This window comes from Camelina sativa, chromosome 10, assembly GCF_030686135.1.
Source record: "Camelina sativa cultivar CO46 ecotype springtype chromosome 10, ASM3068613v1".
Taxonomy (NCBI): domain Eukaryota; kingdom Viridiplantae; phylum Streptophyta; class Magnoliopsida; order Brassicales; family Brassicaceae; genus Camelina; species Camelina sativa.
Window position 1 is genome coordinate 23,158,499 of NC_141889.1, and position 71,317 is coordinate 23,229,815.

The window sequence follows — 71,317 nt, forward strand, 5'->3', positions numbered from 1 at the left end:
TCTTTTTTTTTATCAAACCCCCTAGAATAAAACTACCCACATCCTTGATTTTAGCTCTCCATTTTTTTTATAATCCCTAAGGTATAAACTTTAGACATCTAGCTCTTTTTTTTTTCTTTCTTTGCTACATTCCTAATAATAATCCAATATTATTTTTCATCTTTTTCTTTTCTAGGAGACTATAGCAAAATATTTTTCTCTCTCTTTTTTACTTAGAGACTTAGAGCTAATTGAATCGAACCTTTAGGGACTTTCCTTTTTTATTTCTCACAACCCAACCCCAAATAGTCATGATAACCACCTATCTCTCAAAAATGATCCTAATTGCTAGTTCAAATTCTAACTTAGTTAAATCAAGAGCCAGTTCTTTGTCGTTCTCAATACTCTCAAGGTTTCACAACCTATAGCACAATGAAAAGGTCTCACTCAACGATTCAAAACAAGGTTTGGAAGAAAGGTTTGGGTTCAAGGGTAGGGAAAAACCAAATCGGGTTAAACGAAGAGATTGGCAAAAATGGAATGTTAACCGAGGTTTAGAGTTACCATGAGCAAGTATTCAAATCCCATAAGCAAGACAATTTTAAGTTCTGTTTAAGTCCAATAATATAGAGATGATTCATTGATCAAGCAAGTGGAGGAATTTTTCAAAAGATGCAAGGATTTAAACAAAGATATATTTTTTTTTTCCAAAAATTGATCTAGCAACAATGAACTGTGATTAAGGGCTATAGCGTCAATCCTAAGGTTTGGCATTAAACAAGGTGGTTTTAATCATTTTCCCGTAAAATGCATATGCAACAATCCTATATGAAGCAATCTAGACTCAATCCTAATATGAATATGCAACTACATGAACACTCTTTTTTTTCAAATTTTTGAAATTTTTAGGGTTATTTTTATGCAAATAGATGCAGACAAGACTAGTATGCAAGAATTTGAAATAAGAAAAATAAAACACAATGTTATATACATCCTAGGAACCTCCCCCAAACTTAAATTACACAGTCCCTGTGTAAATAAAAGTCTGAAAAAGAATCCAAAAATCACACAAAATGAAAGAAAACTAAATACAATGTTATTTACAAATATTGGATGAATATGGTACCTCATGGGTTTGTGAAGAAGAAGGTTGTAGCAGCCTCGATACTTGCCAACGTGTATCCAGGGTCGTCACTAGCTTCAGCAGGTGCCGGGATTCGCTCATCAGAGAGCTCGGTTATGCGCACGGACGACCTGCTTGGACCAGCATCCAAGAGGTTGATCGCGTAGGGCGTCGCGTAGGTCATCGGGTAACTTGAGAAACTGAGGAGAGAGAAAAGACTGAAAAAGAAGAAATGTAAGTTATATTTACACAATTGCCGTTGGGACTTCCTCCCAAGAGAGCTTGTTTATAGTCGTTAAGCTTGACTGTTAACTCTTATCAGACCGGTACTGTGTCGGTGAGGTACAGAGATGCCCCACCTCTGTACTCTCATTCGCCATGTATCTCTTCACTCTTTGCCCGTTAACGGTAAATTCAGTCCCATCTTTCCCGAGTGGAGTTATTGCTCCATAAGGCATAATCCTTTTAATTTCGATGGGTCCTGACCATCTTGACTTGAGCTTCCCGGGGAACAGCCGAAGCTTCAAATTGAACAGAAGGACTTTGTCTCCAGATCTTAAATCCTTATGTTGGATCTTTTTGTCATGAAAGGCTTTGGTTCTCTCCTTTTAGATCTTTGAATTATCATAAGCCTCTAACCGTATTTCATCGAGTTCGTGGAGATCCATTACTCTTTTTTCTTGAGCAGTCTTTGGTTGCCCAAATCGCTTTATATTCTACCTCAACTGGTAGGTGACAGTTTTTTCCATAAAGAAGCTGGAAAGAAGTTCGCCCAATCGGTGTTTTGTAGGCTGTCCGGTAGGCCCATAATGCAACATCTAGCTTGAATGCCCAATCCTTTTTTGTGATTCCCACAATCCTGGCCAAAATCGCCTTGATCTGTTTATTACTTACGTCCACTTGTCCGCTAGTTTGTGAGTGGTAAGATGTTGCGACTTTATGCTTGACCCCGTGTTTCGTTAACAAGCTATCGAAAAAAATATTAATGAAGTGGGTTCCTCCATCATTGATTACCACGCTTGGGAAAATGATGTTTTTGAACATTTTCAATACGACCTTGTGAACTTTTGTCGGGCTGGCTATTGCTTCAACCCATTTTGATACATAGTCCACTGCTACCAGGATGTACAAATTTCCATTCGAGGGTGGGTTGAAAGGTCCCATGATATCTATTCCCCAAACATCGAAAACCTCGACTTCTAAGATCGGTTGTTGAGGCATCTCATTCTTCCTACCAATGTTACCCATTTTCTGGCAAGGATCACATCTTGTTATGAAGAGTTGTGCGTCTTTGAACATGGTTGGTCACCATAGACCAGCTTGGAGTATCTTTTGCACGGTTTTGAAGGTGGTGAAATGACCTCCATAGGTGGACCCATGACAGTGCTCTAGTACCCCTCAGACTTCTTCCTCAGCTATACATCGTCTGAAGAGGCCATCCATCCCTTTTTTGTGCAAGTAAGGCTCATCCCAGTAATAGTTGTTGATATCCTTAAAGAACTTCTTCTTTTTGTGAGGATCGTAGTCCTTAGGAATTTCTCCGCAAACCATGTAGTTCACGAAGTTAGAGTACCAAGGTAAATTGGCTGACTCGATTGCCATGAATTCGATCAACCCTGTTGACTCGGGGATCGAGTGAGCTATCGTGTGCCCGATCGTGTGTCTTATTTCTTCCAAGAAGTCGATGTGCATTAGTCTCTCTTCAGGCATTGAGTCATCTATTAGAAGTGGATCTTCAATTCTCATTCTAGACAAATGGTCTGCCACTCCGTTCTCGATTCCTTTCTTATCCAGGATCTCTATGTTGAATTCTTGCAGAAGAAGTATCCATCTGAGGAGCCTAGGTTTGGTGTCATTTTTTGAGTAAATGTACCTTAGGGCAGCATGATCTATATAAACAACCACTTTTGATCCGACCAAATAACTCTGGAATTTCTCAAACGCAAAAACTACAACAAGGATTTCCTTTTCAGTAGTTGCATACCTTGTCTGGGTATCGTCCATGGTTCTGCTGGCATAGTAGATCACATGGAGCTTTTTATCTATCCTCTGGCAAAGTACTGCCCCCACTTGCATAATCTGACGCGTCACACATGATCTCGAAAGGATGGTCCCAATTAGGAGCTTGAACTATTGGTGCACTCACTAAAGCTTCCTTTATCTTGTTGAAGGCATCTAAAAAATCCTTGTCGACGATAAATTCTGCTTCTTTGCATAGGAGTCGTGTTAACGGTCGGGCGATCTTAGAGAAGTCTCTGATAAATCGCCTGTAGAATCCTTCATCACCTAGGAAACTTCTGACGTCTTTCACCGATTTAGGAGGTTGCATTTGAACCATCACTTCTATTTTAGCCTTGTCAACCTCTATCCCTTTTTCTGAGATCTTGTGGCCTAGGACTATCCATTCTTGAACCATAAAATGACACTCTTCCCAATTCAGCACTAGATTGGTTTCTTCGCACCTTTTGAGCACCTGACAGAGGTTTGAGAGACATGATGAGAATTAGGCTCCATATACTGAAAACGTCATCCATGAAGACCTCCACCATCTCCTCTATTAAATCCGAGAAGATGGATTTCATGCATCTTCGGAATGTTGCGGGAGCACTGCACCAACCGAATGGCATCCTCGTATAGGCAAATGTACCATAAGGGCAGGTGAACATCGTCTTCTCCTGGTCGGCAGGGTGCATAGGGATTTTAAAAAATCCACTATACCCGTCAAATAAACAGTAGTAGGGTGGTTAGCGAGCCGTTCCAGCATCTGGTCTATGAAGGTCAGAGGAAAATGGTCTTTCCTAGAGGCTGCATTAAACTTCTTATAGTTAATACACATCCGATTACCTGTTATCGTCCTTGTGGGAATCAGCTCATCGTTCTCGTGGGAATCAGCTCCACCTTTCTATGGAACGCAGTGTACTGGTGACACCCAAGTGCTGTCAGAGATGGGGTAGATGACTCCAGCATCGAGCAACTTCATAATTTCCTTCTTCACCACTTCCTTCTGGTTTGGGTTTAGTCTACGCTGAGGTTCTACACTGGAATATGATTCATCTTCTAGGTTTATCCGGTGGGTGCAGAGATCAGGGGATATACCCTTGATGTCGTTTAGAGTGTAGCCTATTGTCCCTCTATAATATCTCAATTGAGTGCAGAGCAATTTCAGCTCTTTTTCAGGTAAGCTAGAATTAACGATAACCGGATAAGTTGAGTTAGGTCCCAAAAAAAGCGTACCTTAGCCCAGATGGGAGAGGTTTGAGTTCTACTTTAGGCGCCTTTGACTCGGACCAGTCATTGGTGGCTTGTAGGTGTGATTCAGAGTGGTGCTTGATCACCTTGCTCGGTGTGTTGGTCGCAGTAGTGATCGGGTTGATGACCGGGTGGTCTGGTGTTGAACAACTGCATGACATGACGCAGGAGGTAATCACCGAGTTGCACAAGCTTTGGTTGGTGAGCATCATCTTCTCCTCTTCAGCTTCTCCCGAATCTTCACTTAGCTCTGGTTCGATGACTTCCCAATAGGTATCGAGCAATTCCTTATAGAGCTCTGTTTCTTGTTGTAATAATCCCTCCTCGCTATCTTTTGTTAGTGCTGTTTGTAAACAATACCCGATTGTTACTTCTTCACACGTTTCCTCACGCAGTTTTTCTAGTTCCTCTATCCAGAAAGTTTGTCCCGCGATTGTGGGGATTTTCATAGTTTCCCGAATATCAAACTGCATATTGAGGTCTTCCCCAAGCTTCAGATCGATCTTGTCGTTCCTCACATCTATCATTGCTCCTACGGTGGCTAAAAATGGTCGTCCTAATATAAGCGGATCCCTTGGTTCTACGTCCATTTCCAAAACCACAAAGTCGGTTGGTACGTCCACTGATCCTACCTTGACCGGCAGATCTTCCAACACTCCACTTGGCAACCTTATAGTTCTGTCTACTAGAACTAGTTGTATGTCGGTGGGTTTGAATTTCTCAAACCCAAGGCGTTTGGCTACAATTAGAGTCATTAAGCTGACTGTTGTTCCTAAGTCGCAGAGGCATCTTCTGAACTTCAAAGGGCCAATCGTGCAAGGTAATGTGAATGAACCCGGATCGCTCAGTTTCTTAGGTGCAACAGTCCTTTGGATTATAGCACTGCACTCGTGAATTGAGTATGACCATTCCTTGGACCTGCTTGATTCGTTCCATCATCGCATCCTTCATGAATTTCTGGTAGGGAGGTATCAGGGTGAAAGCGTCCAGTAAAGGCATGCGGAGTTCGAGTTCCTGCATTTGTTTTTTGAACAAAGCCTTATACTTCTCAAGATGTTCCTTGCGAAACTTTCCAGGAAATGGCAATGATGGCTTGTAAGGTGGAGGGATGAATCGTCTCTATTTCTGTTTTTCTCCTCCTGGTTGGTCTGTAGGTGCTGGGATTACAGGAGTGTCGACCCGATCATCAGTCCGGGTGGGATGATCGGGTAAAGGGTTGGGCTGCTTTGGTGGGTGAGTAGGAGTGGGCGGCTCACAGAGGTCCTCCCCATCTAAGTCATTTCTGTCCACAGGAATGGTAGGTGGTGCCTCGCTAGGTGGTAGGTTGCGTCCACTCCGTAGTGCTATGGTGAGTGCAGACTCCCGACTCGTTGAAGTTGAAGCCGATTTATCAGTGAGCAGCTGAATTCGAGAGCTTAAAGCATCAAATCGGTTGTGGATTTGCTGATAATTGGTTGATAACCGTCTTGCAAGGTCATCGAATCTTGTATTGATTTTCACCGCCTCGGTTTTCTGATATGATAGCTCTTGGTGCATCAGTGAGATCAAATCGAGGTATGAGGAAGTGTGTGAAGTGGTTGGGTTGAGATACTCGCTATTGTGGATGTAGGCACTGTGCCTAACTTTGAGAACATCATGGTTTTTGATAAAGTGCACGGCCACTAACTGTGCATTCTCCCCATCTTGTTGCAGAAATTGCTCTTTTTCTAAGATGGCATGGACATGCTGCTGCTGCTTCAGGAGTTTATCCAGCTTGTCATTAAGGGCTTTCATGTCCCTCTTTTACTTGGCGTCATCCTCTCCAGTAGATCACACAACGCGATTGTATTCCTCATTGTAATGGCCATCAGAATGAGCTAAGTTCTCAACTAGGTCCCATCCTTCGTCGACATCCTTGTTGAGGAAGTTACCATTGCTTGCGGTGTCCAGCAACATCTGTATTTTTGGGACCAAATCTCGGTATAGCGTACATAGCAATGAAGAATTGCTGAAGCCATGACGAGGGCAACGGGTGGTGTATTCCTTGAAACGTTCCCAAGCTTCACTGAACATCTCATTGTTCTTCTAAACAAAGCCAGATATATCATTTCGCAGCCTTGCAGTTCTGGAGTTGGAGACGAATTTGGCTAGAAACGCCTTCTTGCATGTTTCCTAGGTGGTGATGGACTCCTTGGGGAGTGATTTCTCCCAGATGTGTGCTTTGTCTCCCAGAGAGAATGGGAAAAGCATGAGCTTGAATCCATCTTCACTTAGTCTATTTATTTTAGTTAGGCTACATAGCCTATCAAACTCATCTATATGGTCCAATAGATGCAAAAATGAAGGATATTCACAGTGAAGCAGAGCTTTGGAAGTATAGAACATGTTGCACAAGGTGCTATTCTTTCCTGCTAAGCTTGTGTATGGTCACACCCACACTGTGATTTGATCAAAGAGCTACTTGTTGTTCTAATTCTCGACTATCAATGTCCTATTGCCCAACATATAGTTGTGGATGCAAGAAGAATCAAAATGCCTACACACATGAAGCTGTTTCAATAGGCGACAAGATTGATCATCAAAGTGCTTAAGGATGCGAAGCACTTTAAGGAGTTCTGGATTTATGGGGGAGAATCCTTGTAGCTACTTTGTTTAGGGGGAGAACCATTGTTTATGGGGGATGCTTAATTGATTAATTGGTTGATCTTAGGTTGCTAATGATTGAGAACATGCCAATTGATTAAGTCTGATTAGAGAGCTATGAAGAATATGGTTTCCGCTGCAGCCCGCTGGGGTTTCTGATTGTTAGGTCCTTAATCATAGTTCTGTTTGAACAAGTGTGTGACTGTTTGCTAGATAATGATTGTTGTTTTTTGTCTAGTTGTTGCTTGTTCTGTTTTTGGCTTGTGTTTGTTGGAGTGTCTTTTCAGGATGAACTAGAGAGATGCTTGAGTATCAAACTCAGTCAAAAAGGGGGAGATTGTAAATGCAGATTCTGGAACAACTCGCTGTGAGGAACAAGTCATTGTGCCGAACAGAGCGTTGTATCAATCAGGAAGCTGCATCAGATCACAGACGTTCGAGGTGCTGATGTGGATGTGTGAGCTGACGTGGCAAGACGTGAGTGGATGTGATGATGTGTCGAGGAAAGCTGATGACATGGCATTGAAGATAGAGACAAGATTGGTCTTGGAGATATGAAGAATATTTTCCATAGAAAATTAAGTAAAAGATAAACTTGAGGAGTAAGCAGTTTCCTTATCTTTGGAGATATGAAGAATATTCTCTACAACAAATAAGGAAAAGATAAGGATGAGAGCAAACAATTTCCTTATCCCTTGATACTTGGAGATTCGCCTTCTAGGGTTTCTCAAGTTGTATATATATATTCTAGGAGTAGGCCACAAGCCAATTTGAGCACTCTAGAATATTGATACAGTTGTAAACTTCGAAGCCAGAAAAATAAGGCTTAGAAGGTGTGTTCCCAGTTCTCTGTGACGTTAATCAGGGAGGTGATTAAGTGCGTAGAGAATTGTTTTTCTTTCTCTTAGATCTACACTGGTGAGAGTCTAGATAGAAAAGATAGAGGGTTGGTTTTCTTCTCTCATAGATAAAAAGAGAGAGGGTTGTTTTCTTCTCTTAGATCTACACAGGGTATTGTGTTAGATAGAAAAGAGAAAGTTTCAGATTCATTCTTAGTCGGGGTCAATCCTATTGGCTAGAATAGATTTAGTAAGGACCGAGACAAAATTGTATCATTGTAAGAGATAAATTTTGTTAGTAAGATTGAAGAGAAAAGCATTGGCTTGACGCGTTCCAAGTGTATATCAGTGTGTTGTGTGTCTCTATACCTTTACAATAAATACATATTTTAACCCAGTCAAAACTAATCTAATCATAAATACCTGTTTTTTTTTTTTCAATTTAAACTCGAAACCAATCAAAAAGAGAATCTTGCAAACAAAAAAAAACACTGCCATGGATCCGACTCAAAAAAAACACTGCGGATGTTTTGAAAATTAAAAATTGCTTTGCTGGGATTCGTTTCTAGAGTTGTTCGGTTTTGGTTCTCGTAATGGTTACTTAAATGTGAAAGGGAGGCAGATTCACGAACATGTACATATCTAAGCATCGAAGCAAAGTTCAAAAACACGTGGATAAAATATTGTCACTGACGTTAGGATTAAAAGATGGGAAACTGTTGGTGGAGGAAGCCTGACGTGTTGATGGTGGCGGTGGAGAAGATGAAACCATTGCCGGAGGAGGAAAACGTGGAAGAAAAAGAATATGTATGTACATATTTTTATTTATTCACAAATTTAATTAATTAATGTATATGCTTTTTTACATTTGTATTGAGTTTTATAAAATATTTTAATGTTTATGTATTATTTGGATTAATAATTAATAATTCTTTTATAGTTAAAATAAATTTTTGAATTAATATAACTACTGAAATTAGTTTAATTATTTTTTTATTAAATTGGTAGGAAAATGGTAAAAAAATTTAATAAGAAAATAATAGGAAATTTTCCTACAAATATTTTGTAGAAAATTGGTCAAATATTTCCTACCACATTTTCTAAGAAAATTACTATAATTTATGATTTCTTACTTGATTTCTTACCATTTTCTTAAAATATTTGCGGTAAGAAATCGATTTTCATACATAGGTTGATAAGTAGATGAACTAATCATTTCTCTCTTACAGAGCCAAAAGTTCGTTAAGAAGAAAACTAGAAAACGTGAAAGTATGAAGACGACAGGCTCACTTGTATTCCTTGTCACCTTGCTTATTATATTTGTGGCAGGTACGTTATATATTTTGTATATCTTGTCATATTCCATTAGATTAATAACACGTCACACTCACATGACAATGGGTGAAAAGAAAACGAAAAAACATTTTTTGGGGAAATAGTCACGTATTCTGTTAAAATTAAGAGTAGAGTAAAAAAAAGTTTTTATTTAGTATGAATTCTCATTGTTATTGTTTACATGTACCTGATTTCTAGAGTGCATATACTCTTACTGTTATGTTAAAATTTAATGAGGTTTACAATATTGCTCTAGTTGTGATCAATCAGACAAGAGCAGAGTCATGCAACGATATCGTAGGCACTTGTGAAAACTGCGACGAAAGGTGTAAGGCCAAGCACGGGCCATCGTGCATTAGCAGATGCGACGGACAATTTGGGGTATTTTTGTGCACATGCACTTACGAGTGTGTGCCACCTTCACCCCCTAAAGTTTGTAACGGTGGAACTAGTACAATGTGCAGTCAAAATTGTCCTGAGAAATGTTGTGATACGAACTGCGCACAAAAATATAGTGGTGGACGTGGATTTTGTAATTCCCTTGGTAATTTTAATTTGTGCCAATGTCAGTATCCTTGCTAAAAGCCTAAACCTTGAATAAGAAATCGACTTTCTTTTCATCTTTTTAATGTAAGTTCAATAATATGGCTATAAAGATTACATGTAAACAAAAAAAAAATTCTCGGATGTTCTACAAGATGTTTTTTTTTTCTTCAAAATATGAATCATTTTTATATTTCACTGTGTTCCTTTAGATCAGTAAATACATATGTTAACCCTAGTCAAAACTAATTTAAGCATAAATACATGTTTTGTTTATTGAAAACATAAAACTTAATTTAAGCTTTGTACGTACCGAATGCAGATAAACGTCTATAATCTTGTGAATATTCACACGATAATAACACACCTTATAGTTATTGACAGATTTGATATGTACTGATCCATAACAATAACATGATCAGTTTAATGTAGGTGCAATATTTTTCTTCAGTTTCCTTTATAGCATCGTCAAATATCTAGACACAACATGTATGATAAAAAGATTATCTAAAACAAGATGGGAATTAATGGAATTGGCTACTTGTCACTTGACTTGTCGAACTTTCTAACTCTCTTCAATAACTAATTTATCATTATTTTTAATAACATTGCAGCCAAAACTAAAATTAAACCAAAAAGAAAAAGAAAAAACATTGCAACCAAATTTCTTAGTATAGTCAACGAAGCTTGGTTTCATTTGTACTCTCTTCAAAGTTCTGCTCTAACTCGAACAATTAGGACTATTAATTATAAAAATATTTCTTTTGTTTGTTTGACATGTAATTAAATATAGAGATATATGGGTCTGTGATCGTGTTTGCGTTTTTTTGTTAAATCTTTAAACAACTATTTGAGTATTAATTAAGAGAAATTACACATCATACATGATATACTTTTTGTTCGAAAAGCAGAACTTAAGGAAACATAATAGAGTAGAGAATAAAACATTACATCACTGAACTCCACAACAAGTCTCATGATTATTACTAAGAAAAGAACAATGATGTCAACTTGTTCTTGTTTCTTCCACCATCAATATTTATCGAACCTAACCCAAACAAATTCCCTGAAGGAACCGTGTCCAGAAACGAACTCACCCTAACCACACCTCCATTGCCTTTGTAACTGTAACCTCCAACATGCATGTGGTTCTTCTTCAGTACCGGTTTTATAAAACTACTGTGTAAAGAAGAAGACGAAGACGAAACCTGACGCTTCATAGAGTTACACCCAAGTAATGGCAACTTCACCTCGTCTTCTTGGTCTCCGATTTCTTCTATTTCAAAATCTTCGATTGGGTTAATATCCGGTCTAGGTAAACCGGTTTTATATTTATCGGATTTACTACGATATATTGGCTCCGGGATCTTTTTCATTTCTGTAGGGAGGATTTTCCCTTCGTTAAAGAAGTCTTCGGCGGACCACGAGCTCTCGCCGGAGATTACGTCGCGAGAAACCGTAAACTCGAAAGGGAAGCCCCAGTAAAAGTTGGAGAAGTCCAACGGATTTTGTACCGGACGCTGCTCGATTGGTATGGAATCAGAATGACAAAAATCGTTAGAAAATGAGATTCTTGGACTGTCACTACCATTTTCTGGCATCGTTAGAAACTTTTTGGAGGCGTTTGAACAAATAGATGGGATATGAAGACTCTATTGTATATGTGAGATTTGATGTATAGGGGAGAGTTAAATGAAGGGGTGTGTTTATTTTCAAATGTTCGGTTAATCTTTGGTATATGTCTTTGATTTTTAGGAATTCATTTATAAGTTTTTATTTTTTGGTATAGTGTCAATTCATTTTTCCGATGATTTTATCAAGTTTTTTCTTCATGATGCTGATATCTCCAGTTTGGCTTCGTATTTCATTGCGTAATATCTCCAGTTTTTGTAGGTCATTAAAAACTATAAACCTTGCATCACTAGGAGGTTTCTTTCCATCTTCGGATAAATATATATATTATAAACCCTGCATTATGAATTTACAATTAGGAAAAAACTCACTCAACATCGTATCAATCAATTTTGGCCTCATTATTGAATATTTGAGTTCCGTTTATGTCAATTAATGTAATATTCATTATATTTATTTGAGTTTATAATATGTAACTAGATTATAACCGGAGTAAGTTTTTTTGTTTTTGTTAATGTACTATTTTAATACTAATTTTGTAATATACTATTTTGTTAATTTTAGTGATTTAATATATAAATCATGGTATATCACACAATAATTTTTCTTTACAAAAATCTTAATTAAATCAGTTTGATTCGACATATTTTATATTGGTATTGTTTAAACATTAAAATGAGGATTTAACCCGTATTAAAATATCATATTACTGATATTTTATTTTTTAGGATTATTAATTCAATCATGTAATGTCATATAACCCATCATGTAATATAACTCGTTTGTGTAATTTTGAAAATTTTATATGCTTAAATATTTATACTTTTAAACTTTTTATTAAGTTTATATTTATTAGTTATAAATTATAAACTTTTTAAAATTTTAAATTTACTATATACAGAAAATTTACTATATATGTATGTTGAACACACACTTTTTATCTTAATTGAGCAATATATGTTTGTTTTAAAAAATTCAAATCACAGTATATGCAGGAAAAATATACCTTTTTATTAATTTTATGTATGATATGATGATTCACTACATTTAAATTTTAAAATCAAAAAGAGATGATAGGAGAATATTTTTTTTTTAAGTTGGAATAAATCTTCTAAATATCTTGATTAATTATAAAATAGTATATATATAAATATTTAAAATATTTTAATTGTGTTTGGTTATAATGATAGTATAAAAAGTTAACTAAACTTGTTTGGATATGAATATAAGCATTAAATAACATTCAATGTAAAAACTTTCCAAAAAACATTTTTGAGCAAAAACTGCTACAAAAAATACTAGTATAGATGCGTTGAGAAATGTTCATAATTAACGAATCTATAAATGAACTCTCTATTTTTCTAAGGATAATGAAGCAACCATGATTGAAAAAATCACCATATTGATGTTTTAGACACGCTTAATAGATACTCACGGTCTAGAGATTTTGACGATTTCATTGGGATGGAAGCTCATACAGAAAAAGTGAAATCGTTGTTGGACCTAGACTCTAATGAAGTGAGGATGATTGGGATTGGGAAAACAACCATTGCCAGAGTCTTACATAGCAAGTTATATAGCAATTTTGAATTGAGTGCCTTTGTGGAGAATATTAAAGATTTGATTTATACAAGATCTATAAGTTCTTACGATTATAGTGCAAAGTTGCACTTACAGAAACACTTATTGTCCAATATACTCAACCATAAGGATATGGAGCTTCCTCACTTAGGAGTTGCACACGATAGGTTAATACGAAAATCTAAGAGATTATAGTGTTGAAAAAAGTTTGATTAATTAGCGCTGTTACTTTTTCCTAATCACCATTTTGCGATCTCGTGGTTCCAAGAAACGCCCTTTGCTTTGCGTTTTATTATGATGTGTTCTTTTCAGTTTTCCAGTGACACAAGTGAAAAAAGATTTGAGTTTTTGGTGTCACCACAAAGAGACTAAAATTAACTCCCAAATAACCCATACAATGTGCACCTTAACAATGCAATTCTATAACAACCAAAAGAAACAAAGACAAAGATGATTCTATGCCAACAGAAAAAATTGTTTTTGAGGTTTGTGTTTAAGAAGAATATTTGTAGAACTGTTAAGATAAACATTGAAATAAATCTAAAAATAAAGACTCTTTCAATAAATTAAATGGATGTGTTAAAAAAATATTCCTTCTGTCCCTAGATATATTATTATATTATATGTTTATATTTATTCAATATGTTAAGACCCATTTGTATTATTTAGTCTTTATCTATTGGTTAAAAGTTTCACAATAAATGTTATTAATATATATTATATAAAATATTAAAACATTTATGATTTTTAAAAATTTTGTGATTTTTAACTAAACTATCTTATAAATAGAACAAAGGTTATAGCATTTTTTTTTAAGAAACAAACATGTTAAAAAAAAAATCTCAAATAGTTAAATGACAAATAATATGATTTTTTAATCATATATTTACATCAAATAATATGATTTTTTTTCCTTTCTATTATCCAGATCAATTGGTGACAGCTTCTCAGGTGGGAAGGTTGTTAAAGGGTGGGAACCAGGGTTTGAGGAACGCCTGACGCACCAACAATCTACTGATAGATTTGGATATCCACAGTGAGGAGTTATGATCGATACTCTGCAGGGCCAGCTTGGGGTTCGTTGGTACGACTAGCGGGGGACTAGTGGGGTTTGCGGGATAGGTTATCAGAAGAGTGATAGAAATGCATAATTTACTAGTACAATTGGGCATAGAAATTGTTCGTCATCAATATGAGATCCAATCCATACACGAGCCTAGGAAGCGTCAGTTTTTGGTTGATGCTAAAAAATATTTGTAAAGTAGTCAGACAAGGTAAGTATTCATTATGTTATATTACTACTTTTATATGTTTCCTCGTTCTCTACAAATTAAATTTGTTTCATAGCCTACTGTCTCTCATTTTTGCACCTTTTTTGGTCTTTTTTGCAGGGTAGTGGAAGTGCTATAGGTATATGTTTTGACTTAGAGAACCTATGAGATGGATTAAATATAAGTGAGAAAGCTTTGGAAGGAATGTCTAACCTTAAATTCTTAAGATTTGTGGACCCATACGGCGACCGAAGTGTTATGTTGTACTTACCGCAAGGTTTGAATTATCTACCTCACAAACTTACGTTAATAGAATGGATCTATTTTCCGATGAGATGCTTGCCTTCCAATTTTTTCTACGAAGTACCTATTCAACCTAAGTATGCAGAAAAGAAAACTTGAGAAGTTTTGGGAAGGAAAGCAGGTACATAACTATTGTGTTTCTCTCTATTTGATAATATGGTTTTTTTTTTTATGTTAATTATTCTTTGGATTAAACTTATGCTAGCTAATGTGTTTCTCTCTATTTGGATAATATGGTTTTTTTCGAAGTTTCTTTTCGTATCATATGCTAGCTAATGTGTTTAATCACACCATCAACAATGGGGATGTTGAAACATTTATTCAACTGTTTAATGACTACAACGAGGATGTTGAAAAAAAAAAACCTGCGTGCATTAATTCTTGTTCAATCAATTCAACATGTTTTATCTGAAGCTCAAATTTTGTTTCTTTTTTCTGAAAAGAAAAAAATCTATGAGAGAGAGACATTTGTTGTATTTTTATTGGATAGTGAGATTTAGAGATTTTTTCTTATCTTACCATTTTAAGATCAATTATTATGTAGTAAATAATTTTTTTTAAATACCTTTTTATATTAAAATTCATTATTTTTTGAACTCTATAAATAGGGACTTTGTTCATTTTATTTCGACACAAAAAAAAACACATAATTTCTACTATATTTTTCTAATTCTTCTTTGATAAACCCTTGTTTATTTCATTTTTTTTTTTTGGAATGGATCCCAACAGGCCAACAACAATCCTATCCAAAACAATGTAATCATATTTCATAACAATAATGTAACTTTTATTAATTTTAATTATTACTATTATTAAATTAAGTAAAAATAAGAATATAAAGTGAAAATAGTGGGGTAAGGTGTTGAATTTTATTAAATAAAACTATTGGAGACATTCAAATTGATTTAAGTGTTGAAGGATTAGGTGCAAGAAAGAAAAAATGATGTGCAGTGTTAAAAGTTGAAGTGGAGGGTGTTGAATTTATAAACCATTGTAGATAGTCTTATGTTGTCTTTATTTGTTTGTACAGCCACTTGGAAATATGAAGTGGATGAATTTAAGTAACTCGAGAAACCTAAGGGAGCTACCTGATCTCTCAACTGCCACTAACCTTAAAGATTTGAATCTCAATAGATTCTCAGCCTTGGTGGAGACTCCCTTTTCTATTGTAAACGCTACTAATCTACAGAAACTGAATCTTAGAATGTGCACTAGCTTGTTGGAGCTACCCTCCTCTATAAGAAGCCTTCATAAATTTCAAGATTTAACATTACATGGATACTCAAAGCTAAAGGTGCTTCCTACCAACATCAATTGTAATCTCTCGATAACCTTGATCTCAGTGATTTCTTCTCGATGAAAACTTTTCTTGAGATCTCTACAAACACTGAGCGTCTCAGTCTCACGAGAACTGTAATAAAAAAGTGCCATCGAGGATCAAGTCATGGTCTCGTATTTGTTACTTGGCATTGGCATACCATGAAAACCTCAAGGAATTCCCACATGCTCTTGACACCATCACAATGTTGTCTTCGAACGATACCGAAATGCAAGAACTTCTTTTGTGGGTCAAGAAAATATCTCATCTTGAGACACTTCTACTAGATGGATGCAAGAAGCTGGTAACAATCCCACAACTTTCTAATTCTTTATCAGTAATAAACTGCGACTCACTAGAGAGGCTTGATTTCTTCTTTCACAATCATCCAAAGATGTTTATCGGTTTTGTTAACTCTTGAAGCTGAATAAAGAAGCGAAAGAACTCATGTAGACTAGTAGTAGTACTTGTTCGATCTTACCCAGAAGACAAGTGCCTTCAAGATTCACTTACCGAGCTAATACCGGAAGTTCAGTGGTGGTGATTTTGAATCAAAGGCCTCTCTCTAGAACCTTGAGATTTAAGGCTTGCGTCTTGTTGGTTAATAATTATGACAAGAAAAGGGAGGTCAACGGTAGTTAATAAGTGTATCTTATCGTATTATGGACAAGCAAAAATCGGGCGTTGTTGTTCCATGGAGACTTTCTCACGGCTTTGGTTTGCCTCCCATTTTAGCAGAGCATTTGCTCACTTTTGAATTTGAAGCTAATGTGACGTCCAACGAGTTTTTCTTTGAGTTTGATGTCAATGTTAAACAAACAGTGATAAAAGAATGTGGAGTACTCCAACTCTAAGCCCCTTCCTTTTTTTTGGAGAAAAACTGTAACGCCCCGACCGCCACCTCTTAGTGGGCCCCATATCCACTCCGAGTCCATGGATCCACCATCCTTAATGGGCTTCACGTCCTCTCACTAGCCCCATGAATCCATCTATATCTGACAGTCGGTTTGCTACGTCTGGGAGGCTCTAAGACTTGTTACCATCCCCTACAAACCACCACATAATATTTCCATGTGTTTTGTCCTTACTCGCACAGTTCAGACAATCATTTCCCAAAAGGTCACCCATCCTGAGACTACTCCAGCTCAAACACGCTTAATTCTAGAGTTTTTTTAGAACCCTTGACCGAAAAGATAAGTGAACTTTGGTTACATAGGTGGTCAAATCAGTTCTTTTAAACCACTCCGCAAGTCTCTGAAACCGGGGTGTCACAAAAACAACTCAAGACGGGTAAGCCTAACTATCTGTTGGGCATAGAGCTTGGTGGAATAAGTGAGAGCTGTTTGACTTCATCCAGAACTGCCATAATATCATCTGCAAATACACAAACAGGGAAGCTTGAAGCCAAAGGTAGCACAAACATTCGAGACGAGCTCTGAGTGGATTTGCAAAGGTTACTTTTTTCTTATACTCATGGGCCACTTTATAGGGTCATGTGGAAACGTCTGTTTATATCTATCTTCTTTGATCCTCGCTCACTCGCCTTTACAACGATCTTCATTGTACTGAAATTTCCTGTGTACAGGCCCGGCGCGTAGCTAAAGCTGGTAAAGCACAGGATTTAAGCAGAAGATAATATATTAAAATTTATGGGCAGCATATTTAAAGAGTTGTTGTGGTACAGTGGTCATCGTTCCTCACATATTTGCAGGGCTTGACGAGTTCGAACCTGGGAAATGCATGTTTTGAATAAATATTTTTTTTTGCTTTAGGCATCCAATTAATTTGGGCCGGCCCTGCCTGTGTATTAAGCTAAGCTTTGCAACATCAGTGCTCATGTAGTCACTATCATGGTTCAATTGATAACTCTCTATGGAACAAAGAAAATAAATAAGATAGGTGAGAAATAGTTTCTTGGTTAACAAGCAATCCTCAATTAATGTATAAAATTTTCATTCCTTTAATCCCTATCTCTACTTGTCAAAACTGAGAATCACAATACCATTAGTCTTCATCTTGACTATGTATTTATTTTTAATAAAAATCTTGACTATGCTCCATCTTCCAAATAATAGAATTTAATTTAGAGGTTCCAAAATCTTATAAAATACAGTCGACATTATATATACACCTACATCAGATAAGAATATATATATAAAAAAGGTTTTACACCTAATCGATACACCTATATATTTACCATATTTATACAAGTTGTTTTAAGTGAATTTTTGATTATTTTTGTTTGACTTGTGGCTAAACAATTGTATGCGTCATTGTCTAAACGTCTGCAGTTTTAGTAGGACATTGATCATCGCTCCATTTTAAGCGTTTTTCCAAAAAAATATGATAGAAAATTGTATACACCATACATCATATATAACTTTAAGTGTCAGTTTAAACTTTAAAACAACTTATTTTTAAAATATAGTTTTATTTTATTTTTTGTTTGACTTGTGGGCTAAAATATTATGCGATCTTACCATTGTTTATCGATCCTTTTTCAGCGTTTTCCAATAAGTTATGACTATATATTATAAAACATGCGTCATTAGGAAGGTTTCGTTCCATCTACAGCGTCCATTATCCTCTTTCCAAGAAAATTACATGATAAAAGATTATAAACCCTACATCACTGTAGGAGATGAATGAACCCCCACATTTTTACGTTATTATCAATTGAGCCATATTATAAGAACTAAAACCAAAAAGGAGATTAATAATATAATGGAAAACTCGAAAGAAAAGATGAGAAACAATTCGTAAGAAACTAAAAGTGTAGGGACTCGTTAAAAGTTCGTTTATGCCTATCTCAATAATAAACAAACCAGCCATTTTCATTTCCTTCTGCAGATTGCTTTCTCGCAAGCTTTGAGATATTGATCTTCTCTCAATCATACTCCATGGATTCTTCTTTTTACTATGGTTTTTGTGTTGCTGCAATAACCTTCTTCACTCTTTTTGGTACAATACTTTTCATGTTTTATGGAAAAATAAAATCCCATCAAGAAAACAAAACAGTTGGTGCTTCTTCCTCTACTTTATCTCTTACAGCAACCCCATCTTCTTTGTCTCGAACCCGGAAACACCATGTCTTCCCGAGCTTCCACGGAGCAGATGTTCGAAAAACCTTTCTTACTCACATCCTAAAAGAGTTCAAAGGAAAGGGAATCGATCCATTCATTGATAATGATATCGAGAGGAGCAAGTCAATCGGTCCTGAGCTCATAGAAGCTATCAGAGGATCGAAGATAGCGATCGTCTTGCTCTCGAGGAACTACGCTTCTTCGTCGTGGTGCCTTAACGAGTTGGTGGAGATCATGAAGTGCAGAGAAGAGTTTGGTAAAACAGTGATGACCATTTTCTATGAAGTTGATCCAACAGATGTAAAGAAGCAAACCGGAGATTTTGGTAAGGTCTTCAAACGAACTTGTAAAGACAAAACAAAAGATGAGATTAAGACATGGAAAAAAGTTTTGGAAGATGTGGCAACAATCGCTGGAGAGCACTCACGCAACTGGTTTGTCCTTTTGAATTCTACTTGTTGTGATTCACATTTTACTAACACATTTATTTATATTAATACATAGTATTTTGGATGTGTATGTGTTTGTTTTTAAAATGAATAATTAACATAAGTATAATTTGATCACTTCATTTGTTAGGGATAATGAAGCAGCCATGACTGAAAAAATTGCTACGGATGTGTCAAACATGCTGAATAGTTCCTCTCCGTCAAGAGATTTTGATGGTTTAATTGGGATGGGAGCTCATATGAAGGAAATGGAATCACTGTTAAGTCTAGGCTATGATGATGTAAGGATGATTGGGATTTGGGGTCCGTCTGGGATTGGGAAGACCACCATTGCCAGAGTCTTGTATAGCCAATTTTCTGAAAATTTTGAATTGAGTGTCTTCATGGAAAATATCAAAGAGTCGACATATACAAGACCAGTTTGTTCTGATGAGTATAGTGCAAAGATGCAGTTACAAAAAATATTCATGTCCCAAATAATCAACCATAAGGACATGGAGCTTCCTCATTTAGGCATTGTCCAAGATAGGTTGAGTGACAAGAAAGTTCTTATTGTTCTCGATGGCATTAACCAGTCAATGCAACTAGATGCTATAGCAAAAGAAACTCGGTGGTTCGGTCATGGAAGTCGGATTATCATCACAACACAAGACCAAAAACTTTTGAAGGCACATGGAATCAACCATCTTTACAAGGTGGAGTTTCCATCAGCATATGAAGCTTATCAGATGTTTTGTGTGTATGCTTTTGGCCAAATCTTCCCTAAAGATGGGTTCGAGGAGCTTTCATGGGAAGTTACAAAACTTTTAGGTAATCTACCATTGGGACTAAGAGTTATGGGATCCCACTTCCGGGGAATGTCTAGGCATGAGTGGGTAAGTGAAGTACCAAGGTTAAAGAATCGCCTTGATGCTGGTATTCAAAGCATTTTAAAGTTCAGTTACGATGCTTTATGTGATGAAGATAAAGACTTATTCCTTCATATAGCCTGCATTTTCAACAATACAGAAATGGTGAAAGTGGAAGATTATCTTGCTTTAAGTTTCTTGGATGTGAGGCAAGGGCTTCAAGTCTTAGCTGAGAAATCTCTCATAACTATTGAGGTTCTACGTATAGACTATACACGTATAGATATGCACAATCTACTAGTACAACTAGGTAGAGAAATTGTTCGTCGTAAGCCTGGGCACCAATCCATTCGTGAGCCTGGGAAGCGTCGATTTTTGGTTGATGCTAAGGATATTTATGAAGTACTCACTGATAACACGGTTAGTTCTATTATTAGTCTCTTGTGTCCTTGTTTTCTACAAATTAATTTCATTTAATAGTCACTCATTTTCTACTTTTTCTGATCTTTTAACAGGGTAGTAGAAATATAATAGGTATACTTTTGGAGGTAAAAACCATATCAGGCAAATTAAATATCAGTGGGAGAGCTTTTGAAAAAATGTCTAACCTTAAATTCTTAATGTTTCATGGCCCATATGAGTATGACAAAGAAAAAGATAAGTTGTACTTACCGCAAGGTTTGAATATTCTACCTCGAAAACTTAGAATAATACGATGGAATTGTTTCCCGTTGATATGTTTGCCTTCTAATTTTTGTACCGAGTACCTAGTCGAGCTACGTATGTGGAACAGCAAACTTCAAAACTTGTGGCAAGGATATCAGGTACAAAACTATTGTGCTTCTCTCCAATTGTGTCAAAAAGGAGTGATCTTCCGGTATTACTTCTTAGAAGGCTCTTCTATTATCTCTTGTAGTCTTATTTTGCTTGTTTAAAGTGTAGTATCCCATATTAGTATCAGTGGTGGAAAGGGAGGAAGTGTATGGAATTGTATGAATGAAGAATTTAATTTTGAGTTAAAGAAAAAACGAAGACACTACGCTATTTATTTGAAAATAAATTTAATGCACATATTTTCCTTATGTTGTCTTTATTTGTTTGTGCAGCCGCTTGGAAGTCTGAAGATTATGGATTTGCGTGAGTCGAAACACCTAAAAGAGTTACCTGATCTCTCAAGTGCGACTAATCTTGAAGAATTGAATTTGTTTAAATGCTCAAGTTTGGCAGAGCTCCCCTCTTCTATTGGAAACCTTCAGAAATTGCAAGAGTTTAATTTACACGGATGCTCAAAGCTAGAGGTTCTTCCAACCAATATCAACTTGGAATCTCTCAATAACCTTGATCTCAATGACTGCTTACTGATAAAAAAATTTCCTGAGATTTCAACAAACATTAAGAACCTCAAGCTCATGAGAACTGCAATAATAGAAGTGCCTTCGAAGATCAAGACATGGTCTCATCTTCATAAATTGGAAATGTCATACAATGAAGATCTTAAGGAATTCCCGCATGCACTTGAAATCATCACAAGTTTGTACTTTAACGATACAGAAATGCAAGAAATTCCTCCGTGGGTTATGAAAGTCTCTCGTCTTCAAATACTTACACTGTACGGATGCAAAAAGTTAATAACAATCCCACAACTTTCCGATTCCTTATTAACTCTTTCGGCAATCAATTGTGAGTCACTGGAGAGCCTTGATATCTCTTTTCACAACCATCTTTTGGATAGTCTCCGGTTTGTTAATTGCTTCAAGCTGAATAAAGAAGCAAGAGAACTCATCCAGACTAGTAGTACCCGTATGTTCTTACCTGGTAAAGAAGTGCCTGCAAACTTCACTTACCGAGCTAATCCTGGAAGTTCAGTGATTGTAAATTTGAATCAAAGGCCTCTTTCAACAACCTGTAGATTTAAAGCTTGCATCTTGTTAGTCACTCAAGATGACAAGGAGAAGGGTGCCAATGGTAAGAGATTTGGTGTAACTCATCGCCTCAGGGACAAGAATAAATTTGGCGTCGACATTCCATGCAGACCTTCATACTATTACGAATTCCCCCCCATTTTAGCAGAGCATTTGTTCACCTTTGAGTTTGAAGCAGATGTGACGTCCATCGAGCTTCTTTTTTCGTTCCACGTCCACAAGAGTGACGAGGTGATGATAAAAGAATGTGGAGTACTCCTACTCTAACTCCCTTCATGTTAGGGGAGAAAAACAACTGGAGACTTACTTGCGACCCAAAAAGCAACTTCATAGTTTCAGTGAAGAAAGAAACAGAGAAAGGCTCGAGTTGGTTATGTTGGGAAATTCAAGAACTGGTTATTTTAAGTCGTTTTGTTAACGTTGGTAGGAATACTCTTTAGTGTCAATTTATGCACAAATTGCATTTTGTAGAATTTATTTTTGAATACTCTTTAAGTGTCTGATCTATATACCAATGAGATAATCAGGTACTTGTTTCTCTACATGTTACTGATCATTTTACTAGACTTTCACATAATCTAAGCTTTTACGGAAGAAATAAATATACATTTCAAGAGACCACATGAAAATGTTGATTTCCTCACACAATGAATCAATGAGCATCTTTACTATCCAGTATCCACAAACTAAATCAAACTTCACATAACCTAACTAAGAAAATTTTAAACTAAAAGTTCCCGGAAGAAAAGAAAAGAAGAGAGAAGCAAAGCACCTACGGGAGTAGTCCATTAAGCATGTAAATTCCCGAGTTTAGACGAACCACGTAGCCAATTCAAAAGAACATCAGCACTTATCTCCCATGAACAATCTAGCATCATGTCATGAGCAACACTTTCAATACAAACCGGTTCAACATCATACAACCTCCCGGTTTCCTTAAGTCCTTCATTGTCCTGCAAAGTGCAAACCATAGCCCACTTCTGTTTAATACAAGTACCAAGATTGAAAATTTCTGGTTCGGCAAGCAAAGAGAAGGAATTCTAAGTTCTTACCACTATGAAATCATCTTTCGCACCTAAAACAAGAACTTTTGTCGAGTTCTCCATTGGTTTAGGTACTGGAAGTGATGCGTTTAGCTTCCTCAGATCAAACAGTGGCATCCGTGAACTCTTTGACATAAGATCCTGGTAACTAAATCGAGAAAAGAGAGAGAGAGACAATTCAGTTAGACTACTGAAACTTGATTTTAGATTCAAGGTGACTATTGAGTTAGATTATAGATATACCGCTTTACAAGTTGATCATCCATGGCTTCAGAGAAGAATGTTTCCCGACAAAGAGGAATAGATTTCTGAAAACCTTTAGCAGCTAAACTGAGAGTAACCTGCCCAACAACATAACCAAAAACAAACATTGTTAAACAAATACAACATGACACTGAGATCATCTTTACAAAATCAAAGACAGGAAAAAAGTTTAAACCTTAAACGCAGCTACAGGTTTAGAGAAGAGATAACGTAGCACTAATCCACTGAACAAGAAAGAGAATCCCAAAAGTTACATATAAGTTAAACGAGAAAGAAGTCCTCTGATATAAGAAAGAGCCTATATGCTTTGACAAGTTAGTTACCTATTACCCGAAGGTGGAACTGAGCAAACCAATACTGCCCCTGAAAGTTCTGGATATGTATTTTCTGCTCCTACAATCCAAAAAAAAAACTCAGTAGTTATTGTATATCCATCATTATAACGACTGATCCGAAAACAACACAACTCATTTCTAAAAATCTACACCTTACCTAGTGACTGTTTGTTTACAATATTTGCCAAGTAATATTGAACAATGAGTCCTCCAAACGAATGACCAATAAGCACAGGAGGTGAAGAACCAAGATTTGATTCAATGAAATCCGCAATATCACTTGCGTGCGTCTACTACACAAACAAGTTAAAACACTTATAAGAATCTTTCTGAATCTAAGTAATTATCCAATATACACAATGCACATTGCAAGTTTCAAGTACCTGTAGTGTTCCAGAAACTGTTCCCAAAGGTTCATCACTTTCACCCTATTACATTCAAAGATAACAACTATCACAAATCACACACAAATCACTCTATTCTAATCCAAAGTTTGAAACTTTATGTTCCAGATAGTATAATTAGATACTAGGGAAATCAAACATGAGTATAAAAATCAAAACTTACATGGTTTGAGAATTTACCTGACCTAATAAGCTAACAGCATAAGAATCAAACCCAGAAGAAGAGAAGTAAGGTAACCAGTGTTCAGCCCAACACCAAGCTGCGTGGTAGCTTCCATGTACAAACACCAATGGTGGATTATCTCTTTCGGATTTGCTTCTCCTCTGTTCAATTACCTCCATTTTTAGACCCGAGGGAAGCTTATGAAAGAGACGGTTTTGTCCCCTTTTCAGCTCGTATGGAACTATCGTTTTAGAGGAATTGGTGAGAGCCGCCATGGGTTTGATCTTCATTTTGAGCGAGGAAAGGCATGGGAACAAGGGAAGAGAACAAGAATCCATTTGCGTGAAGGTTCGTCGAGCTTTTTGATCAGAAGAGTAGAGGAGAGCACTAAATCGACACCGCAGTTTTTTTTTTGTCTGAAGTTTTTTACTGTTTTACCCTTTTTAAGGGGTGGGCAAAAAAACTGAAATCCTGAAAACCGAACCGAACAAACCGAAATAAATGGTTTGGTTTGGTTATGCTTAAATCTAAAAAATCCGTTTGGTTTTCAATTAAATTAACCATTTGGTTTAGGTTTAGGCTGGTTAAAAACCGTAAAACCGAATGTTTTTTTTGGTTTTTTTATAAGAATTTAGGATAATTAGATATAATTACTAATTAGTTTCTCAAGCTTATAAATTTATATTGTATAATAATATCAATAATTTTTTTCTTTATTGGGCTTTAATTATTGATCTCCTATTAATCTATCTCATTACAAAACCTTAACCTAAGTCTCTATTCCCTAACCTATATATATTCATAATTACTTTTATGCTTATTTTTAGTTATGTATCAACTATTTATTTTTTTAAAGCATGAAATAACCGTTAAATACCGGAACCAAACCGAAACTGAACCAAACTGTGATACATATGGTTTTTATATGGTTTCATTTCTGATGAAACCGAAAAAACCATAAACCGAAAAAACCGAACCGTAACCAAACCGAATTACATATTGTTTATTTATGGTTCCATTTTTATAAAACCAAAAAACTGTAAACCGAAAAAATCGAACCGAAACCAAACCGAAAAACCGAACGCCCACCCCTTTTAATATCTGTGCAAATTGCAATTTAAAATACCAACTTTTCTTTTTTGGTAATTTCTGATTTTTGATTTTATACCTTTTTAACAATTAAACAATAATTGTAAAATAATTAAACATAAAAAAGCATGTTGATATACAGGGATATATACAATTTTTTATAATAATTATTAAGAAAAATTGTATGTTGTATTTTTTTTTTGTGTTTGTTTTAATATATATGTTTTTGAATAATATTTTAGATTTTATGATTTTAGATGGATTGTATTTGGTATCAATCTATACATGTTTTGACTAATATTTAGACTATATGATTTACTGCGTTATTCTCATGTACTGCTATATATTTTTTATTTATTTATATAGTTTTACCTATTTTATAACAGTTTACAATTTTAAGATATAAGGTCTGAATGATAACCGCGGTTAGGGCGGACAAATCCGTTTGTAGACCAGACCGCTTTGTTTTAAGTGTGGACAACAAACCGTTGCGGTTCAACTGTATTTATAAGTAAAAGTGGTCCGCAATTAGTCCGTCGCAGTTTTGTTTTTATTTCTTTTGGACCATACCACTGCGGACTAAAGTTAATGAATGGTAAATAAAAAGAGCTTTAATCCGTAAATGGATTTGTCCACTTTGACAGTTGCAACCATTCACACCCATACTTTTGTGTATGGATCTAACTAATTAAAAAAAATACATAAATTATACTAAAAACATCAAGGCCTCGGGTTTCTTTAAATTCAAGCCACTTTTAAATGGGTTTAAAGAAGGCCCAATAAGAAAATTACGTCTCCCCGATCTGAATAGATCGCTCGACTTTGATGAGCTTCGGGACCTCCTCCCCTTGTTTTCCTTGACGAAGAAGACGATTACTTCTTCTTCCATCATCACAGCTACACGCGAATTCGTCTTCAGTTACATCAATCTTTTTAGAAAAGATCCTGAGTTCGAAAGTGTAGGCTGTGTTTTTTTTTTTTTTTTTTTTTTTGTTAATTTTTACATCACTTAGTTTCCGGAGTTTTGGACTAAAATGATGTCGCCGAAGCAAATCTCCGACGATCGAGGATCTCCGCATTTCAGGTATCATCATACCCAAAGTTTCGATTATAACTTCTCTTGTTCTTCGTCGTCTTGCTGCCATGGAATTGATTCAAATTGTACTGTAGCTTGAAATTTATTGTTTAGGGTTTTATTAACCCTCATAATTTGAAATCGCATTACTCGGTAGAAACAATACTTATTAGGTTCATTCACTTGAGATTTTGGATTATTGTGTTTTTGATTCAATACTTACTAGGTTGAAGCAGTGAAGTGAGTCCATAACTTGAGCACATTTGTAGTTTTTTTCGTCTTCCCTTGTTTTAACATTGGCTTAGAATTGAGTAATCTGCTGCCTAATTCATGTATTTGTTGTCCTTCTTTATCTGCAGACATACACCATTCCAGATAATACACCTCATTGGGAACTTTTTTAGGATATGGTCAGTTTATTCTATGTACCGCTACTTGAATCAGACAGGAGCGCCAGTTGTTCTCTTTCTCTTCTGCTGTCTGGTGCCTTCGTCCATCATCTTCTTGATACTTCAAAAGCCATGGAAAGGAAGGGCGCTTTCTAATCAACAGGTTTACTTCAGCTGTATCAGATTTCTTGCATGTATAAATTGGAGAGTTTGGAGATAAAATGTTTTTTCCTTTAACTGTTTCAGATTGTACCTTCTCTTATCAATGGACTCATCACGGCTCTGTACTTCATCTTATGGGGAAAAGGTCTTAAGTCTTGTGGACCGCTTAGGTATTGATTAGTTATTTAGCATTCATACTAGCGTAAAATTCTCCTCTGGTCTTATCTGTCTTAGGAGTTCCCGTAGAATGTGGCTTTCTTAAACAAAGGGAAGTTGAAGGTTTTACCTATGAGCAATTTGGTCCCATTATAGCCATTTGGGTTCAATACTTACATAAATCCTGGACCTACAAGCCTCTCCTTATCCTTTGTTTCTGCAGCTTGTTATTTGATCAGAAAAAAATATCTTCATTAAATATTCGATTATCCTTGCTTATAGTTCTTTGTATTTTATTTGCAGAGCTATCTTGTCAGAGTACTCCGGTGCTGTTCTTGGAGTACTTTCTGGAGTATTATATGGACGGAGAGGTCATGTGTGGAAAAAGGTATTCACCTCATATGTTTCTAATTTAACAGTTGACACTTAAATAAAGTCTCTAGTCAATGTGAGCAGTTAACTAGCATGTTATGTATAGCCTCGGCATGCATCAGTACACTTCTCTCACAGACAAACCATAGAGTTATGCAGTAGTGATGTTTTTCTGGCTAATCCATGTACTTAGATGGAAGTTAAATTTAAAAAATCAGAATTTTGTTTACAAATCGGCAAGGTTAAATTATCCGAAGAATTTGTCTGGTATTTGCAAATCATGTTAGGTAGGTGGCCTCATTGCAATGCTGGTAGCACTTTTTTTCTTGTCTCAAGGATGGGCAACATCATCTCTCTCCCCTTTTTATATCCTTTTACGCAAGTTCCTTCTTTCTATCTCTATGTATATCTTGCTTCGTTTGAACTTTCTATGGATATTTTATGTGTTGATTTGTTTAACTTAACAACGAGCTACCAACAAAAGACAGTACTGGGATCAAAGAGGAAGAAGTACAAACAGAACAAGCACTAGGTATGATGGGAATGATGGTACCAGTTTTTGCTGGAATCTTATCAGCGTTAAGGCGGGTTATTGCGCGCCGTGTTTCCTTAAAGGTAGTGATCTCAGATTCCCTTCATTCCGAGTCTTTTTCTGCTTTCAGTTCTGCTTCCTTTGCGAACTACCAATTTTCTGCTTTTACAGAACCAGCAGAAGAAACGACTGCATGCGATTACCATTACTTCTGCAACCTGTTTCTTGTTTCCTCTGGCCATGTGGGACCTTATCATAGTAAGTGATGCTACTGTTCTTGCAATGAGAAGGGACAATAAATTATTGAAGATGGCATTTTCTCGATTTCCCATTGGTGGTTTGGTTCACTAATATCAAATTTTACTCCAGGGCTCATCTTCTGGGAAAACATCCGAGTTGCCATTCTCTGCGTGGGCTTTCCTTAGCACCATTGTTTTTGGGATCATTGTTATCTTTTATGTTGACAATATCGCAGAAGAGAGGTTTCCTAAAGCTTTGCCCTTTAATTATCCTTACAATGCATTTATACACGCAAACATATGCTTTATATGAATAATGTTTTTGTATGTTGCAGACTGCATATGGTGTTTTCTTCCCCGAGGCATTTAATGGTAGCAGGTGTATGCATAATAGTCATGGAGTTAGCTTACGAGATGGATTTTTCTCTTCCCGGTTTCATCGTCTGTTGCTTAGTATTAGGGTTTGGAATATTCGAGGCGACATCTCTTGAACGTAGCAAGAAAGACTCTTCGTTGAAATCAGAGGATCCATCAAACGGAATCCTTGGTAATGAATTTGATACTTCTCCAATTCTTCCCATATAGCTTTACCAATCTCTCACCACACTAACGACGATGTACTGTTGAATGCTTGACGATGTAAATCTATCTGGTTTTAACTTGTTCTCAATCTTCATACCTTCAATTTTTTTGCTGTGTTTTTCTTGGTGAGTTATCTACATTTTTTTTTTGTCTACTCTGCGATGAGTATGATTACGGTATTGTTATTTTACGGTTATAGAAGAATGGAAGCTACATTAGTGAACTGTTAAATGAAGCTGATCACAAGTCTTTCTGCGGATATAGCTTGAGACTACAGGCCTACAATTCGTTGGTCTTTTAATAAAGTGGCGTCAATGTCATCCAATAGATAGATAACTACTGTGAAAGCAAAATCCCAGACTCTATAAAATAGCATACTGTTCAGTAGGCCGGCGGTTTTCTCTGAACAGAACCGAACCGGATTTTTTCGTTTTTCGGTTGAAACTTGGTTTATCAATCAGTTCAATTTGGCAGGAGTTTGAATCATGTTTGGTTTATAGAACCGAACTGAATCGATCGGTTATGTGTTCTTAAACAAACATATATCAAAATTAAACAAAACCATAGATTAATCCGAACCGAATAACAAATGCAACCAGTTTGACCCAATTTCAACCGAGAAACCCACAAGTTCGGTTACGTTTGGTAGAAATTCATTTACGAAAATTAATTTGAAACCAAACGGATTATTCATTTACCCAATGAAGTTGATTATTAATTATATTGTGAAAACCGCTGGCATCTTTTTCCTAAGCAGTCAAAACCAAACCGATTAAGGTCAAAAAAGTTAAATCAAGAAACAAAACCAAATCTTATCGCTTGAGTGTGCCACACGTGTTCTTAGTTTAGCACACATGTTTTGTAACTTGATGACTTCACTGCGTAGTCGTCCACTTCCTGTAAACATGGAAAAATTGGTTGAGGCTATAATCAACCTTTTGCTAACTGAAGATCAAATCAAGCGAGCAAGAGCGCCAAACGATGATTGGTTAGGGGATGATGATGGTGATGTTCTTCTCCGGTTTGCAAATGTGGGGAAGCTTATGAATGGCATATGAAATGTTCAATATCTGGACTTAACTGCTAATACTCTCGAGGTCAGTTTCTTGTAATATCTTCTTCGTCTAGATTCCTGGAACAGGTCATTCTTAAAGAACAAGTGACTGTCTTGTTTCAAAACATTTAGTGGTAAAACGTCTAAATCTAATTGCGGGTTTTCTTTGTTTTCAGGTGCTTTCTCTAACGGGATCTCCAATGGTCCTCTATTTTTGTCTCTATACTCTATTATAGAGTAATTTTTGCTCTAATGGTACTCTATTTTCACCTCTATAATAGAGATTGCTATTTTTTTTCTCTATTTATAGAGGAACTCTATTTTTTCCTCTATAAATAGAGGTGTAATTTTTGCTCCAATGGTACTCTATTTTCACCTCTATAATAGAGATTGCTATTTTTTTCTCTATTTATAGAGGAACTCTATTTTTTCCTCTATAAATAGAGGTGAAGTATTTTATTTACAAAATAGTCCTTTTAATCTTTATTTTTTTTATTTATGACCAAAATAAATAAAATAAGTATTTTTAAGAACTAATAATATAAATTTAAGTATAAATATATATTATAAAATATTGAGACTACCATTTACAAAAGATAATTTTATAAAAGTGTTACAAAATTCAAAGTAAAATAGGTTAGTTTGTAATCTTTATAAATAAAAGGTGTTAATTGTAAAATAAAAATAGTATCTATTTAGAGTATTCTTTTATAGAGGAATAAATAGGAAAAAACCATTGGAGTAAAACTCATCTCTATTATAGAGATCCTCTATTATTAAGAAAAAAAATAGGGAAAACCATTGGAGATGCGAGTCTTGAGAAACATGGAAAGCAATAAATAAGCGAGATCATAGCTCAAGAAACCTGAACCCAAAGTTGGGCCTAACTCTGTTTAAGCAATAAATAAGTTGGGCCTTATTCGTAGTACAAAGCTTAAGCTGCTTCGGTTTACAGAAGTTAAACCGGTGATTTTTAAGAACCGGTAAAAGTAAAACCCTCGATAATACATAAAGATGACGCTCCGAGGGTCTATGAAATAGAGCAGAAGTCGAGTTCTATTCAACAAGGTTCGTTAGATCCTATAATACACTCTTGGTGACATTATGGGAAGAATGCAAAAACTATGTTGAGCTACTAGTTTGTATTTGTGGTAAATACAAATGAAATGCAGCTGCATTGTGGGAGAAGTTACAACAATGAAGTTGGATAACCATTTTTTGATGGGGATTAATTAATCATACGAGTCTACTCGCATGCATATTCTGATTTTGAATCTAATACCAAGCATTGAAGAAGTTTTCAATATGGTTACATCGGATGAAATGCAAAGGAACATCAAGCCTAAACCTGATAGCATGATTTTTTAAACCTCAGCTCCTGCTCAAGACAATGTGGTTCACAATTATTCACGTTCAAATGAAAATGTTGCTTGTGCTGCTATTCAGAATCATTATCGACCTAGGGAAGCAATGTAAGAATTACACTCGAATAAGAATATAAGAGATTGAGAAGGATTCATGTGACTAGAGAGGAGAATTAGAGAGAATAGAGAGAGTAGAGAGCAGCAAAATTTTTAAAATAAAAGAGAAGGAGAATTTCTCATTTCTTAAACAATATTGACCTAATTACAAACTATTTATATTGATATAATGGAGTCTTTAAAAGGAAACTTCTATAATATACATATATGATACATATGACTATAACTTGGAGTGTTCATCTTCATTCTTCCCCTCAAGCTTAACCGTTAGGGAAACGATTGAACTTGGAACTATGAACACCCACCTCATTAAAAACCTTAGTACATAAAACCCATTTGGGACAAAAAAATACTAAGAGAAAAATAGTATGGAGTCAATACCTTAGAGTATTCACTTGTGGCCTGGTTAGATCCATAAGCCCGAGTTTGGAGTGTATTGAAACAAGTATTTTTTTTTGGTGGTTTTACTTATGAAATGAATGTATGATAACATGCAAACAGAGACATAAGTATGGATGATCAGATGCAATGCAAGGTGTTTCAATACCCTTATGTAGTTGTAGCATAAAGGATGTCAATCCATAAAGAGTGTGATATGTAAGCAGTCAAGATGTGATCAATGCATTCAAGTTAAGCCATATACGATTATGATTGGATTCTAACAACCTAATGACAGAAATGTAAATGCAGAAAATTAAAGCAGCTTAAGACAATACTAATGCATAATTAAACTATAGAACAAGTGCAATAAACAAGACTAAGCAGAATTAACTGATAAAAAGAAGTAAACAAGAGCAAACTAGAACAGAACAATGCATAAACTGGAGCTCGACCTAGCACTCGGTCGAGTGCATGGTCGAGTTGGGGGTCGAGTGGTTCATAACAAAAGAACATAAGCAACTCCAAACAACTTAAATAGAACATAATGCAATAGAACAAGATAATATGCAATAAAAGACAATAAGATAACAAAGTAGGCTCCTAGAGATGGATTCATGGGCTGGTGTTCAAGCTGTGGCTATCTAAACTGGTCAATAAACCTCAATCAAACATGAGCTATCTCTAGAAAATGATCTCATAGACTTACCAATCCACTCTCATGACAGAGGTAATCAAGTTTAGTTACATCCTAACCCAACTCTCATTGGTGAAACCATACTAAACATGCTTTAAGAATCAGACAATTACTTGTCAAACATCACCTTGTGCAACCAATCTCTTGCGACAAACATGATTGTAACAACCCATCCCGTAGACCCCACTAGCCCACCGCTAGCCGCCCCAACAGACCCCAAGCTAGCCCTGCAGGGCATCGATCCTAACCCCTCACTGTTGATAGGAACTATTCATCCAAATCCACCAGTAGTTTATTGGTGCGCCAGGCGTTCCTCGAACCCTGGTCCCCACCCTTTAACAACATGACAAGCTGTGGCCAATTGATATAATCTCCAGTGTTGGATTTATCTAGCAACCTAGACATTGGTGTGATGCTAGGAAGCTTAAGATCTGTTCTTACTCTCTCAGATATAATAACAGCTTAGAACACACCCAACCCATAAGAGATATATAAACAAACAAGCTTGACCATTCCAGACTACCACAGCCCTAAACCAGCCTAATCCATCTCCAGAATTCTAACTCACTAAACAGATAAACAAAACACGATGATGATGAACTCAAACCCAGAAAATGATGAAACTAACATGATCAGATTGATAAGAGAGAGATGAAGAATTTAATACAAAGAAGTGAAAGCATACTCAACAGATTCAAAGTTATGAAGGTTACAAATCTATGAAAATCTAGAGAAAAGATAAGAGATGATGCACTAAAGTAAATAAATCCCCAAAGGGAAAAACTAGGTTTGCTGACTCTCTCTCACTCCTAAAAAGATATTTTCTGCCTAAAAGTGGCTTATTTACGGCCATAGAGTACAATAGGTTTATATAGGAAGGAAGGGAATCCCTAAAATGGCTAGAAGACAAAATAGGAAGGCGGCTCGGTCTCAACCATGTGCTCGGTCGAGTGCATGGTCGAGTGACCTCTTCTTCTGCTTCTTCCAACGGTCGAGTCCCTCTAATCACACGGTCGAGTGACTTCGGGTGTAGTGATATCTCTTCAGTAAAACAGGGATAACTCTTGAAATACACGTTGGATTGACCTCAGACCACCGGCATTGGAATGGTAGCTCGATTTTCTACAACTTTGATGAAGGATTCTGAAGTTAAATCTCAACGGAACGTCTTCATTAGAATCAATATTTGAGGAGCTCGTTATGAATCCGACCGAGTGCTCGACCTTGTGTCTGGTCGAGTGTCATGGTGGAGTGCTTCCTTTTACGATCTTGATGCTTCTAGTCCTCTTGTTTAGCTCCATAAATAGCCCCAAGTCCTTCCTTAGCCTTTTAAAGCACCATAACACCTAATAATACTCCAAGCTTATCTAGCTTCTCAAGCTTTTCATTTAAGGCTTGTAGGTATTTTCTATGCTCTTCCTCATAATCAACACCTTCCCTTAAGCTGCTATCATTTTCCTCACTATAATCTCCATCAGACTGAGCAAAGTTCTCTACTAATTCCAAACCTCCAACTACATCTCTATGTAAGATTTTGATATAGAACTATTGAGAGTGGAAAGAGTGAAAGAAGAGATTTGATGAGCTAAAGTATAGAATCGTAAAGAGAGTAGAGAGAGTAGGAAGAGTAGGGAGAGTATTTGGAGAAAGAGATATTTTCTCTTCTTACTCAAAATGGTTCCTAGTTACAATCTAATTATAGACATAAAGGAGGAGAATATTCTTTACAAGATGCTATGCACAAGTATCATGGTAGAAAGTGACATGTCTCTCATAACACAACATGTGACTCTCATTTGACTTCTTCAAGCTTCCACTTGCTCAAACTCGACAATGTTTAGGGGGTGGAAGGATCTAGAGACTTTGTGACCATAGGATACTTTCTCTTATGGGCTGCACTCGTTTATCATTGAATGTGTACGGACGGCCCATCTTGAATGTGGTTGTACGGACGTACGGACGGTGGTGTGAGTTCTCATACTCCCCCTCAAGCTTGATCAAGAGAATTTTTTCAAGCTTGGACTCATGAACACCCACCTCATTAAAAACCTTAGCATAGAAAACCACTTGGGAAAAACTATACTTAAGGGAAAAAGAGTGTAGGTGCCATGTTGGGTACTTATGGCCGAGTGAGATCTCTAAGTCCAAGTTTGGAGTGAATGTACTCACAAACCTGTGGAATAGCTGCTTTGGTGAGTATGTCGGCCAACTGCTCGGAGCTTTCGGTGTGACATGGTAGGACGACTCCAAGTTTCATTTGCTCTCGAACCTTGTGACAATCAACTTCAATATGCTTAGTCCTTTTGTGGAACACCGAGTTGGTTGCTATGTGTATGGCGGCTTCATTGTCGCAATGCATGGTGATAGGTTTGGGTGATTCAATGCCAAGATCCTTGAGTAGAGATTTAAGCCACATTAATTCGGTTGTAAGTTTTCTCATAGCCCTATACTCCGATTCAGCACTGGATAGTGACACCACCTTTTGTTTCTTGCTCTTCCATGTGACCAAGTTGCCTCCTAGGAATATGCAGTATCCAGTGGTGGAGCGACGATCTTCACGATCTCCATCATAGTCAGCATCGCAATATCCCACCAGTTCAGTATTCTTATTGCGTCCCATCCAAATGCCTTGTCCCGGAGAGCCCTTGAGGTATTTCAGGATTCGGTTCACCATGTTCCAGTGGTGTACGGTTGGGCTTTGCATGTGCTGGCTTACCTGGTTCACAGCAAAGCAAATATCAGGCCGTGTGATAGTAAGATATATAAGCTTACCTACTAGGCGCCTGTATTGTTTGACATCTTCAAATGGAGTTGCATCAAGCTCCCCCTTTCCTCCAGCCTTATAATTTTCCTCAAGTGGTGTTGGTACTGCTTTTGATCCTAGTTTACCTGTTTCACTTAACAAATCAAGAGCATATTTCCTTTGTGATAAGAACAGTCCTTCATCTGACCTATATACTTCTATACCAAGGAAATACTTGAGTTCTCCAAGGTCCTTAATATCAAAAACTGATTTCAAAAAGGTTTTAGTGTCTTGTATACCAACCTTGTCATTTCCAGTTATGATGATATCATCAACATATACAAGAATGACTACAATACCTTTGTCACTTGGTAGTGTGAAGAGAGTGTGCTCAGCTTCTGATTTGCGGAATCCTCTCTCAAGCAATGTGGTGCTTAGCTTATGATACCACGCCCTTGGAGATTGTTTTAGGCCATAAATTGCTTTGTTGAGTTTAAATACCTTTCCTGGACCAATGGTATCTTCCAAGCTCGGTGGAGGTCTCATATAAACTTCATCCTCAAGCTCTCCTTGCAAGAATGCATTCTTGACATCCATTTGCTACAACTCCCAATCTAGGTTGGTTGCAAGTGAGAGAACTACTCGAACAGTATGAAGCTTGGCCACCGGTGCAAACGTATCAAGGTAGTCCTTCCCATACGTTTGTGTGAACCCTCTTGCCACAAGCCGCACTTTATAGCATTCAATCTCCCCGTCACTCTTGTATTTGATAGTGAAAATCCACCTTGAAGTTACAGATTTCTTTCCCTTAGGTAGATCAGCATCATCCCAAGTGTGGTTTAATTCCATGGCGTTCTTCTCGTCACTAACTGCATCACGCCATTCCTTATGTTCTTTAGCTTCTTCATAGGATTGAGGAATACAGTGTTTATCAATATGGCCGAGAAACACTTGATGTTTCAAGGGAAAATGAGCAAGAGTGCAAACAGCTTGAATAGGGTGAGCAACCGCAACATTGTTGTAATAAACGCGAGTGTTTCGCCAGTTAGATGGATCAAACTTACGGCGTTCACTCCGTTGAAGTGGTATTACTTCTCCTGGACTGTCCCCATCATCATCATCATCTTCGGTAGGCTCATAGTTCTCGTCGTTGTCGGAGGCATTGTCACCTTGTACTGAATTTAAACCATTTTCATCATCAGTCAAGTTCTCATCCGTCTGGTGAGTGTGGGTATCGGTCATTGGTGCAGGGGTTGGAGTTGGTGAAACCGGTGACTCATCATCGTTAGAAGTGGTACGAGTGGTGTCAACGCCAAGTCTTTCCAGAAGGAGGCGAAGGTTGTTTGCTCGGTCCGAAGGCGAGGTGGAGAGATCCTTAAGTTGTTCCCAATTCTTCTCATCATAAAATCCTTTAGACTCCACAAACTTGACATCACGTGACACTAGGACTCTCTTCATATCCGGCTCATAACACTTGTAACCCTTTTGCGTGGTAGAGTATCCTATGAACATGCTTTTGATGCTCTTGGCATCAAGTTTGTCTCGCTGTTCACCTGGCCTCAAAACATAGCACACACACCCAAACATGCGTAAGTGATCAAATATAGATTTTTCTTTGTTTAGTACCTCAAATGGTGATATGTCTTGAAGGATTTTTGTTGGTGTGCGATTGATGAGATAGCAAGCTGCAAGGACAACGTCTCCCCAAAACTTCTTTGGGACATTGGTGTGAAACATCATAGACCTTGCTACCTCCATGAGATGTATATTCTTCCTTTTAGCCACACCATTTTGTTGTGGTGTGTAGGGACAACTTGTTTGATGAATAATTCCATGATTGGCTAGATATTGTTTGAAGGCATGACTTGTGTACTCCCTACCATTATCTGATGTCAAAATTTTAATCTTTGCATTATAGTGGTTAGTCACATAATTTTGAAAATTTGTGAATGCCTCAAGAACTCTATCTTTAGATGGAAGTAATGTCAACCAAGTGTATTTTGATTTTTCATCAATAAATGTGACAAAATATTTTTGATTTTCTCTAGATAAGCAAGAGGATGTCCAAACATCTGAATGAACTAAATCAAAACAATTCTGATAAATAGTCATAGACTTAGGAAAAACAGCCTTGCAATGTTTGCCAAGAATACAAGCCTCACAATCTTCATTTTTAAATGACATATTTGGAAACATAATTCCTAAAGCTCTAAAATGAGGATGTCCTAGTCTAGCATGCCAAATAGCACTATTAGCTTTAATAATAACCGAACTAAAACATGAAGATAGAGGAGGAGCCAAATTTGAATCCTCAAGTACATAGAGGTCATCTCGCGAGACTCCATGGCCAAATACTTTAATTGTGTCAATATCCTGAAAATGTACATTGTTAGGGCAGAATATTGCATAACAATTTAAATAAGTAGTAGCTCTTTTAACTGATAATAAATTTGAAGTGAAGTTAGGCATGTAGAAAGCTTTAGAGGTTTTATCAAATAATTTTAGGTTGCCAATTCCTTTAACATGAACTTTTTCTCCATTAGCTATAATCATATTTCCATTTGCTGGTTTAATTTCACTGATCAACTTAGAATCACTAATCATATGATGAGAAGCTCCAAAATCTATAATAAGAGGTTTAGTAGTGTTTAAGGCAAGATAAGAGTTACCAGACGCCTCTTTGAGGGCTTTGATTAGGGCGTCTAGGTCTGACTTTCTCACCAGCTCCGAAGATGCTGCTAACACAGCTCCATTACCCTCCGGAGTGTGACTGCTTGGTGTGGAGTTGGTTACATCTCCCATCATATTCGCTTGGTGAGCCCTTGGTCCTCCACGGCTTGGTCCTCCACGGTTTATGCGAAGGTGGGGATGAAGAATTCAACAACGGCTCTTGAAGTGGCCAACCTTCTTGCAGTGATAAGAAACAGGGGGATTTTTATCATCCTGTTTGTAGTAGCCTTTGTTTGCAGAGGCCATCTCTACCTTTTTGGCTGTTACTAGCTCCCCTTTGCCTCCGAATAGCCCCATAAAGCCATGTTCCTTTTGGATCTGGTTGCACACATCGTCGAGGCTTGGGAGCTTGTCTGACCTAAAGATGTGCTTGATGAGATCATTTTAAGAGGGGTTTAAGGTCAAGAGTAGGCCGAAGACCTTCTCTTGTTCACGCCTCTCGTTTAATATCGACGGGTCAATGGTCACCGGTCGAAGCATCTCCAGCTCAGCCCAAAGGGATCTAAATTTCCCAAAATGTTTGGTGAACTCCATATCTTCTTGACTGAGACTGTTGATAGCTCGTTTGATCTCAAAAATTCGGTTGACATTGGTAACATTTCCAAAAACATTTTGTAGAGTGTCCCATAGATCCTTTGCAGTTTCACAATAGGAGTAAGCTTCAAGGATTGGAGCATCAAGAGTGTTTTGAATGATGGCTAGAACTCCTTGGTCTTCTTGAAACCACTTATCTCCTCCACCAGCGACAAGTTCCTTGCTGTCTTCGGTGGTCTCACCGCTTGGTGCTTCACTTGTAGTGATATGGGACCAAAGCCCTCGACCACATAGGGCTGTTTTTGTGGTTCTTACCCACAATAAGTAGTTCTTCTTCTTTGTTTTTCTGTTCGACCTTGAAAGTCTCCTCTTGAACCATAAGTTTATCATGGAGAGCATCAAGGCATTAATTGTTCCAGTTCCAGTTTACCATATACCATGTAAGATTTTGATATAGAACGATTGAGAGTGGAAAGAGTGAAAGAAGAGATTTGATGAGCTAAAGTATAGAATCATAAAGAGAGTAGAGAGAGTAGGAAGAGTAGGGAGACTATTTGGAGAAAAAGATATTTTCTCTTCTTACACAAAATGGTTCCTAATTACAATCTAATTATAGACATAAAGGAGGAGAATATTCTTTACAAGATGCTATGCACAAGTATCATGGTAGAAAGTGACATGTCTCTCTTAACACAACATATGACTCTCATTTGACTTCTTCAAGCTTCCACTCGCTCAAACTCGACAATGGTTAGGTGGTGGAAGGATCTAGAGACTTTTTGACCGTTGGAGACTCTCTCTTATGGGCTGCACTCGTTTATCATTGAATGTGTACAGACGGCCCATCTTGAATGTGGTTGTACGGACGTACGAACGGTGGTGTGAGTTTTCATAATCTATTCATGAAGCTTCCATTGGAGGCTGTGTCCAGGAGCATCTTGATCTTAGGAAGAAGACCTCTATACAAAGTACACAACAAATATTCATTGCTGAATCCATGATGTGGGCATTGTCAATGGTAGCTTTTGAAGCGCTCCCATGCTTTACTGAAAAGATTCACCATTCTGTTGGAGAAATCCTGAAATTTCATTCCTCAAATGTGCAGTCCTTGAACTAGTGAAGTATTTTGCAAGGAAGACCTTCTTACAATCAACCCAAGAGGTGATTTTTCTAGGAGGTAGAGTCTTTTCCCACTGATGCTTTACCTCCTAGAGAAAAAGGAAACAATCTCAGCTTCAAGGCATCCTCACTAACTCCATTTATAGTGGTGAGGCTACAGAGCCTATCAAACTCATCAAGATGGGCAAGGGGGTCTTCAGTAGGCGGTCCATGAAATTTGTTGCTTTGAACCCTTGAGATCAGACTACTCTTGATTGTGAAGGTTGTGTGCAGGATGCATCAGTGGGAGCATCACTATCACCAATCTTGATTGTGAAGGTTGCATCAGTGGGAGCAGACTACTCTTGAGATCAGACTACTCTTGATTGTGAAGGTTGTATCCCATATCTTTTAGTATGAGTAGTGGGAGCATCACTATCACCAATCTTCCTTCTCCCCTGAGGTTCATTCTGATTCTGTGGGAGTTCCATTTCCACCTCTTTGTCTGTGTTTTTGGGACTCTGAACAAGTGCTCGACCAGGTACTCGAACACGCACTCGACCGTTTGCTTTTGGGCGTTCGGCAGAGTCCCTGGTCGAGTGGTACCTGAAGATCAAAACAGAACACAAAAAAAACAAAGGGGTGAGTAAAAATGTAACATAATTTAATCTTGAAACATTGAAATCTCGACTGGAACATATAAACACCCTAATGGCAACGACGCCAATTGAAACAAGTATTTTTTTTTGGTGGTTTTACTTATGAAATGAATGTATGATAACATGCAAACAGAGACATAAGTATGGATGATCAGATGCAGTGCAAGGTGTTTCAATACCCTTATGTAGTTGTAGCATAAAGGATGTCAATTTATAAAGAGTGTGATATGTAAGCAGTAAAGATGTAATCAATGCATTCAAGTTAAGCCAGATATGATTATAGTTGGGTTCTAACAACCTAATGACATAAATGTAAATGCTGAAGATTAAAGCAACTTAAGACAATACTAATGCATAATTAAACTATAGAACAAGTGCAATAAACAAGACTAAGCAGAATTAACTGATAAGCAGAAGTAAACAAGAACAAACTAGAACAGAAAAATGCATAAACAATAAAGTAAACTGGAGCTCTACCTAGCATGGTCGATTTGGGGGTCGAGTGGTTCATAACAAAAGTACAGAAGCAACTCCAAACAACGTAAAACAGAACATAATGCAATAGAACAAGATAATATGCAATAACAGACAATAAGATAACAAAGTAGGCTCTTAGAGATGGATTCATGGGCTGGTGTTCAAGCTGTGGCTATCTAAAAAGGTCAACAAACCTCAATAAAACATGATAGAGGTAATCAAGTTTAGTAACATCCTAACCCAACTCTCATTGGTGAAACCATACTAAACCGACTTTAAGAATCAGACCATTACTTGTCAAAAATCACTTTGTGCAACCAATCTCTTGGGACAAGCATGATAATCTCCAGTGTTGGCTTTATCTAACAACCTAGACATTGGTGTGATGCTAGGAACCTTAAGATCTGTTCTTACCCTCTCAGATATAAGAAAAACTTAGAGCAGACACAACCCAAAAGAGATATATAAGCAAACAAGCTTGACCATTCCAGAATACCACAGCTCTAAACCAGCCTAATCCATCTCCAGAATCCTAACTTACTAATCAGATAAACAAAACATGATGATGATGAACTCAAACCCACAAAACGATGAAACTAACATGATTAGATTGATAAGAGAGAGATGAAAGCAAATAGTCAACAGATTCAAAGTTATGAAGGTTACAAATCTATGAAAATCTAGAGAAAAGATAAGAGATGATGCAATAAAGAAAATAAATTCCCAAAAGGGAAAAGCTAGGTTTGCTGACTCTCTCTCATTGCCTAAAAGTGGCTTATCTGCGGCCAGAAGAAAAAATAGGTTTATATAGGAAGGAAGGGAAACCCTCAAATGGCTAGAAGAAAAAATAGGAAGGCGGCTCGGTCAACTCGTCCATGTGCTCGGTCGAGTGCATGGCCGAGTGACCTCTTCTTCTCTTCAATCGGTCGAGTCCCTCTCATCACACGGTCGAGTGACTTCGGGTGTAGTGATATCTCTTCAGTAAAACAGGGATAACTCTTGAAATACACGTTGGATTGACCTCCGACCACCGGAATTGGAAAGGGAGCTCGATTTTCTACAACTTTAATGAAGGATTATGAAGTTGAATCGCAACGGAACGTCTTCATTAGAATCAATATTTGAGGAGCTCGTTATGAATCCGACCGAGTGCTCGACCGAGTGCTCGACCTTGTGTCTGGTCGAGTGTCATGGTGGAGTGCTTCTAGTCCTCTTGTTTAGCTCCATAAATAGCCCCAAGTCCTTCCTTAGCCTTTTAAAGCACCATAACACCTAATAATACTCCAAATGCGCAAATGTATGCAATACATGCTTCTAAACATTCTAAGTGAAAATTTGGACAGAAATGACTATAAAACCTAAGGGATTACTACTAAACAATGCAAAAGAGAAGGATAAACTATGCTTAAACATGGTAGAATATATGTACATCATGTATATACTCTCACACTGTGGGGTAGCTTCCTTGGTGATGATGTCTGCTAATTGTTCCTAACTTTCGGTGTAGCATGGTAAGATGACTCCGAGTTGAACTTGCTCTCTAACTTTGTGACAGTCCACCTCGATGTGTCGTTATTTTCATGAATTACTGAGGTTTTTTGCGATATGAATGAGGGTTTGATTATCACAGTGCTTTGTAGTCGGCTTTGGAGTATCAATACAAAGATCCTTCAAGAGAGCCTTGAGCCACATTAGTTCAGTTGTGAGCTTCCTCATTGCTCGATATTCTGACTCAGCACTTGAGAAAGAGACCACCTTTTGTTTTTTACTTTTCCAAGTGACAAGATTTCCTCCCTCAATCTTACAATAACCATTTGTTGAGCGTTTATCTTCATGATCTCCAGCGTAATCTGCATCACAATATCTAACCAGCTCTGTATTCTCATTGCATTCCATCCAAATACCTTGTCTAGGAGCTCCTCTAAGGTATTTAAGTATTCGGCTCACCATCTCCCAATGATGTACTGTTGGCTTTTGCATATGTTGGCTAACCTGGTTCAGAGCAAAGCATATATTAGGCCAAGTTATGGTGAGATAAATAAGCTTACCTACCAACCGTCGATACTTTTTTACATCTTTGAATGGAGCATCATCACGCTCCCCTTTACGGTTGACCTTGTAGTTCTCTTCAAGTGGTGTTTCAATTGGTCTTGATCCAAGTTTACTCACATTATTCAAAAGATCAAGTGTATACATTCTTTGTGATAAGAAGAGCCCTTACTCAGAACGACACACTTCTATCCCAAGAAAGTATTTTAGTTCTCCAAGATCTTTAATATAAAACACAAATTTAAGAAAATGTTTGGTATCTTGAATGCCTACCTTGTCATTCCCGGAGATGATAATATCATCACTATATATGAGAATGACTATAATACCTCTTTGACTTGGAGAAGTGAACAGCGTGTGATCAGATTTCGATCTTCGAAAACCTTTTTCAATCAGTGTTGAAATAAGTTTGTGATACCAGGCTTTTGGTGATTGTTTCAAACCATAGATTGCTTTCTTGAGCTTAAATACCTTTCCAGATCCAATAGTGTATTCAAGACCCGGTGGTGATCTCATGTAAACCTCATCTTCTAGTTCTTCTTGTAGAAATGCATTCTTCACATCCATCTACCACAATTCCAAAGAGAGGTTAGTGGCTAAGGAAAGTACCACTCTTACCGTGTGAAGTTTGGCTACTAGTGCGAATGTCTCAAGATATTTTTCTCCATAAGTTTGAGTGAACCCTCTTGCTACAAGTCTGGCCTTATATCATTATATCCCTCCATCACTCTTCTACTTGATAGTGAATATCCATCAAGATGTCTTAGCTTTGTTTCCCTTTGGTAGATTAGCTTCGTCCCATGTTTGATTCTTCACCATTGCATTAGTTTCATCTCCAACTGCATCCCGCCAAACTTTATGTTCTTTAGCTACCTCATAGGTTTGTGGAATCCAATGTTGATCGATTTGTGTGAGAAAGACTCGATGATCTACGGGAAGGTGTGCAAGAGTTCAAACTGCTTGTATAGGGTGTGCCACCGCCTGACTATTGTAATAGACATGAGTGATTTTCTTAAGCGGTTCAGTCGTATCGGCCTTAGTTAGATCCTTGGCTTCTTGATCCATAGTGTCATGATCATGATCTTCTTCCCCAAGACTAGATTCTTCTCTCCCATAAGCAAGATCATCTTCTCCAGACGTAGGCTTCTCCTCTTTGCTGCCAAAATCATCATAGTCTTAATTATAATGAGCCTGATTATCATAAAGGCTATCAGATTCTCCATGCGACTCAGTTTTTTCACTCTCAGACACTTTTGATGACGAGATAATAGGTGGAGATTGAGACTGGTTATTTGCAATTCTAGGATAAGTCGAAGGTTGTCCGGTCTTATTTAGAATAGGAAAGAACTTTCAATTCCTCCCAACTCTGTTCACCATAAAAGCCTTTTGATTCTAGGAACTTCACATCTCTTGAAACTAGAACTCTCTTAGCTTCAGGGTCTTAGCATTTGTATCCCTTTTGAGTCGTTGAGTAGCCAATGAATATGCTCATGGCATTCATGGCTTCAAGTTTTTCACGATGCTCACTTTGGTTTTTAGACATAACACACACATCCAAAGACTCGTAAATGATTGATGGACGATTTAATTTTATTAAGAACTTCAAATGGAGAGATATCACTCAATATTTTTGTTGGAGTTCGGTTATCAATTAACATGCAGCCACCCCAACATCTCCCCAGAACTTCCTTGGAACCTCGGTGTGAAACATCATGGATTAGGCAACTTCCATGAGATGCCTGTTCTTCCTTTCAGCTACTCCATTTTGTTGAGGTGTGTAAGGGCAGCTCATTTGATTTACAATCCCATGTTTGGCTAAATGTTGTTTGAAGACATGAATTGAATACTCTCCACCATTATCTGATGTCAAAATATTTATCTTGGCATTATATATTGGTTAGTCACATATGTTTGAAAATTCAGAAAGCATCATGAACTCTATCTTTAGAAGGAAATAAGGTTAGCCAAGTATTTCAGGTATCTAGGAGGCGTCAGGAACACATCGTCCGAAATGCCATTCGAGTCGTTGTTCGTGTCGTCGTTCGAGCCAACGTTATATTTCCCTCTCGAGCCAACTGTCGTTCTGTCAAGACTCCTCTTCTCGACCCTTGTATCGCTCGACCCATTCGTCAGCTGAGACCAGACCACTCGATCCGTTCGAGTCCACTCCCTTCAAGTCGACCCAATACCATTCGATTCCACGTCCTTCGAGTCGACCCAATACCATTCGAGTCCACGTCCTTCGAGTCATCCAAACACCACTCGAGCCACCCATTCGAGCCAACACCATCATCCACTCGAGCCACCACTCATTCGCACATGTCAAGAAGACGTTCCATCTTACACGCTTCAGTAGATTCCCAAACCGACTCCTTACCTTGTCGTTTTAAGTTTTAGGGTTTTCCATGTTGGACTACTATAAATATGTTTTGTTAAGTCTTGGTTGGACATCTTATCTTTTATCTCGTTTTCGTTTTGTTCTTTTCCGAAATATTTCACCTAGCCACCATATATGTTCTGAGACTTTGTAATCCGACATCTGGGAGATTATTGAGTATTTGCATTTGATTTCTGGATTTGTGTCTTTGGTGATGATTTCCAGATCTGAGTAGTGTTAGAGTTCTTGGGGATGGGATAGACTAGGTGGAGGATCTTAGGATGTAGAGTGTTTAAGCTTTGATTTGTATGATTCCCTTCTGGACTATTGTTAGAAATACTAGTTTCTCTCTGATCAATTGGAACTAGGTTCGAGACATTTCCACACCCAAAAGGTGTTTGATGAAATGTCTGACCAACTAGTGCCAGAGACTTACGTTCCTAGCCTAAGATATTAGTTTTCTAGGATGTTTGTTGACGTGAATGAACTTGCTTGTCATGCTTGCTCAACCATGTTTCTCTAGTGAGAGCTAGGTATGGAAGTGGTTGAGTCTGAGTAGCTTTTGCCAAGAGATTGGATTAGCTAAGTTGTGATGTTCATTGTTTAGGGATAGATCGCTTGTGGCATGTTAAAAACTCTGTAGACTAGGATACTCCACCGACATCAATTACTCCCATCCTCAGGACTTCTATATTTTTGATTGATATTGCATTCCTGAGACCATTTCTGTTCATGCTATTTTGTTCATGCATAGAATAGTTTTTGTTTTTACTCTTGTTTACTTCTTGTCATACATTTTCGTTTCTATTTCTGTAGTTCATTTCTGTTTTTGCATTTTCATCATTCTAAACACTCTTTTTATATTGGCTTGACTTGTGATTTCTTGATTGCATCTTGATTGCTAGCAACATCCCATTTGGATTGACACCTTAAGTACTACAACACATAAGGTTAATTGAACCTGATAGGAGATACAAAAATCATAGTATCATAACACAAGGAAGAAAGCAACAACATCGTGGGTTTGGGAACACTTCACTAAACAGAAGGACAATAATGAATTATGCAATTGTCATTATTGTGGGAAACAAATGAAATTTCCAAGCAAGTCCAATACCTCCAATTTATCTAAGCATCTACTAACTGCATGCAAGGCATACAAGTAATGGGAAGCTGCTCATACAGAAAAGAGTCAGAATGTGTTTACTCCTGATAGTGTTAGTGGTGATCTTATATTGAGTTAGGTGTTTGAATCTGTGTTTCGGGAAGCTTCTAATGAGTTGTTGGTTTTAGCTGAGCTGTTATTATCTTTCATAGCGTGCTTAGCTTGGAGACATTTTTGTGCCAAAGTTCAGTTGTATAAGCCGCATTCTCTTAGAACGGCGACAAGAGACATTGTGGAGATGTTTGTTAAGAGGAAAACAGCTATGAAGAAGGTGTTTGGGGAGAATAAACAGAGGTTGTCATTCACAACAAATATTTTGGTTGCTCCATCTACTGGAAATAGTTATACAGTCATTACAACTCATTACATTGATGCTTGGTGGAAGTTAAAGAAGCTAGTCATTGGTTTCAAAAATGTTCCTGATCATAAAGGATCAAAAATTTCCACGGTTCTATTGATTGTATGGAAAAGTGAGACATAAAGAGTCTTTTGCATCACGGTAGAGAATGCCACTGCTAACAATTCAGCAATAAGGAGATTCAAGGAAGCATTTACACAACTTAATGGGAATGATGCATTTATTTTGAAAGGTAAGAATTTGCATCTAAGGTGTGCCACTAATATATTGAACTTGATTGTTAAGGAAGGTGTGGAAGAGGTAAATGACAGTGTGGCTGCCACTCAGAATGGAATTAATTTTCTGAGAGCTTCAACAAACAGATTGAAGGCATTTGATCTTCGAGTGGAAACAACAAAATTTAAATGGGGAAGCCTACCTTTAGATGTCAAGACCAGATGGAACTCCACTTACCTCATGTTAGAACAAGATTTGAGGTTTCAAGTTGCATTTGAAAAGATGGAAGCTGTAGACAAAATTTATAATGACTACTTTGAGGAAAAACTGGAAGGGACAAAAAGGGTTGGAGCAGCAGTCGAAAAGGATTTTGATGCAATTCAGAGGTTGGTTCAATTTATTGTCATCTTTTACAAGCCCACACTAGTACTTTCAGCTTTAACTTTCGTGTGCTCCCATAAGCTATACAATAAGATAGTTACCATCCTAAAAAACATTACTGCACTAACTACAACTACGGGTCCTGATGCAAATTTAAGATGAAAAGCATTGGTTATGTTAGAGAAATTATAGAAGTATTGGGATCCATTCAGAGAGAACGTTGAAATGAATAAGTTGTTGATAGTAGCAAGTATATTCGACCCAAGAAAGAAGTTGAAGTTTGCTCAGCTTTATTTGGCACGCTTTATGGTAAAAATAGTGTTAAGGCTACTCATTTTCATGATTCAGTCTTGCAAATCCTTAAGGATATGTTTGGAGAGTATAATGTTTCAGTGAACAGAAGTGGCCGTGGTGAATCAGAGACATCTACTTAGTCCCAAAGAGGAACTTCTCAGTCTCAAGAGCAAGTTGGAAGTGATTATTGTGGGAAAACTGTTGGTTATGAAAGCATGGAAATTATCTACAAAGAGGTTGTGAAAGAACTAGGAATTCAAGATTCATCAAATGAGCTGGATTTGTATTTGAAAGAAACTTTGGATCATCCAAACCTTCTAACTGGTGCAGAGTATGATGTGTTATCTTGGTGGAGGATTAATAGTCCAAAGTTCACGGTTTTATCACTTATTGCTAGAGATATACTTTCAATGCAAGTGTCTTTAGTTGCATCGGAATCTGCATTTAGCACTAGTGGGAGAATATTATACCCACAAAGAAGCTGCTTAACCCACTACATGATTGAAGTCGTGATGTGCACAGAGAAATGGATGAAATGGGAGATTCATGTCAATGAAAAGGGAGTGATAAAAATCTAACATATGCTTGCGGATGTGGAGTTGCAAGATGATCTCATGAAAGGTAATATCTTCCCTTAAACTCTTTTAATTCAAATGTGCTTTCTACTTTCTATTTCTGAAAATTGATCTTTTGTTTTGTTATGTTGAGTTTGATCCTGAGTTCCACTTTCAAGGACGGTAGAGTGAGTTCAATTTCAACTCAAATTTTAAGTTTTATGTCTCTTTGATTAATTTTTTGATGAAACTTGTTGCTTTGTATCATCTGGATGAGACTACTCTTGATCTCAAAGTTGTTGTTTTGAACAGCTGGTGGCACAATGCCATGTCTTTGAGTGTGAGTAGATGGAGCATCTCCTGCTCCTATGTTGGTATGTCGATGTTGTTGATGTTGTCGATGAAAGGACTCAAGTGTTGTTTACCCTTCGATCGTGTTTGCATGCACAATCAGTTGACCGAGTGAGTACACGAAGGCCTACTCGATCCAGGTGATCGAGTGACGGGTCGGGTGGGTACTCGGGTTGTACCTGAAAGGCAAAAAAACAAACACGAAAGTAAACAAGTTAGCTCTGAACCAAAGTAGATAATAGAACTTGATCTAGCAAGTGCACAAATCTTAAACGTAGCAAATTAAATTCAACCAAATGGCAACATCGCCAAATTGATAACAGGATTTTCACCCAGGGTATCAATTCCCTATGCAGTTGTAGTACAAAGGGTTATCAATCCAAATGGTTGTTATGCTAGCAGATAAGATATGATCAGAACTAACAAGTCAAGCCAAGCAATAAAGTGGGTTTTGATCAAACCATCCTAAAATAGTTAAAAGAAAATAAATAAACAAGAACCACATGACCTAAGTACTCGATGCAAGCAGGCGAGTACAGGATCGGGTGGAGTGATCGGGTAAAGAAGAAGAGTAAGAACAGCTCGAAGGTCTACACCAAGATGGTGATCAAGTACCAGTTCAGGTATAGGGTCGAGTTATTAATAACAATGTAAACAATCAAAATAAGAAAGCTCCTAAGGATGGGGTAATCGACTCCTAAGTGTTCCTGACCAGTATGGATGTCCTACATGCCTCAAACAAATATTCCCTAGACAATGAATCTTTAAAATCTTGTTAAAACACCCTCGTGATAGAAACAATCAACCTTAATCACTCCCCTACCCAACTCTCGTTGGAGAAAGATGACCAAGCAGGCAATACATACCGATTCATTATTGTCAATAAACCCCTTACACATCTAATCTCTTAGGCTAAGTGAGTAAAACACCCTAGATCTCTTGATGGCAAAACACCCTAGATCTACATTGATTGATTCAAGCATTTCGACTACATCTCTTGATGGCAAAACACCCTAGATCTAATATCAACCTCTCGGTCTATTGATAGCATAAGACATCCTAACGGATCAAGAACACCAATCTAGAAAGGAACTTACACAATGAAAATTGCATTGTATTGAAAATAGAGTAAAAGTAGAAGAGTATAGAATCGAAAATGCAAAAAGAAATAAAAATGAATCCTAACAAAGTGGAAAAAGTGTTTGAGTCGCTCATGATCTCTCTCAGAAGTTCTCGCTCTCTGGTTTGAGTGTCTGCGGCATGCTAAGGCGAGCTGAGGAAGAGGGGGTTTATATATGGAAACCCTTTTACCCTAGCTTCGCAGTCCTGCCCGAGGGTCTGCTCGAGGCGGTGCTCGAGGATATGGTCGGGTTACTCCTCGGATAGGTCTTCGGGTTGTTCTTCTTTCTCTCAGATCTTCCTCGATCAGGTTGAGGTTCAGACTGTTCTTCCTGCTCAATAGCTCCTTCGGGTACATGCTCGGAGTTGACCTTGTTTGTCCCCATTTTAAACTCTAAAGTACCTGTTTTCATCCAAAATGTGCAAATGCAAGAATGCAACACCCTAAATGGCCTAAATGCAGATTCCTACAGTTAATGACCTAAAATTGCTAAGGTTAGGGTACAAATAATGCAAAATATGGACAAAAAAGGATGCCTAAAACATGTTAATTAGAGAGTTATCAGAATACTATTGGTGAGATTCTGCGGACAAGATGGAGAGCTACGAAGATCTGATCAACAACAATAAAGTTGTCTTGGACGATGGAAACTATGGATTTTGGAAGTCAGGGATTAAATCCATAATAGGAGGTATTGATCGTCTTGCTTGGAAGACTGTTCTCGAAAAGTGGGAGGAATCGACGATCAAAGATAAATCAGTCAAGCGAATACCTAAACCCGAGGCTAAATGGACCCACGAATAACAAAAGAGATCTAAGGATAATTCTCGAGCTTTAAGTGCTATTCATTGCAGTGTTGGGAGAAAACAGTTCGAATTAATTCAGGGATGTGAAACTGCTAAGGAGGCATGAGATATTCTCCAGATTCATTACGAAGGTACTAAAAAGGTACAAAGTTCGAGAAAAGACATGTTGGCTTACAGATTCGAGAATCTAAGGATGGAGGAACATGAATCAATTTCAGACTTTAGTTCAAAGTTAAATGCTCTAGCACAAGAAGCCTTAACTCTTGGAAAAAATTATAAGGATTAGAAGTTAGTTAAAAAGTTTTTAAGGTGTCTTCCATCAAGATTCATGGGATACAAGACAGCTCTATATGTGTCTCATGACTTAAACAGTCTCAGTTATGGTGAAGTAGTCAAAATGCTCCAAGCACATGAGATGGAACTTAATGGAATTAAGAAACCAAAAGGGATAGCACTAGCTGTTAGCAAAGATGTAACTGATCAAGGAGAAGAAGATGTTGTGAGTTTGCTTGTGAGAAGATTTGATTGAGAATTAAGAAGGATAGAACAAGGACAAGGTCAAAAGAAGAATGGTTCATTTAAAAGAACTTGTGAAGACAAAAAGGCTAATATGCAGTGTCATGAGTGTAAGGGATTTGGACACTTTATTCATGAATGTCCCACAATCAGACTACGTGATTCTAAGTGTACAAGCTGCAAAGGTATTGGACATACACATGATGAGTGTGTGGGTCATCCTAAGGGTAGGAAGGAGAAGTCTATGATCAGTATTGAAGATGACTCAGATAATGATAGCAGCATTGAAGAAGAGCTCATAAATTTAGTGGCTATGGTGGGAATCACTGAGTTTGAGAACGGAGAAGAAGTAACTGATTCAGAATCAGAAGGTGAAGAGGTTCTTGATATTGTTCAAAACTACAAATAAGTCAGAGAAACACTTATGGCTCTAGGAAAAGAAAATTAAGGTTTGATAAAAGAGAAACTTTGTCTTGAAGCACTTGTGATAGCACTATAGAATGAGTTGATATATGAGAAAAAAGATTGCTAAAGACTTGCTGGATATAATGAAAGAAAAGTTGGTTATGTCTGCAAAAGCAGATAAGCTTGAAGAAGAGCTGTGTAAAAAAATGAAGAAATCCTCAGAATTACAATCTGAATTAGATCAAAATAATAGGAAGATTCATATGTTCGCAGGCACAAAGCACATTGACAAGATCTTGAGCTACGGGAGAACTGAGAAAACTCATAGAGGCTTAGGTTTTACAGAAAACAGAGAGGCTAAACCAAAGATAACCAAGTTTGTATCCGCTGGAATACATAATGCCGAGGATGAAGTATATGTAGCTGTCTCCAATAAGTCTTTTAGCTGTTATTTTTGTGGAAAAATTGGGCACTATAAATGGTATTGCTACAAATTTTGGGCTAAAGTTAGTAATTTGAGGCATCAAGGAAGATTTTTGTGGAATAGAATGACGAGACAGGTTTGGATGAAGAAGGCTGATAGATATCAATCAGAACCAACTATGGCTTCTGGATCTGGATATAGGTGCAACATGGCCATGATTACCGAAGAATAAGAAGATTCTGAACCTTGGTTCTTTGTTAGTGGATGTTCTAGACACATGACTGGAACCAAGAGCAACCTACAGAATGTTAAGAAATTGAAAGGAGGTACAATAACGTTTGAAGATGGGAGTCATGGTTTCATACAAGACAAAGGTACAACACATGATACAGATCTCCCACAACTCGTGAATGTCTATCTAGACCAAGGATTACACGCTAAATTGATAAGTATTAGTCAATTATGTTACGAAGGATTATCAGATTTATTCACAAAGATGGATTGCAAAGCACTCGATGAATCAGGTAATGTCAAGTTGTATGGTGTGAGATCAGGAAAAAATTGCTACATGTGGGAGAAAAATGCAATTAAATGTTATAGTGCTCAGGGAAGTATAGATCTCTGGCATCAACGACTTGGTCATTGATAGACAGGTTTTCACCCAGGGTATCAATTCCCTATGCAGTTGTAGTACAAAGGGTTATCAATCCAAATGGTTGTCTATTGCTAGCAGGAAGGATATGATCAGAACTATACAAGTCAAGCCAAGCAGATAGCGTTTTTGATCTAACAATCCTAAAATGAATGAAAGAAAAGAATATGAACAAAGAAACCACACGACCTAAGCACTCGATGCAAGCAAACAAGTACATGATCGTGTGGGGTGATCGAGTAAGCAAATGGGATATGAACAGCTCGAGGTATCACTCGATGCAGGTTATCGTCTACCTGATCGGGTAAGTAAAGAAAATGCAAAAATTAAACTACGAAAGCTTCTAAGGATGGGGTGATTGAATCCTAAGTATTCTTGACCAGTATAGATGCTTTACATGCCTCAAGCAAACATTTCCTAGACAATGAATCTCTAAAACTTTGTCACCACACTCCCGCACTAGCAACAATCAACCTTGGTCACTTCCCTACCCAACTCTCGTTGGAGAAACATGACCAAGCAGGCATTAAGATCAATTCATTATTGTTAGTACACCCTAACTCATCTAATTCCTTACTCAGAGCAAGTGAACCTCTAGCATTGGTTGATTCAAGCACCTCATCTACTCCTCTCGGTGGTAAAACACCCTAGATCTAATCTCAACCTCTCGGTTTGTTGACAGCATTAAGAACACCAACCTAGAAGGAAATCTATCAAAAATGTACAATCAAATTAAGACATCCTAACCGATCAAGAACACAAAATCGTCTATCCCATCCCTAGTAACAAAGAACAAAACAACGAAATAGAATGAAAATTGCATTGTATTAAACGGTAAAGATAAGTAGAAAGAGTACAAGATAGAGATCTAAGAAAAACTATAAAAACTATGAAAGAAAATGTAAAAACAAAAGGAAAATTGTTTGAGTCGCTCAGTTCTCTCACAGAAGCTCTCGCTCTCTGGTTTGAGGGTCTGCGGCGTGCTCCTTTGCGAGCTAGGAGAGGAGGGGGTTTATATATGGAAACCCTTTTGACCTAGCTTCCCAGACCTGCCCGATGGGCTACTCGATGGGGTACACGAGGGTGAAGTCGGGTTACTCCTCGGGTGGATCTTCGGGTTGTTCTTCATGCTCTTGGATCCTCCTCGATCGTGTTGGGGTTCGAACTTGTTCTTCCAGCTTGATGGTTCCTTCGGGTACATGCTCGGGTTTGTCCTCCCATTTTTGGCTCTTTAGCACCTGTTTTCATCCAAAATATGCAAATGCAGAAATGCAACACCCTAAATGGTCTAAAAGTGAATTCCTATAGTTAATGACCTAATAATGCTAAGTTAGAGGTATGAACAATGCAAAATATGGACAAAAAAGGATGCTAAAAACATATAAATTAGAAAGTTATCAGTCATATGAATACAAGAAATCTTAAAACTCTTGTGAATAAAGAAATTATTCGAGGTGTACCCAAGCTTAAATTAGAAGAGAACATGGTGTATGGACCTTGCAATCAGGGAAAAAAAGTTAAAATTCAACATGAAAAGGTTCCTGATGTACAACCAAAGTCAGTTCTGGACCTAATTCACATGGATTTGATGAGACCAATGCAGGTCGAAAGCTTAGCATGGAAGAAGTATGTGCTTGTGCAAGTTGATGATTATTCCATATACACATGGGTTTGGTTTATCCGTGAGAAGTCAGATACTGTAGACAGTTTCATGATTTTGGCATTGCAATTGCTTAATGAACAAGGTAGAATCAAGAAAATACGAAGTGATCATGGTGGGGAATTTGAAAATGAGGCTATGAAAGAATTCTGTGAACAACATGGAATTGCACATCAATTCTCGGCACCAAGAACTCCTCAACAGAACGAAGTAGTAGAAAGGAAAAATAGAACTCTTCAGGAAATGACAAAAAGCAATGATCCATGGAAACCAGGTTCCTAAGAAATTTTAGGATGAAGCATTAAACACTGCATGTTACATTAAACACTGCATGTTCTATGTACGATGGGATACGACAAAAACGCCTTATGAATTATGGAAAGGAAAAACACCAAATCTGAGCTACTTTCATGTCTTTGGTTGCAACTGCTACATTCTAAATGACAAGGATTATCTTAGTAAATTTGATTCTAGAAGTGATGAAGGCATGTATCTTGGTGATGCTGAGCGTAGTACAACATTTAGAGTATACAACAGACGTACATGTCTTATTATGGAATCAGTCAATGTGGTTTTTGATGATCAGTCTGTAGTTGTACGAGATGATGATGATTCAGACAGTGATGCAAAATCAGTAAGTATTAGTGAAACACACAATGATCATTCTGAATCAAACAGTTCTGCTCTTGTTCCAAAACCAGAAGAAGTCCAGCAAGTACATAAGAATCATTCAATCTTTGATGTTATTGGAGATTTGAACGAGAAGATGAAGACTCGAGGGGTTAAAATTGACTTTAAGAAGATGATAAGTCACTTTACAATTCTAGAAACAGTTTTCTATGAGTGTTTTGTGTCAATGATTGAACCAACAAATCATATAGAAGCTGTTCACGATGATTTTTGGATTATTGCTATAGAAACAGTTTGAGCGTAATAATGTTTGGGAGCTGTGTAACGCCCCCGAACCGGTTCTATGCCCCGGACGAGAGCACGGACGGCCCGCGGAAAGCTACGTATGCGAGACCGCACCCTGGTGGTTCGGCCGAGGTACAGAAACTGCAGCTTCCCGACCAGTCCTCCTGGACACGACTCCGCCCGCGGCCGAGCTTCGCTTAGGCTTTGCAACCCTCGCGGCCCTGGCGCGTTGTCTTGACCCGGACAAGGCCAAATGTATCAAATGCAACTTGCCATGTTTCCCCCAAAACCGAATATATTACTTTAATAAAATATTACATTGAAAATAAGTTATCAAGCAGTACATAATAGTCGGATAAATCCTTAGAATACATTTTAGGAAAATATAGGGTTTTACAAAAACACAAAAATCAATCCCTATCTGGTACCCTAAGTTCGCTCCGGCTCTAGACTATTCCTAGACTTCCTGCAAGACAAATAATTATCATGAGTAATCTAAGATTACTCAGTGAGCCTGGGTACCCCATCCTAAACATGATTCTAATTTTCCCACCCCGACTACCCCAACTAAGGAAGGAAAACAAGCAAGGCAAGTAATCAAAGCTATGCAACAGAAACGATAGCGGAAGCAAAGATAATAAGGAAGCAAGCAAAGAAGGTTATTACAAGCAAGACTTGATTCAAAAACCTAGACTCTCTACTCCTATGCGATGGACAAGACGACTAGACTATAACAAGGGTAACTTGAATACTCTAGAACCTTTACACCTAGAAAACATAAAGACGACTAGAATAATTAAGGAATACTCAACTACCCTAGACTCTTTAAACCTATGGGCTCTCGATAATCTGTTCCGTTCCTCACCTCTGTCCATGCAGATACCACAAAGGCCATCCGCATGAACCATGCGTGCTACGACGTCAAGTAGCTGTCGCTTTAGTAGCTAGCTAGATGCTGACGTTGCCCCGCGTAAGTGGTCGTCGAGAAAAATAACTAAATATAATTCAAGAGTAAAAACACGAAGAAATTAGTACTAAAACAAGCAATTTAAAGCGAGATAAATCAAGCAAGCAAGCAAGAAAATCAAGCTTGAAAACAAGCAACAATCAACAAGAACGAGAATAAAAATTCAAGCAACCTAGATTGTTTTATATGCATGCAACCATATTAAATCCGATTTTTAAGCAAGAAATATTGTAAGTAAAAATCTACTCATTTTAATTAAGCATGCAAGTCCATTGTCCAAATTTTAAGCAAGTCCAATTTGCTAAATATGCATCACGTTCATCATGAAAATATGCAGTTCATTTCTTATCAAATTCTCAACATGCATGGTGATTCCTAGCATAATTCTATGTGATTTAAACATGAATCCTACCAAATTAATGCATGCAACATTTAGCTAATCCTAACATGATCCTATTCTAAATGCAACACACAATAGGTACGTACATGGTCCATAAGAACCATGCAACACCCCATGCAAAACTACCACAGAACTCACAGTGATACAGCAGGTGATGATGATCGAACTTCACGGCACCGCACATCAGACAACTCCTTCTTCGCGTCAAACTGCGTCCACGTACTGCGTCTCCGAACTGCGTCCAAAAGCGTCCACGTACTGCGTCTCCGAACTGTGTCCAAAAGCGTCCACGTACTTTGTCTCTCCTCTACTCGAACGGCGTCTCCGACAGCGTCTCCTTCCGGTCTCTCTCTTCGATGTTGAGAGAGTAAACTTAGGAAAATCAAGATTTTTCTTCTTTGAGTGAGAGTGAGTGAATGTCGCAAATGAGAGAGGTTGGGCTTCCTTTTATAGGGGTTTTTGGGCGGCAGGATGGACCAGTGCATGGCAAGCACATGGTCGACTCTCGACACTCCTTGGGCGAGTCTTGGTGCGCAAGATATTCTCTAGATTCATTGAATCTCTCCTATTACATGCATGTGTGCGGATTGGTTGATTGGAAAGAGAGAATCTTCTTATTCTCTTGCATGTGTCTCCATTGGTCATCTCCCAAAAGACAATGATTATGTCTTTCTCATATCTTTTCAACAACCTAATGATTGCTCTCCTAGGTTGCATGAAATCCCATTGGTTTGTTGAAAAGAGAATAAAATCTCTCTTTTGATTCGTAACACAATCGCTTCTTTAAATCCGGACCGCTATTTGGTCGGTACGGCGTTTCCGCGAAAAATCGCGTTTGCCGTAAGTCTCGTCCGCTAGTTCTGTCTCTTCTCGGTCCGTCCGTTACGTCTCCGTCCGTACCGCATGTCTGATGTCAGTGCTGCAACTTATCCGTCTGTACCGCGACCTTCCGTCAGTACCGCAACTTATTGGTCTTTACCGGCTGTAATCGTCTTTCACCGTCTTCACTCGGCATGCATCCGTTCTTCCTAGTTTGTACTGTCTCCATTCCGCATGCGTCCGTCCTTTGCCGTCCTTACTCGGTATGTGCCATCTTCGTCCGTGTACGTCTGTTGTATGTACTGTGTCTGTCCGCGCACGTCCGATGTGTCCGTACCGTGTTCGACCTTGTACGTCCGTCCGTACCGCCTCCGATCATGTACGTCCGTCCATACCGTCCTTGTCCGTGCACGTCTGTCCTGACCGTACCTTGGCCTTTTTGTGGTTTTTGACCTGGCCATCTTTTGATTTGTTGGTTTTTCTTCGGACTTCCTTCGGTCGTTCTTCTTATTCTTTCCTTCTCCTTCTTCCTAAGTCTTCTCCAGGTCTTTTCCTCCAAAATTTTAACTTGGATTTTTACTCTTGGTGAGGGTCATTACATTCTCCCCCCCCCCCCCCCTTATTACTTCTCTCCTTTAGCTTCTCCTTTAGCTTGTACGTCTTGGTCCGATAAATTGTCTTCTTCGGTTTACTTGGTCTCCATCTCCTCATTTACAACCTCCATGATCTTGGTTTTAAGTCTTGGACTTGAACAAATGATCTTGGTAACAGTCAATGACTTCTTCTTCGTCGTCTTTGTCTTCATATCTGAACTCCTTGGTAATCCTCTAGATTTGTCTAACTCCTTTGTCCAGCTACTAGTTTGGTTTGATGGAACCTCACTAGTATTGCTATTTAACATAATTTGCTTCGTCTTCTTCACCACCATTTTTTTTTTGCACTCTCTTTGTCCGCAGTTGGTTGATTTCTTTGGCTATGCACTCTTGATCGCACTTTCTTGGATTTTCTTCTCAATTTGCCTTGCCATTTAAAATGATTGGCAATGCCCCTTTTCGTTCGGTTTTACCCATTTTGATTAATTCCCTCTAAGGATTGCCATAAGCCTTTCTATTACTGCTCTCTCTTGCACTCTCTCAAACTGAATTGCCTCATCGCTCCTTGGTTGAATCTTCTTCGAACTTCTTCATTTTTCTGATCGCGCTTGTGGTGTCTTACGTGAATCCTCAATCAATCATGCTATTCCATTGTAAGATAATTAATTAAAATTAACTATGCAAACCTACAAGATGCTAAAGCAATCAAAGCAAGCAAATAAACAAGCAAGGATTAGCAAGCAACACACAAACACGCAAGTAGATAACCGCGGCTAGGAAATAAGACAAGTATTTTACACCATAAGGGAAAATAGATGAGTTCTTCCTTCACCTAGCCTTCTACTACACAGGGTTTGGATTATCCTAGACAAGATACACCTAAGGGTTAAGTTTAGAGGTTAAGCAAAAATAAAAACCTATCCGACCTTTACATAAACCCCCAAAAGAAAACTTCCCTTTTTCCCCAACTAGCGTATTGGTCTTGGCGGCTCCTACACTCCTCACAAGAACCCACACACATCCTAGTCAGCTACTCAGGTTGTGGTTCAGCGGGAGATTCGGTTGTGGCAGGGGCAGCAAACGATGAGGTTCCGACATGGCTTGACTGGTTCTCGACTCGAACATCCTGACCTGACAGGTCTTCTCTCGTACACAAGGCTTGGTCTGACGGATTCACCTCCGCTTGGACACGTCGATTTGGACAGCGATAAGCAAAGTGCCCTCGCGTCCCGCACTCAATGAATACGACATGCTGCGGACATAATAACTAAGGGAGCGTCATTCTCCAACAATCCTTGGTTCGGTGTCCTAGTCCTTCGCACATGTCACAGTAATAACTGTTCCTGATCTGGACACGATCCGGGTAAGTCACTCTCTTCCTAGCAGTGGCTCTGGTCCTTAGACGTCCTCTTGGCTGAGTAGTCACAGATTGAAAGTTTGGCTGCTCTCGGCACTGCGCGTCTGATTCATTCGTCCGTGGTCTTTTGATGCTACCTTCTCCTTCCTCGAATCTAACAAACTCTCTTCTTAACTTGTTTTCTTCGGCCAATAGATCGATCATCTCCATCATTGGGTCTTCTGGTACTTCCTCCATTTCCCTAAGGCGGTTCAACGACATCTCGTTGCTTAAGTCTTCCTCCAGCATTCTTGGGTTCCAACACACATAGCTTGGCAATTCTTCTTCATTTTGATTGATTCCTGACTGCGGCAACACTATCTGAAATGGCATGGCTTGAATCGGACTGCGTTGACTCGGTACTCCGGGGTCTAAGCTGTCTTGCTCTCGTACAACTTGATTCAGACTGCTTCTCTGGTTAGCGTTCTCCCTTAGCTCTCGGCTTTCCTCGGCTCCTTGTTCTTGGTCTCGCGGCATCCTATCTTGGTTGCTCCTTAACTCCATCACAAAAGTCGGTATTCCTTCGTCTTCGCTTGACAATATTTCGATCACCTCCACATGGTACTCCTCATCCGAAGATATCTCGATCACCTCCACTTGTTCTTCCTCCTCCGATGTTGGCTCCTAATACTGTGAGTTTCCATCGCTTGAGTTCCACTCTCCTTTGATCTCTGGCGCTGCTTTACCTCCACCAATTCCATTGATTCCCTCCGGTGCTACTACGTTACCACCATCTTTAGTTGTTGGGTACACTTCGATCAGAAAATTGAGAATTATGTCGATTGCCTCCGGGTATTCTCTCATGTAATCATAGGCACTAGAGTCGTCAATCTTGTGTTCGAAAAGGTCCAACAGCAGATGCTGTAACCTGTCCGCGATCTCGGCATATTCTTCTTCATGGTCTCCAACTGGAACGGTTTGAAAGTTCCCTTGTGCGTCCATCCTGACTTGGATACGGCTCGGCTCTCCAATCTCCAACACTACGGTCTGATTGTCTTGGTTTGCTTCGATCTCCTCTGGTACTTCTAGGTACTCTGATGGATCAGTCTCAATTGACGGGTTAACGTCATCCTCGACAAGTAAACCCTCCAAAATCCAAGTGTTTGGGCTACTGCTCTCTGATTTTGTCGACAAGTAACCATTATGGTTCTCGTGACCTCCATGTCTCGGCCACTCTCCTTCTGAACCATCCCCATGTATCGGCCACCCTCCTCTTGTACCATCCCTGCAACCTGATTCACCTGATGACATCTAAACACACACAAGGGTAGGTACGATGCTAGTCAATCCTAAGGTTTACACTCAACTACACATGCAAACTACCAGAATCTAATTGTGTTTTTGCGACGCATTAACTAGATAAAACATTGAAAAGCACAAGTGTCTGCGGGTTCAAAAACACCGCTCTGATACCACGCTTGTAACACCCCCGAACCGGTCCTAGGCCCGGACGAGAGCACGGACGGCCTGCGGAATGCTACATATGGGAGACCGCACCTTGGTGATCCGGCCGAGGGAAGGAAGCTGCAGCTTCCCGACCAGTCCTCCTGGACGCGACTTCGCCCGAAGCCGAGGTTCGCTTAGGCTTTGCAACCCTCGCGGCCCTGGCGCGTTGTCTTGGCCCGGACAAGGCCAAATGTATCAAATGCAACTTGCCATGTTTCCCCCAAAACCGAATATATTACTTTAATAAAATATTACATTGAAAATAAGTTATCAAGCAATACATAATAGTCGGATAAATCCTTTGAATACATTTTAGGAAAATATAGGGTTTTACAAAAACACAGAAATCAATCCCTATACGGTACCCTAAGTTCGCTCCGGCTCTAGACTCTTCCTAGACTTCCTGCATGACAAATAATTATCATGAGTAATCTAAGATTACTCAGTGAGCCTGGGTACCCCATCCTAAACATGATTCTAATTTTCCCACCCCGACTACCCCAACTAAGGAAGGAAAAAAAGCAAGGCAAGTAATCAAAGCTACGCAACATAAACAATAGCGGAAGCAAAAATAATAAGCAATCAAGCAAAGAGGGTTAGTACAAGCAAGACTTGACTCAACAACCTAGACTCTCTACTCCTATGTGATGGACAAGACGACTAGACTATAACAAGGGTAACTTGAATACTCTAGACTCTTTACACCTAGACAACATAAAGACGACTAGAATAATTAAGGAATACTCAACTACCCTAGACTTTTTAAACCTATGGGCCCTCGATAATATTTTCCGTTCCTCACCACAAAGGCCATCCGCATGAACCATCCGTGCTACGACGTCAAGTAGCTGTCGCTCTAGTAGCTAGCTAGACGCCGACGTTGTCCCGCATAAGTGGTCGTTGAGAACTTCCCACGAGACAATAAACAGTAGGTGGAACAGAAGATCGAGAAAATCAAGCAAGAAAACAAGCAATAATCAACAGGAACGAGAATAAAAAATCAAGCAACCTAGATTGTTCTATATGCATGAAACCATATTAAAATCCGATTTTTAAGCAAGAAATATTGCAAGTAAAAATATACTCATTTTAATTAAGCATGCGAGTCCATTGTCCAAATTGCTAAATATGCATCAGGTTCATCATAAAAATATGCAGTTCAATTCTTATCAAATTCTCAACATGCATGGTGATTCCTAGCATAATTCTATGTGATTTAAACATGAATCCTAGCATGAATCCTACCAAATTAATACATGCAACATTTAACTAATCCTAACATGATCCTAGTCTAAATGCAACACACAATAGGTACGTACATCGTTCATAAGAACCATACAGCACCCCACACAAAACTACCACAGAACGCACAGTGATACAGCAGGTGATGATGATCGGACTTCAAGCCACACAAGACATTGCACTTCTTAAAATGTATGGTCCCATCTCTCTTCCCTTCAATACTAGAAAAAAAAAGAAGAAGAAAAAAAAAGAGAATAAAAGATGAGATGATTTTGATCAGTTTAGAGAGGTAGGTAAATTACCTGTGACCTCATTATTCTATTCTTGAGTCAAATGATCACATAAATCTTGGAAGCGAGAAGTAGGTAAATTACCGATGACCCCAGTATTCGCCTGCACTTTTGATTAAAAAAAAAAGAGAAAAAGTGAGAAAAGGGAGAGGAAAGGAATCATATAAAGAAAGTCTTGGCTTGAAGAGAGTCTACAAGCCATTGATCGATTTTCCCTTGGTAAGATTTCACTTTTTATTATTGCTTTAATTTATGTAAAGAGATGACAATGGAGATTTTGGAGACTCTAAAGAATTGTGGGATCAAGGAGAGTTGATGATTCTCATGGTGGATTACAAATGGAAATTCCTAATGTCAAGGCGATGAAGAGTGCAAAGACAATATCCCCAAAGATAAGTGAATTCCCATTATTTTCAAAACCTCTTTTCCATGACTTATTCTGATTATTTGCTTGATGACAAGCAAAGTCTAAGTCTGGGGGGGGGTTGATAACATCATTATGTTACTCATATTAGTTATAGTTTTCATATGCATTTAAGAAGAGTTTGATATGATTTCAATGCTTTAATGTCTATTATCATGTATTTTAGGTTTCAAGAAGGTTTTACAGGTTTTATAGCAAAAAGGACCAAAAGACAAGGAAAATACGTTTTAGGAAAGTTTCAGAGCTTTACAGTACGGGCCACTTTATAAGACCTTCCACAACTCCAAATATATCGTTATTGGTGTTTATGTAAAGCTGAAAGAGTCATCTTTCTCCTCGAGGTGGAATCAAGTCAATCCATTTATTTATCCGAAAGTTATTCCCGAGTTACCGAGACGTGTTATAAACTTACGTAAGAAAAACCGACCTACGGATGGGCTTTCATCCAAGGTCTGACCAGCGACCATCACGGCGGCCCAGTCCAAGCCTCCTTCACGGTCCAGAAGCCTCTTTCGCCGCCCCTTGTCCTGCACTTAACAAGAGAAGACGTTTCTACCCTTACAAAACCCTAACCCTAAACAAAACCCTATAAATACTTTTAAGACCTAGGGTTCTGAGGTGTGCTTCCTTTGTGCCTCTAAGTTCTTCATCCACGCCACCAGCAGCCAACCTAGAGACGACCAGAGACTCCTCTACCGCCGTCGAAGCTCGTCCTCTGTCACCTTCTCTTAGAAGCCATCGCCGGAGACACCAAACCTTTTCTACTCTTTCTTATTCTTTCATACTATCTTTGCTTTGGGATCAAGTTACTTTTGTGACAAATAGAGAAGTTTACTTTTAACCCCCTTTTGTTTATTGATTCACTTTTGATGCTATAATTTATAATATCAATGTTGTTTCTTTGCATCATGAGCGAGTAGTTTACTTTGTTGGGTTCTATGGGGTGATTCAAGGGGAATTCATAGGTTCACTTCAATTAGGTTGTTAGAACTTATTTTCGGTTTTATATTAGAGTTCTTTTGGGACACCTTTATCTTAATGCTTATGCTTTGATTGATCACCAAGTACTGATCTAGAGAACGGGAGCGCTAACCGTGTTATCCTACTTCTCCGAATTAGTGTTATACCGAAGCCTTGCTCGTAACCTGTGTAAGTTGAGTTGCGAAGTTTGGTGAATGTATTGAAATTGTTTAACTAGCTGGTTGACATGGGACGTTGCCTGCGAATGTTGAGTAACAGAGCGTGAAGACTTTAGACTTTCATTCTATGAGAATAGCTTGTTAGTTCATTAGTGTTTCGTAGTTGAGAATCTAAACCGAAAATTAGTATTTACTTGTTAGATCTTGCACTTAATATTGCTTAGAACCATGAAAACCCTAAGATGACTCCCAAAACGCCCAACACCTTAGTCTTATAGTTTTTAAACCGCTTTTATTTACATTTTATTTATTTGCAATAGTTATTAGGAAAACCAAAACCCCAATCTCTTCTTTAGTCTTAGCCATAGTTCTTTCCCTTTTAATTCAATTTTTTCTTGCTATTACTCTCTGTGGGATCGATCCTAAAATATTACAATTGATTAACTGTGCACTTTCAGTCGTCGTGTAGTCTTTTCAGGTAAAAAATTTGGAATGAAATTCTACATACATCAACATGCATGTGTGCGGATTGGTTGATTGGAAAGAGAGAATCTTCTTATTCTCTTGCATGTGTCTCCATTGGCCATCTCCCAAAAGACACAATGATTATGTCTTTCTCATATCTTTTCAACAACCTAATGATTTCTCTCCTAGGTTGCATGAAATCCCATTGGTTTGTTGAAGAGAGAATAAAACCTCTCTTTTGATTCGCTAGACAATCGCTCCTTAAAATCCGGACCACTGTTTGGTCGGTACGGCGTTTCCGCGAAAAATCGTGTTTGCCGTATGTCTCGTCCGCTAGTCCCGTCTGTTCTCGGTCCGTCCGTTACGTCTCCGTCCGTACTGCATGTCTGATGTCAGTACCGCAACTTATCGGTCTTTACCGGCTGTACTCGTTCTTCACCGTCTTCACTCGGCATGTGTCCGTTCTTCCTGGTCCGTACTGTCTCCATTCCGCATGCAACCGTCCTTTGCCGTCCTTACTCGGTCTGTGCCATCTTCGTCAGTGTACGTCTGACTTGTACGCATCGTCTCTGTCCGCGTACGTCCGATGTATCTGTACCGTGTCCGACCTTGTACGTCCGTCCATACCGCCTCCGATCATGTACATCCGTCCGTACCGTCCTTATCCGTGTACATCTGTCCTGACCGTACCTTGGCCTTTTTGTGGTTTTTGACCTGGCCATCTTTTGATTTGTTGGTTTTTCTTCGGACTATCTTTGGTCGTCCTTCTTATTCTTTCCTTCTCCTTCTTGCTAAGTCTTCTTCGGGTCTTTTTCTCCAAAATCTTAACTTGGATTTTTACTCTTGGTGAGGGTCATTACAAGCTGGTTCGTAGACCAATTGATGTGAATATCATTGGAACTAAATGGATTTTCAAGAACAAGATTGATAAGAGTGGAGTTGTGGTTCGCAATAAAGCAAGGTTAGTTGCACAAGGGTATACTCAGAACAAAGGAGTGGATTTCAAATGTTTGCTCCTGTGGCAAGACTTGAATCTATAAGATTGTTTCTAGGAATGACTTGTATTATGAACTTTAAAGTATTCCAGATGGGTATCAATAGTGCCTTCCTGAATGGGGTTCTACAAGAAGAGGTATATGTTGAACAACACAAAGGTTTTGAAGATTCAGTTAGGCCTGATTATGTTTACAAATTAAAGAAAGCACTTTATGGATTGAAGCAAGCTCCAAGAGCTTGGTATGAAAGGCTAACCAGTTTTCTCATTGAAACAGGCTACGACAGAGGTAGTGTAGACAAGACATTTTTTTGTCTTTGAGCAAGAAGATGATATTGATTGCTCGAGTATTTACCCGATACACTTAACCGCAAGGCAGTATATGCGGGGTCGAATCCACAAGGACCAATGGTACACTAAAGATTTGCGAGACTTGTAAATAGCTAAAGCGAACGAAAGTTTGTTTGTTTGGTTTCAGAAATTGTTAATAAAAATGCAATAAATAAAACGATTTAACTTATGGGATTAAAACATTGGGCTATAGGGTATTTCAGAGATCAATGACCAATGGAGAAATGAAACAAGGAATTCAATAGTTAAGAACCGTTCTAGAACATGAACACAATATTTGACTAACCCTCTTTCAAGGTATTAATCACTAAAGTTGACTACTTAATAACTAAACTTTCATTTGTAATCTCCTAATCAAATTTGCATTATCAAACAAGTTCAGTAAGTTCACAATATCCCCTAATTACATCAACTTTCGCAGGTTAGAGAAATATTGCTCAAATCACTTGTGATGTGTAGAAAGGCCTAGAAGCTAGAACAAGGTGATCAGTCCCATTCTAGCATTAATAGCATATGAATCAAAGAACCACAAAAAAATAGAATTCCAAAGCAACAATTAAACCTTTAAATCATTTGATCCCCTACTTAGAACCCTAAAACCCAATTAGGTGACTACTCACACATATTGAAAGCAACAACGCAAATAAATGAAGAATACATAATTAAATTGATGAACTAAAATGAGGAAAGAGTTTAGAAATCTTCTCCAAATTGTCAAAGAGGATGAATCTCTAATCTCCAGAAATGACTTACAAAAGTCTCCAGGTGCAGAAAAACTCAGAAAAATAGAATATAGCACCCCCTTCTTGCTAATTAGGTTTTGGGGGTATTTATACCCTTACTAAAATAAAATATATAAAATCAAAAAAAATGAGAACAAAAAAGTTTAGAAAAAGGAAATATTGAAGTGTCTGGATTGTAGTCAAAACAGACTTCACCAGACTTCAATAGACCTGTGAATAAATTTCACCAGACTTGACTTCAAACTTCACCAGACTTCACCAGACTTCACCAGACTTGACTTCAAACTTCACCTGACTTCCCCAGACTTGACTTCAAACTTCACCAGACTTCAACAAACTTGTCTACAGACTTTACTAGACTTTCCCATACTTGTCTATAGACTTCACCAGACTTCATGCTTCATTTCAACTTGATGATATCCAAAAGTCACTTCCTGCTTCTTTATTCCAATTAAGCTCGAATCCAACCAAAAGTCTTCAAATCTAGCATATTGTCTCCACACCTAATCACAACTCAAGAAAAGACCAAAAAGACACAAAATACGGATAAAGATGCGACAAATGACTCAAAACGAAGATTAAATGGAGGACAAAAGACACCAAAAACACAATACATCAACTCCCCCCAACTTAGATCTTTGCTTGTCCTCAAGCAAAGCAAAAACCTTTGTCAAGGAAAGAGGTTTGAAAAAGCGAGAACTCACATATTCTTCTGGGATCATGCTCTCAAACAATTGCCTGCAAACCACTATCACAAAGCTCATATCAAACCGTAATAAATCATACTTTGCCATGACCATATCAACTTCATTAAATCCCAAGTACACAAGGAGTTTAGAGTCAGATAACTTGACCTTTTAACATTCATTAGTAAATGTGTGCACTCTCACAACGGGGATATCGAACACATTATGGTCTAGGTGTAAGGGCAATTTAAAAGTGGTTCAAGTGTTTAAGGTTTCCAACAATGCGAACGGATGCAAATCATTATGCAAAATCACAGTGAGACATAGACAAATTAGGAGGTACACAGCTTCCCTCTAACTCGGATCAAACCAGCCAATGCAAAACCCCAAACAAATCATTATTGTTCTAAATGCTTTTGATAAATAAATAAGAGCACTCAGACTTTTCCGGTTCAACTCTTACTCCTTTCCTATTTTATTCATTTTTTTTTGTTTTTTTTATATGGGGGAGTGGAATCGATTCTCATCTCACAAAATTGCATCAAAAGAACTAAATCATGGAAACTCAACACATGCTTATGAACATAACCACACAACCACAAAAACTCAGTATCAAACACCCAAACAAACTATAATGACAATCCTAACTAGAGGAAAGCTATGTCGGTCTGTATACTCCATAGTTTTTGCACATGAATGCACATGATGATGATGATCAAAGAATGTGAGTGGTATGAAATAAGGATATGGGTAAAGGTGTGGTACTAGACTAAAAATGAGTCTAGCCATTGAGAGTTTTCAAAGAGTGATAAAAATGGTGTAAACTAAACTCTGAATGTATGATCCATTACATGATTCTTAACCCCCTAAGTGAGATATAATAAGTCCATATTAAGTCCAAATAAGCAAGTCCAAGCTCAAATCATCCAAATTTCAAAGCGACAAGAATTATTGAAGTGATCAAGTCATGATTTTTTCTAAACTTCCAATTCATCCTTAAACTATGCTAAATGTTCCCACAGCAATGAATCAAGGATGGTGCAATTCCCTAAGAAAAGCTCATAATTCTCAACCAGCATTTTGACTCGAAAAAACAAATTGACTGGCTCAAAAGAAAGCAACAAAGGAAAAACAACCAAAGCAAACAAGATTAGTAGACATATGACACCTTCCCCCAAACTCGCTTCACACCGTCTCGGTGTGAAAACAAATCCAAGAAAAGAGGTCAAATAGACTCAAAAGAAATATAAAAGAAAATTAAATAGTAAAAGAAAGAAATACCTGGTGGGTTGCCTCCCACAAAGCACTCGTTTCATGTCACTAGCTTGACCGGATTCTTGTGAACTAATGGGTGTGAGTATGAGAACGTGCTGCAAAACAAGGTCCCCAGTCATTCATCTTCAGCTTCAGAACTCTACTCATAACCCCTTTAGCAGCTTTTCGACCTTTTCCTTTCAAATCTGATGTTAGAATACTCATAGCTTTGGAAAAAGGTTTTGAGGTTCCCTTACACTGCACCTTATACTCTATGGTATCTCCAACACACTTCATTGGTATTAAGGTTACATGAGGATTTTCCTTGATCTTTTTGGGCTTGACCTTGCATGTAGCACTAAGATTTTTTATTGGAATTTGAAGGTCTCCATCCGTAACTTCCTTGACCTCACTCCAACCAATGCATGTCTTCACTTACTTATCCCCAGGAACATCAATGGTTTCAATTGAAAAGGCTTGTCCTCCAATAGTAGACCTCTCTTAGCAACTTCCGCAGGTTCTTCTTGAATCATAACAACATAAAAATGCTGTTTATTTTTGGGTTCACTTTTCCCTGGTAAAACACCTGATGGTCGCGAACAGGTGGAAGAAATCTGAGCTACTTGGTTCTCAAGAGTTTTAACATGTGAAGATAGTGTTGTGAACTTCCCATTGAGATCACGATACATGTTGTCCACCTTAACATTGATTTCAGCAGCATTCTTCACCTGACCTTAAAGAATATGATGCATCATCAACTTCATTTCATTATCCCCTGAAGAAGACGTAGAAGTGTTGCTCACAGGAGCTTGAACTGGTGCTTGGTAACTTCCCTGGAAGTTGTTAAACTGAGGTTTTTGCTGAAAACCTCCTTGAAGTTCTTGAGTGACGCTGAAGAAGTTCAACCTCGAATTGTGCCGTATGGATCCGATAGTGATGATGATTCATCTAAGGATGATTTTATCGAAACTCGATTAGACCAAGAATTTGCGGAACCCAACGATGCGAATTCTATTGATGATGAGATCAAATTCCTTGGCAAAGGAAGAGGGAAGGATGTTGTTTCGGAATCTGATGAAGATTTTAGGGTTGAGGAAATTTCTGTACAAGAGCAGATCGAACGACACACGGAAAAGCGTAGGAGAAAAAAACAGAAAGCCTCTTCATCTGTCAAGTCGAAGGGTGTATCCAAGGCTAAGCATTCAAGATCCGAAGAACCAAGTACTAGGAATGTTCAAGCAAAATCCGGATTTCAGTCAGATTTATTTTTCACCAAGGCGGCTCAAACAAGGTACTCTAAGATCTTCTGTAGAAAGGTTACAGCTGAAAGACAACTGGATATGTCTCAAACTGATGAATTTGGGTTCATAGAGAAAGTAGTGTCTCTAGGGTTATGAGCTACGGTTCAAGATCAGTCTATTTATGTCAAAGAGGTTGTTTGTGAGTTTTATGCAAACCTGCCGAATAGGAGATCTAGGGATGGTGTACAAGTATTTGTGCGAGGACATTGGTATGAGTTTTCACCTACGGCTATCAATCGGGCTTTTAACCTTCCTCCATTGAATAAAGTAGAGAAGACAACAAGTGCAGAAGTAGATAAGCTGAGTAAAGATAAAAATGCAGAAGTTCTAAGTGGAATAGACAAGTCTGCATGGTCAAACTTAAAGGTTAGAGATTTACCTGGAGAAGTTGCAGCTATCATGATGTTGGCAGCCTATAATTGGGTTCCTTCTGTTCATAGGAATCATCCTTCTGCTAAACGAGCTCAAGTAGTATACAAGATTGTTCAGGGCATCCGATTTGATCTTGGTCAATTGATTTATGGTCAAATTAAGGACATGAGTAGGAATGATGCTACTCGGTGTGTGATCTTTTGGCAGATGAAGAGGAAGATGTCTTTCCTGAATATTATACTAAGGATGTCATAACAGGATTGCCTATGGGATTAAGCATAACATGATTCCAGAAAATGAAGAGCATATGCAAAAATCTCCAGTTCAAAGACAAGTAGATGAAGGGTCTTCTTCTACAGCTGAGGTTATTCAGTTGGGCAGCATTCGTGTGCCACATATTGGTCAAGATAGTACATAGATTTCGTATGAAGCCTTGGTTGATACTACTCAAGCACTTTAGAGGCTTACTGATGTGGTTCACAGATTAATTCAGAATCATCCATTGTCCAGAATGATTGGGCAGTTTTTTTTTTACTGTTGTGTTCACAAGCAGGGGAGAAGTGGTAGTGGAAATCTGGTTCTGGTATTTTGGGGGAGCTACAAGTATGGGGGAGCTACAACTCTGGGGGAGCAGCAATTTTAATTTCTTAAAGACAATGTTTGATCTTAGAATTTGGTATTCTAAGGGATCGAATAAAAGTTTGATTGGTTATTGTGATGTAGATTATGCAGGAAGTGTTGTTGATAGCAAAAGTACAAGTGGAGGATGTTTCTTTCTTGGCAATAACTTGATTGCTTGGTTAAGTAAGAAAACAGAACTCAGCTTCCTTGTTTACAGCTGTAAAGAGTACATAGCTATGGGGAGTTGTTGTACAATGAAGCAGATGTCAGCCGATTATGGTATGGATTCAAGAATGTTACAAGTGTTTTGTGACAACAACAGTGCAATTGACATTTCTAAGAATCCAGTTCAACACCCAAGAACCAAGCATATTGATGTGAGACATCACTTTATCAGAGAATTGGTTGAAAGAAAACAAGTTTTGATTGAACATGTTGTACATCAGAACAACTAGCAGATATTTTCAGAAAATTCTTAGATTTTAATCGGTTTTCAAACTTGAGATATTCGATTGGTGTTTGTGAGTTATGAGTCGTGTGCAAGAGATGAGCTGGTATAGGAGGAGATAGGACTGAGAATTTTGGTACGGCTCAAATCTAATCATGTAAATGGTTGATTTATTGTGTTTATTTTTGGTTTAGTGGAAACTGAGTTAAATGGCTGAGATATTGGGGAAGATATTCTCGAGATATGGGTGGAATTTGTGGCTTTTGAAATTTCTTAAAAAATGGAAAAATAGAATATTTTGTTGTGATTTACAAAATAAGAAGAGGAAAGTCGAAGAGTCTCTACGACTTTGTTTGTATTAAAGAAAACA

General features: G+C 38.1%; 5 protein-coding genes, 2 non-coding genes and 2 pseudogenes across 8 annotated transcripts; 6 read left to right on the plus strand and 3 right to left on the minus strand.

Moving 5' to 3' along the window:
- The first annotated feature begins 6,341 nt into the window (after positions 1-6,341).
- LOC147937222 (small nucleolar RNA R71) lies at positions 6,342-6,448 on the plus strand. The gene has a single exon (XR_015569721.1). It is a non-coding gene; the product is annotated as a small nucleolar RNA R71 (small nucleolar RNA).
- Positions 6,449-9,043: 2,595 nt separating this feature from the next.
- Positions 9,044-9,767, plus strand: LOC104719500 (putative defensin-like protein 180). The gene is made up of 2 exons (XM_010437428.3): positions 9,044-9,141; positions 9,404-9,767. Exons 1-2 carry the CDS (start codon positions 9,084-9,086, stop codon positions 9,727-9,729), a joined length of 384 nt encoding a protein of 127 aa, XP_010435730.2. The 5' UTR covers positions 9,044-9,083; the 3' UTR covers positions 9,730-9,767.
- Positions 9,768-10,676: 909 nt separating this feature from the next.
- LOC104720566 (uncharacterized) lies at positions 10,677-11,299 on the minus strand. Its single transcript, XM_010438455.2, has one exon. The coding sequence runs from the start codon at positions 11,289-11,291 to the stop codon at positions 10,677-10,679; it is 615 nt and encodes a 204-aa protein (XP_010436757.2). The 5' UTR covers positions 11,292-11,299.
- A 1,487-nt stretch (positions 11,300-12,786) lies between these two features.
- Positions 12,787-16,649, plus strand: LOC109126888 (putative disease resistance protein RPP1; annotated as a pseudogene).
- Positions 16,650-18,518: 1,869 nt separating this feature from the next.
- Positions 18,519-22,664, plus strand: LOC104719501 (putative disease resistance protein RPP1). Its single transcript, XM_010437430.3, has 4 exons — positions 18,519-19,312; positions 19,458-20,595; positions 20,691-20,999; positions 21,282-22,664. Exons 1-4 carry the CDS (start codon positions 18,696-18,698, stop codon positions 22,362-22,364), a joined length of 3,147 nt encoding a protein of 1,048 aa, XP_010435732.2. The 5' UTR covers positions 18,519-18,695; the 3' UTR covers positions 22,365-22,664.
- Positions 22,665-22,681: 17 nt separating this feature from the next.
- On the minus strand, positions 22,682-24,740 carry LOC104719502 (uncharacterized). Its single transcript, XM_010437432.3, has 8 exons — positions 24,324-24,740; positions 24,123-24,167; positions 23,897-24,029; positions 23,728-23,797; positions 23,580-23,628; positions 23,384-23,481; positions 23,150-23,288; positions 22,682-23,050 (listed from the first exon to the last, which is right to left on the minus strand). The coding sequence occupies exons 1-8, from the start codon at positions 24,642-24,644 to the stop codon at positions 22,886-22,888; spliced, it is 1,020 nt and encodes a 339-aa protein (XP_010435734.2). The 5' UTR covers positions 24,645-24,740; the 3' UTR covers positions 22,682-22,885.
- Positions 24,741-26,162: 1,422 nt separating this feature from the next.
- Positions 26,163-29,133, plus strand: LOC104719503 (uncharacterized). 2 transcript variants are annotated; one of them, XM_087469559.1, is made up of 9 exons: positions 26,163-26,479; positions 26,830-27,022; positions 27,106-27,191; positions 27,481-27,565; positions 27,837-27,915; positions 28,025-28,164; positions 28,253-28,339; positions 28,451-28,563; positions 28,656-29,133. In XM_087469559.1, exons 1-9 carry the CDS (start codon positions 26,430-26,432, stop codon positions 28,903-28,905), a joined length of 1,083 nt encoding a protein of 360 aa, XP_087325685.1. In that variant the 5' UTR covers positions 26,163-26,429; the 3' UTR covers positions 28,906-29,133. The 2 variants fall into 2 exon arrangements, with proteins under 2 accessions (XP_087325685.1, XP_087325686.1); XM_087469560.1 differs by having other exon boundaries at positions 26,241-26,479; positions 27,841-27,915.
- Positions 29,134-39,511: 10,378 nt separating this feature from the next.
- Positions 39,512-39,618, plus strand: LOC147937223 (small nucleolar RNA R71). Its single transcript, XR_015569771.1, has one exon. It is a non-coding gene; the product is annotated as a small nucleolar RNA R71 (small nucleolar RNA).
- Positions 39,619-42,331: 2,713 nt separating this feature from the next.
- On the minus strand, positions 42,332-42,949 carry LOC147937224 (secreted RxLR effector protein 161 pseudogene; annotated as a pseudogene).
- Between the last annotated feature and the right edge of the window lie 28,368 nt (positions 42,950-71,317).

Bases quoted from the DNA above. Each gene is read 5' to 3' on its own strand.
- LOC104719500 (XM_010437428.3), top strand. From the start codon at position 9,084: ATGAAGACGACAGGCTCACTTGTATTCCTTGTCACCTTGCTTATTATA. The intron at 9,142-9,403 runs GTACGTTATATA...ATATTGCTCTAG, and splicing joins GCTTATTATATTTGTGGCAG to TTGTGATCAATCAGACAAGA.
- LOC104720566 (XM_010438455.2), bottom strand. From the start codon at position 11,291: ATGCCAGAAAATGGTAGTGACAGTCCAAGAATCTCATTTTCTAACGAT.
- LOC104719501 (XM_010437430.3), top strand. From the start codon at position 18,696: ATGGATTCTTCTTTTTACTATGGTTTTTGTGTTGCTGCAATAACCTTC. The intron at 19,313-19,457 runs GTTTGTCCTTTT...TTCATTTGTTAG, and splicing joins GGAGAGCACTCACGCAACTG to GGATAATGAAGCAGCCATGA. The intron at 20,596-20,690 runs GTTAGTTCTATT...ATCTTTTAACAG, and splicing joins AAGTACTCACTGATAACACG to GGTAGTAGAAATATAATAGG.
- LOC104719502 (XM_010437432.3), bottom strand. From the start codon at position 24,644: ATGGATTCTTGTTCTCTTCCCTTGTTCCCATGCCTTTCCTCGCTCAAA. The intron at 24,168-24,323 runs GTAAATTCTCAA...TGAATGTAATAG, and splicing joins CTGTTAGCTTATTAGGTCAG to GGTGAAAGTGATGAACCTTT. The intron at 23,051-23,149 runs GTAAGAACTTAG...TGCACTTTGCAG, and splicing joins CGAAAGATGATTTCATAGTG to GACAATGAAGGACTTAAGGA.
- LOC104719503 (XM_087469559.1), top strand. From the start codon at position 26,430: ATGATGTCGCCGAAGCAAATCTCCGACGATCGAGGATCTCCGCATTTC. The intron at 26,480-26,829 runs GTATCATCATAC...CTTTATCTGCAG, and splicing joins CGAGGATCTCCGCATTTCAG to ACATACACCATTCCAGATAA. The intron at 27,916-28,024 runs ATATCCTTTTAC...ACAACGAGCTAC, and splicing joins ATCATCTCTCTCCCCTTTTT to CAACAAAAGACAGTACTGGG.